This window comes from Cavia porcellus, unplaced genomic scaffold, assembly GCF_034190915.1.
Source record: "Cavia porcellus strain 051 isolate PalLab524CR breed Dunkin Hartley unplaced genomic scaffold, mCavPor4.1 scaffold_25, whole genome shotgun sequence".
NCBI classification, from domain to species: domain Eukaryota; kingdom Metazoa; phylum Chordata; class Mammalia; order Rodentia; family Caviidae; genus Cavia; species Cavia porcellus.
In genome coordinates this window covers 31,346,019-31,417,759 of record NW_026947508.1, presented here as the reverse complement: position 1 = coordinate 31,417,759, position 71,741 = coordinate 31,346,019, and the positions used below count along the sequence as shown (strand labels likewise).

The following is a 71,741-nucleotide window of genomic DNA, read 5'->3' as shown; positions in this document are numbered from 1 at the left end:
CATTTCTTTTGAGACATGTCTCTTGAATTCATTTGCCCATTTATCGATTGGGTTATTTGATATTTTTGCAATAATCACAATTTTTTTTTTAAAAGTTGAGAGAAGTATCTTTCAACTCTACTTTGAGAAATGTGCAGGGACAATGCTGATTAACCATTTTGAATGATATTTCCATCCTTGTAACCTGGGGGGTGGGATCCTAGCTCTGAGATCAGAAGAGAACATGGAATTTACAACATAAAACCAAAAGATTCCATTGCATTATTTAATATAGGCAAAGTAAATTGGAGAAATTGCCTAGAGAATTTGGCAGTATCCAAAGGGAATAGAGAGACTTGAATTTTAAGAGTTCACCACCAAAGAGCAGCAAATGCAGATCAGGCAAGTTTGTTTGACTTGAGGAGTCTCTGTAGAGGCAGGAGATTTAAGGGATTAATTAATGTTATGGCTTTAACCTTAATAGAACTTGTGAAAAATTTGAAGCTATAAAAACCACACACACACACACACACACACACACACACACACACACTCATATTCATGTAGATATGCAAACTACAGTAATTACTTTTAAGAAATAGACTTGGGACTTGAGGGAGATTTTTATTTTTAAGCTTTTCATATGTTTTTACTAGCTAAATATTTTATGACAAAACAAAATAAAGATTTCTTAAAGACTAAGACTCTGAAAATGATGTATCATTGTCACAGGCTATTCTCATTTGGAGCTCTTTATTAAACACATAGGCAGCTCTGGGGAATATAGCAGGTGGAAGGCCTTGGGCTCAATAATATATATATATGTTTTTGAGACAGGGTCCTGCTATGTAGTTTAGACTGGTCTTGAATTCACTAGATAGACTAGGTGACTTCAAACTCATGGTTATCCTCCTGCCTCAGCCTCCCAAATGCTGGTATTACAGCCACACACCATCACATCCAGGTAGGTATACGCTTTTTTTGGAAAGGATAAAAAAGTTCAGTAAGTTAATGATTAGGGGGAGAAAAACTGGAATTTTGGAGGAAGAGAGGTGGGTAAGAAACTTGTTTCTTTGTATATTATTGATAGTGGTTAAAATTTTTACAAGCTAAAGTTACATTTGCTAGTGAATATATTACCTGTGTGTTAGCTTTCTGCCATTATAATAAAACCTGAGACAATCAATTTAAGAGGAGAAAAGGGGCTGCGTCGTAGAGTGCTTGCCTAAGTGCATAAGGCCCTGGATTCAATCCCTGACACCACAAACAAAATGGGAAGAAATAGAAAAGGTTTATTTTGGTTATTTAATTTATGATCTTTCTGTTGGCCTTTTGCTTTGTGGCAGAAATGCACGGTAGAGCAAAACCTCTCATCTCACAGCTGGGAAGTAAAAAGGTTAAAGAACAAAAGACAGCAACAGAACCCCCTGTCTTCTATGACAGCACAGCTCTCAAACCTCAAACCTCTCAGGGGACCCTGCTGTTAAATTTTAGCTCAGCGGCATAAGCGCCTGCCTTGTAAGTGTGCGGTCATGAGTTCGATCTCTGGTACTGATAAAAACGAAAAAAAAAAATTTTCCACCTCTTTCCAACAGCACCATACCCTTAACACCTGGGCCAACCCGTGGCACCCTATTAAAAGTATTTAGAGCAGCGGCATAAGTGCTATAAGTTCCCCAATTAGATACATACCTAATGAGATTGAATTAAAAACTAAGATAAAGTGAGGCAAGTGAGGTGTCATATGAGGATTTAGTATGTGATGGCTCTGGAAGCAGCTTCTTGTATCCTAGAACATAATTAAGGAAATATGTTTTGTGTGTGTGTGTGTGTTTTTTTTTTTTTTTGTTTTGTTTTTTTGTTTTTTTTTTTTGAGACAAGGTCTCACTATATAGTTCAGGCTGGCCTTAAACTCATGTAGTCCAGACTAGTTTCCAATTTGTAGCAATCCTTCTGCTTCAGCCGCCCAACTTTTGGGATTCCAGGCATGGGCTACCACGCCTAACAAGTTTTCTTAGTAGTTTCTCCAGTAAAAACTTAAATAAAAATAAAAAACAATAGCTGGGTGTGGTGGTGCACACCCGTAATCCCAGCACTCAGGAGGCTGAGGCAGGAGGATCGTTGCAAATTTAAGACCAGCCTGGGCTACAAAGTGAGTTCAAGGCCAGCCTGAACTGCATAGTGAGACTTTGTTTCAAAAAAGCTAGCTCTAAGCAGGTAGTGACTCAAAAAATTTGTGAGCCTGGTTTGCAGTGTCCTTGATGAGGTATAATGGCATTGATTTAAAATGAAAGACCTGGGCCAGGCACACGTGAGGTGGTGAGGTAGGGAGGTCGTGAGTTCGATTCCTGTTACCAAACTAATAATAATAATAATAATACAACAGCCCTGGAAGGGGGGTCTGGAAGATTAAGGATATAGTGGACACTTGACATTTATTTTGGGCCCCCAGCATTGGACCTCTCTTCCCTGCATTTAGCCAATTCTTGTATGAACTAAAGTAAAGGATCTTTCCTCCCCTATGGAAGCTCCAAGTGCTGGCACATCTTTTATCACATTAGAGTGGTGGCACGTGGATTGGTGCACCTGCCTCAAAGCTTGCTGCAAGAGTTGGCTCTGGGAAGATCACTTCCTGGAAAGCAGTGACTACAGGGCAGGGGTTACCCCAGCGTCCCAGGTTGCTGTTCACAGCTTGGCGGCCACAGCAGTGGTGTCCCTGTCACCAGGTCAGCTCTGCAGCCTGATTTCAGTTGCTTTTCACTTCGTATCTCAGACTTGGTTTTTCAATTCTTCCATTCAATCTATAAGCCACTTACCCTTTTCATACATTCCTTTCTGCTTACAACACTCGGAGTTGGTTTTGTTGCTTACAATTAAGAACCCTGGTGGATACAAACAGAGACAATTCCTCCCACTTGGGGAGGGTTTTTGCTAGAAAGATTTTCTGTTTAAGCGAAGTATTTTTCATTAAAAAAGTGCAGTTAAAATAGGTGGTAGCTGGGCCCTTTGGGGCTGTAATGTATGTGTGTTGGTTATTTTTCTCCTTCATTGCGGAGACAAAATATCTGATGCCCAAAATTAAGGAAGGAAATGTTTATTTAGCTCATCATTTGTAAAAGTTTCAGTCCAAGGCAGAGTGGTACATGGAAGGGGCAACAGTTCATGATGACAGAAAACAGCAAAAAGCACTCAGAGCAAAAAGGGCAGAGCTTGGAGGGAAGATTCTTTCTGTCCCTTATATTGTATGTAGGCCACCTACCCTAGGGTGAGAGTAGCAGTCCCACTCATAATCCAGCATCGGACCAAGAGTCAATCACGAATTCTAGAAGTCTGCCTGCCCCCATGACTGCATGAGGGGGGACATCTAGACTCAAACCATTACAGTATGAAACTATAAGTGTTCTTTTGATTATAAAATCAAAAACAAAAAAGACCTACTTAAGCCATCTTAGAAAATGTTTTTAAATCAGAGAATCTGTTGATTTGAGGAGAGATTGAGATTATAGTTGAGTTTCAGGGCTTTCTTTGTGTTCCTCCCCAATTTTTTCCCCCAGGGATCAAACTCATGACCTCATGCTTGCCAAGCAGGCATTTGTGCCAATGAGCTAAACCCCTAGCCCTTCCCCCAAAATTTATATGTTTGAAATACTAACCCCAGTACCCAAAGATGTGATTGTAGTGGAAGACTGTCTTTATTTTTAAAAACATACACTTATTTATTTATTTAGAGTCAGAGTCTCGCTATGCAATTCAAGCTGGCCTGGAACTCACTATGCAGCCCAGACTGGCTTTAATTTGGCAATTCTCCTGTTTCAGCTTCCGGAGTTCTGAGACTATAGGCATGCACCACCACAGCAGGGTGTAAAACAATCTTTAAAGAGGCAATTAAATTAAAATGAGGCTATTAGGATGGGCCCTAATTAAATGACTGGTGTCTTTATATGAGAACATTTGGACACAGACACATATGCAGGGGAAGCATGGTGAGACAGCAGCCATCTGTTACTCAAAGCAAGGCTACAGACTAACAACCTTAATAACACCTTGATCTTGGACTTCCAGCCACCAGAACTGTGTGGAAGTCAATTTCTTCTGTTTCTACTGTCCACTCTAGGGTACTTTGTTGTGGTAGCCGGAGTAAACTAATGAAGTCCTTAATTAAAACTCTCATTGAAGTAAGATGCAGCAATGCCAGCCTGTAATTCAGCCACTTAAGAAGCTGAAGTGAGAGACTGACTTGAATCCAGCAGTTTGAGACCAGCCTGGGAAACACAGTGAGACTCTCATTTCGGGAAACAAAACAACAACCAGATATGATGGCTCATGCTTGTAATCATAGCACGGAGGAGTGCCACAAATTTAAAGCCAGCCCGGGCTACACAATGAATTCAAGGCCATCTTAGACTATGTAGTGAGATCCCATCTCAAATAATAGCAAACAAAACAAAATAAAATGAAACAAACTAATTGAGACAAGAGGGGAAATAAGATACAATGTACAGATATATTTCATATCTGTGGGTTAGACAATGCCAGCCAATGTCATGGACATTGTTCATTAACGTGTTCCCTTGACCAAGGTCACCACACTAGTGAGTCCAGAGGGTACCATTTATACCCCAGCCTATGGGAATGGCACCTTCTGCTGTGTTACACTGAACAACTTGTGCACCCTCAGGCGGCGGTCAGTTTTTTCTGCTGTGTGAATTGCTTGGTTAGAGTTCAGCCATCCTGGGTTTTGATCACTAGAAGCTCTCCCTTGTCTGGAGGCCTTTAGAGCTACCTCTTGAAAGCTGGACACAAGAAAGTTCCCCCTTAGAGAACTGTTGTACCATAGAATTCTTCCATCTACTGCTAAAGTATTTGGGACTGGAGATGTCTTAGAGCTTGTGCAAAGGTTGGTCCCAGTTGTTTTGCTTTCTGGTGGTGCAATTTCCTTAATCCTAGTTTCTGTACCAGTCTGTCTGTCTCTCTCCCTCTCTCTCCCTCTCTCTCCTTCTCTCTCTTTCTCTCTCTCTCTCTCTCTCTCTCTCTCTCTCTCTATCTATCTATCTATCTCTTCGGCCTCTGAGATAGATTAATTACTGCGTCACCGTGGTGGTTTATTTAGCTTTCTCTTAATTGTGGGTGATTCTATTTTTGACAATTATTTTGGTGACCTATTGGTGTATAACAAATATTTCTAAAACTCAGTTACTTAAAACAACCACATGTATTTATTATTGCTCAAAATTCTGTGTTTTCTTATGGAGTGGTGGTGCTGGAGATCCAGTCCAGGCTTTGTTCATACTAAACCCAGACTCTATTACTGAGCTATACCTCCAACTTCTGTTCTATGGGTTAACTCTTAGCTGGGTGAGGGTTTCATGGCAGTGGGGCTTCAGTGGTCCCTGGCTTGCATGGATTAGAGCCTACAAAGAGGGCTATCATTGGACTAACAGTTGGCTTGGAGCCCTGCTAGGAACTGTGCCCTAAGTACTTTAGGAATTCTTCCCGTGCTATTCCATGGTTTGGGCTTCTCATAGCATGGTAGCTGCGTTCTAAGAGGAAGTTCCCAAGAGTGTCCAAGCAGATGCTACAGATTTTGTGAGGCCGAGCACCAAAAGTTTTGTAACATCAACTTCCCTACATTCTTTTAGCAAAGCAAGTCACAGGGCTAGTCCCAATTCAAAGGGAAGGGAAATAAACTCATCCCTCAGTGGAAACCATAACAAAGAATTTGTTGGTCTGCTTTTTGTTGTTGTTTTTTATGGCAATGCTGGGAACTGATGAAAGGTTTTGGGCCTGCCAGGCAAGTGCTCTACCCTGAGAACCATCCCAGCTCCCTCGCATCTCTGCAGCCATCTTTAATCTACCACAGCATGCATGTTGCTGCTGCTACTGCTTCTTCTTCTTCCTCCTCTTCTTCTTTGCCTCCTCCTCCTCTTCCTCTTGCTCCTTGTTCTCCGCCTTCTCCTCTTTTTCATCCTCTCCTCCTTTTTGGTGAGCATTTTTGTTTTTTAATTTATTTATATTTTGGGGTCTCATATAGGAGGAATCATGCAATATTTAAGCTCGGGTGTCTGATTTATTTCACTTAACACTATAGTCTCAAGGTGTATCTATTTTCCTACAAATGACTCAAACTTATCCTTCTTTATAACCCTGGAGTACAGATATCCCTCGCTGAACAGCCTAAATGTTTAATGACTGGACTTATGATCAGGGACCAAGACACATGGTTTGCTGTTTGGATTTACAACCTATCTTTGTGGCTTTTTCTTTTTGTACAGTTGTGTACATCTTGTTTATGGAGCCCAGTGTCTTTTTTTGTATGTACACCTTGCTTGTATGTACTGTAATTTTTGGTGATTGTACTGCACAGTATAGTACGATAGTTTTATGTTCTATGTTATGGTAATGTATGTAAGAATTATACAAAGAATTAAGCAAAGTCATCAAGTTGGAAGTTTCCTTTGACCATTTCTTTGTTCCAAATAGTGTAATATACATACTATATATAATTTCTTTCTTTTTTTAATCGTTACTGGGGATCCAATTCACGACTGCCTGCTTGCAAGACAGGTGCTTATGCCACTGAGCTAAATCCCCAGCCTTCTAATTCCTTATTTAGTGACCAATTCAGTTGATGACCTAGTCACAAAAATGAACCCTGTCATTCAGCAGAGAATATCTGTACTCTCATGTATAAATACCACATTTTTTTATCCATTCAGCAGTTGATGGGTATATAGGTCACTTCTAAGATTTGGTTACCATGAAGTATACTGCTGTACACATGGGTATGCATGTAACATAATGTCTTTAACTGTTTCGGGAAGATACCTAGAAGTGAATAGCTGGGCTGAATGGGGCTTCTAGTTTTAGTTTTTTAAAGAATTTCCATAGTGATTTTCATAATGATTGTACTAATTTACACTACGACTAATAATGTACAAGTATTCTTCCTTTCCCCCTTCAACCTCACCAGCACTTGTTATTATTTGATTTCCTGGTGATGGCCATTTGTTCTGGAATAAGATGGACTCTCAGTGTTGTTTTAATTTTTATTTCTCAATGGTCACCCATGATGAACATTTTTTTCATGTACTTATTGGCCATTTATGCGTCTTCTGACAAGTATCTATTCATTTCAGTTGGCCATTTTTGATTGGGTCTTCAGGTGTCTAAGTTTTTAAAGTATGTTATATAGCCCAGATATTATTTATCCATCTGAAACAGAGCTAGTAATTTTTTTCTCATTCTGTAGATTGTTGCTTTTCAGAAGCCTTTTAATTTCATATAATCACACTTGTTGATTCTTGGTGTTATTTACTTTGAAATTTTTATTAGTATGTGTTTGTAGTATATAATGATTATACTCATTGTGGGGAGTTGGTATGTCTACCTAACACTTTTTTTTTAAAGACACAGTCTCACTATGTAATTCTAGATGGCCTTGAACTTGCCATATACTCCTGCCTCGGCCTCCCAAGTGCTGAAATTACAGGTGTGTACCATCACACTTTGCTACATAACCCACCTTAATTAATGTTATTTCCTGCATAATTGGGATTCTGTCAGAAAGCTCTTTCCTATTTCTATGTCTTCAAAGTTTTATCCATTTTGTTTTCTAGTAGTGTTTCTGTTTTAATATTTAGATCTATGATCCATTTTTATTTTAGTATAGTACATGGTGAGAGATATGGGTCTACATTCAGTCTTCTACTTATGATCAGCCAGTTTTCCCAGAACCATTTGTTAGAGAAGCTATCTTTTCTTCAGAGTTTGTTTTTGGCCCCTTTTGCAAAGACCAGACAGCTGCCAGGCATGGTAGTACATGCCTGTAATCCCAGGAAGCTGAGGCAGGAGGATTGCTGTGAGTCTGAGGCTAGCCTGAGATACATAATGAGCTCAAGTCCAGCCTGAACTACATAGTAAAACCCTGTCCTCCACCCCCCAAAAATCAGATTTCTGAATATGCCCCGGATGGTTTCTGCATCCTCTATTGTGTTCTATAGAACCACATGTCCGTTTTTGTGTAAAAGGAAAATCCTACACCAACACTTCCTAAGGAAAGACTGGATCCAGAGACAGATCACTTGTGTTCAAAGCCAAGTGTGTCACACATCAGCTAGAATTAATCTTTCTATAGTTTAGGATTTATAAACACAAACTTGTGTAAAATCCTGGGAACAATGCCTGACATAAAAGTGCTTTCTTTTGTCACTGAGAAAAAAACCTAATGATCTTTAGGAGGAATAGGCATCAGATATACAGATCTCTGGAAAAATTTTCTCCTTTTGAAGATGAGACAGATTAAATTGAGGTCACCTAAATGACATAAAAATCTATGGAAATAAACTAAATAGGTGAGAGTCACAGTTGTGATATTATGATATATTACTTAATGTTGGTTTTTCTCCTAGTTCTTGACTCAAAGTGCTCAGATCCCTTATAATTTCTTAAATGACTAAGCCAGAAGGGTATCTTTTGTTAAAATATTTGGGCTTTTGTCCTTGGTTTTTGCAATAGCTTTACAGTGATAAAGATGGAAAAGTCCTTGTCATCTGTAATAAGCCACATCAAACATACCTGAAGGTATGTGAATGAGGTAACTTTTGGAAAGTCCCTAGATAACCACAGACTACAAGTCCTGTGCTGAGGGTTGGACATATCAGCCCCTCCTGCAAATCTCCAGGGAGGGGAGGGCCGGAAGGAGGGGTTGACGGTTAAACTGCATACCAATGGCCACTGCTTGCTTTCTTTTTCTTTCTTTCTTTCTTTCTTTCTTTCTTTCTTTCTTTCTTTCTTTCTTTCTTTCTTTCTTCCTTCCTTCCTTCCTTCCTTTCTTTCTTTCTTTCTTTCTTTCTTTCTTTCTTTCTTTCTTTCTTCTTTCTACAGGGTTTCACTTATGTCATCAGGCTGGCCTTGAGCTCATAGCCCAGGATAGGCTCGAACTCACAGCGATCCTCCTGCCTCAGCCTCCTGAATGCTGGGATTACAGCGGTGTGCCCCACCATACTTGGAAGACTTTTAAAGATAACATTCATTTTTAAAAAGCTAAGATGTGCACTGCAGGAAAATAAAAACACAAAAAGCAAAGAACAAAGTCATTCATAGTCATAAGGCGTATAGTTGGATGTGTTCTAGTTTTGCATGTCTGTACACAACATGCCATCTTCTGTGACTGAGACCATACTGTGTGTGTCATGCTTTCCCACAGATTGTGAATACTTACCAATTCAAAATCCCAGGGGTACAAGAGGGTTTTTTTTTTTTTTTTTGGAGATAGGCTCTCACTATGTAGTACAGGCTGACCTTGATCTCATAGTGATTTTCCTGTCATAGCCTCCTGGGTGCTGGGATTACAGACATGTGCTACAACATCCGGCTGCAAGAGTATTTTTGATAACCAAGTATATACTAAATTAGCCTAATCTGTTAGAAAAAAATCACAATCCTGCCTTTCTTGGGTACAAAAATTTCACTGAGGATAAAAACAGCAACAGCTCTTTAGACAGAAGTATTGGCAGAATTACAGTTAAAATACTGCATTCTCTTAATGCTCAATTTAAAATGAGATATGAAGCAATAGAGTACACCAAATGTGTATGAGAGAGACCAGAGCTCTACTATTAAGATATTAGCAAGAAGGTATGTTTCCCCTGAATTAACATATCCCCATAGAATAGCTAGAAGACAGGGCTGGGGATTTAGCTCAGTGGCATAATCACCTGCATTACAAGCAGGCGGTCGTGAGTTCAATCCCTGGTACCGATAAAAAGTTAAAAAAAGAATAGCTAGAAGACACAAAGAAACAGCTTTTGCCAAAATGTAAATCCAAACACACTGCACACATCTTTCCTTGTATGTTTTTTTCCTGTTCCTCTGCTGCCAGCCTAGTGAAAAGTCCTGACACACTCTGCCAGAAGTGAAGTCCAAGGTGCATCTTTTCTATCAGTTATAACAAAAAGATATTTACATGTTGTCTAGCTCACTACCTCTACTTTTTAATCATGCATTGTCACCTACAAAACTTAGATGCTGTGCAATGGACTATAAACTTTGGGCACAAAACTGGGAGTGATGGCACACACCTGTAATCCCAGCATTTGGAGGGCTGAGACAGGAGGGTTACTAGGAGTTTGAGGCCAGTCTGAGTTACAAAGTGAATTCAAGGCCAGCCTGAACTGCATAGTGAGACCCTCAAAAAAGCAGAAACAAAAAATAAATATATATAAAGAGAGATCAGAGTCTCTAGATCAATATCTGCTTGTTATGTACACAAAATTGTGCAAAAATAAATTTTTAAAAATTGTGTAAAGTGTCCAGGTCAGGGAGGGGAAAAGAAAATTTTTTGTGACTCCTTTACTCAGAAGCCCAGTGCACTATGATTCCAAAGCCTATTACTAAAATCTTACTGGGGGTGAAAATTATGCTGGGAGATACAGAGATGCAATGGTTGATGGGATTAATGTGAAAGTTTGGGAGGAAATTGAAACTTTTTGAGGAAGAGGAGGAGAAAATAATTTGTGCATATATATATATATATATATATATATATATATATATTTTTTTTTTTTTTTTTTGGTCTTTTTCCTTTTTGTCAGTATTGGGAATCGAACTCACGACTGCCTGCTTGCAAGGCAGGCGCTTATGCTGCTGAGTTAAATCCCCAGCCCCAAGAAAATAATTTTTAAAGAAAGTTTATGCTTCAAATTTCTGTTACGTATGAGCTGGGCATAGTGGTACATGCCTGTGATTCCAGCTACTGGCAAAAAGTTTGCAGATTTTAAGCCAGCAATTTAGGGAGATCAAAATTTAAAGAAGCCAAGAAGTGTAGCTCACAGTGGTACTGTGCTTGCCTGGCACATGCAAATGCTATATAAACATGTCTCTAGGACATCAATTTCTTTCTTTTCTTTTCTTTTTTTGTCTTTTTGAGAGATGGTCTTGCTATGCAGTTCAGGCTGGCCCTAAACTCACGTTGTAGCTCAGGCTGGTCTCAAACTTACAACAATTCTCCTGTCTCAACCTCCCGAGTGCTGGGGTTATAGGTGCATACTATCATGCCTGACTAGGACATCAGTGGTCGACTTGGGGGGATATTCATGGCTTTGGCTGTAGACCCCAGGGCCTTGTACACACCAGGCAATGCCCCGCCACTGTGCTACACCCTCAGAGACTTGGGAAGTGTTACTTCATCTGAATTAATTTGGAGAAATTAATCAGAAACAGCTTAGTGTTCTGCTTTTAAACATTAAAAAAAAGATCCAAAAAGATGTCAGAATACGTAATAGGAGATTATCAATCAGAATTTAAAACTCACCCAAGCTTTTTTCTTCTAACTTGCTATTGGATTGTCTGTAATAATTAGTAATTACTCTTCAGGTTGGTAATACATATGAAAATTAGGAATTCATTTTGTGCAAGGTTGTTACATATCTTTTCTTTTTTTTTTTTTTTTTTTTGTCTTTTTCTTTTTTATCGGTACCGGGGATCGAACTCACAACTGCCTGCTTGCAAGGCAGGCGCTTATGCCGCTGAGCTAAATCCCCAACCCCTTTGTTTGTTTTTTTGAGACAGGATCTCACTATGAATTCCAGGCTGACCTTGAATTCACTGTGTAGCCCAGATTGGCTTTGAATTGCAACTATCCTCCTGCCTCAGCCTCCCAAGTGCTGGGATCACAGCAGTGTGCTACCACACCCAGCTACATTTCCTTTATTTTCATGCATGGAATAGATATTACATCTGACTGAGAATTGCTTTCCCAACCTAATAGTATCAGAAAAGAGGCCTGTAAATTGGCCTTCTGATCAGATATGACTGGACATGTTAAATGGAAACCACTGGAATTGCTGGAACCACAAGGTGGACAAGTCTATAATCCCAGCACTCTGGGAACTGAGGCAGGACGATCACAGATACAAGCCGAACTCATTTCAAAAGATAAACAGTGCTGGAAGTAGCTCAGTGCAAAGGTCCTGGGTTCAATCCCTTGTAGTAAAACAAACGAGACAATAAAACAATATAGGAAACCCGGGGGCCATAAAGAGATTATCACTCTGATCAGAGTCCTGCTAGACACAGTGACAGTGCTAGCCTAGTGAATTCTCAGTAGGACCACCCTGTGTGAGCTGTGCAGAAGCAGGTGGCTCACAGAGACTAACAGTAGACCTCCAGGCTTAAACGATGCTGTACATTTCATAGCCTTAGCAATTTTGGCTGTGATTTCAATCATAGAAAACACAGTCAAAGCTAAAAGAGACTGATACTCAGCCATCGATCTTGCAAATGCTTTCTTCTCTAATTCAGAAAAGAGCCAGCCCAGTTTCTTTTCACATGGGAAGGATCCAGACTGATGTTTATTGCCACAAAGTTATCTGAATTCATCGGCTTAGTGATTTGGACTTGCTACAGATCTCAAGTGTAATATTATACAGTGTCAATGACCTCGTGATGATTCTGGAAGGTGATGATTCTGGAAGCTGACGAGCAGGCTAGGACTGGAGTGAACTAACTCAAATGAAAAACGAAGACTGGTTAATTAATCTAGCAGTGAGCCAAATGCCCGTGCAAATGGTAAAATTCGTAGGAATAACCTGGTCAGGAGTCACAGAGGAAATCCCACAAGCTACTGAAAATAAACCTCTGTCATTCCCACCTCTGGGACTAAATAAAAAGTCCAGCATTCGGTTGGCATATTTGGGTTTTGGAGAGCACACCTTGCCCACCTGGGGATATTGCTTGCTCCATGTACTTGGAAGGAAGCTGTATATGAGGGAAGACCTGGGCAAAAACAGGCCATGTCTGATTTACAAAAAGCAGTACTGTTGAGCCCCTGTGATGCTGCTTAGCTGTGATTTTGGAAAGGTCCGCCTCACACAGGCTGGCAGCCCGCGAGCGCCCCCCAGGGGCAGCCACTGGGATTCGGACCGGAACGTTTCCAGCACTCCTTGTCCCATACACGGTTGAAAAGTAATTAACAGCTCGCTGTTGGAAAGCTTGGATGACTAGTCATAAAATAATAACGAAAACCGAGATATCCATGATGTCTTGAGGGCGACATCAAAGAAACACTCTTTATAATAAAGGTAGTCCCCTTGATAAAATGCAAATATTTTATACGGGCATGCAACCAGGGGAAGGTTAGAAGCCTCCACAAGCAGGGAGCCTCTTTTTCTCTAGGGATAACTTTGGAATCTCCCAATGAGTTGCCAGAATCCACCATCATTTAGGCAGTGGGCTACCAACAGTTCTCTGTTGATGCAGTTTGCAGGGAAGTAGAAACTGTCTCGTTTGGAAAGCTGCTTCAGGGAGACCAGTGGATGAAAAGACGTTATGTGCCTTCATGAATGTGTGTGCTCACACTCAGTAAGCTGGTACTAGAGGAATATTCTGCTAGAAGAAAAGGTTACAATGTACTTAAAAATCTTTTTTTAAAAAATCAAGCATGATGGCACCCACCTGTCATCCCAGTACTGGGGAAGCTAAGGCAGGAGGATCACTACAGATTCAAGGCCAGCCTGAGCTACATAAGCAAGTTCAAGTTCAGCCTGCATTACGTAGCAAGACTCTGTCTCAGAAAAGTAAAGCAAAACAAAACAAGCAAACCTCAAAATGTTTAAGCAAGTGAGAAAATATTATGAAGTGAACATGGAGGCTGGGACTTGGAGATGCTTTGCATGGGGCTCTCAATGGTTCCTGTGCTAGAAGCTTGGTCCTAGAGTGGAGTTTGGACCCCATGGAAGTGAAGTCACTGGGAATAGGCTGCCCTTGGAAGGGGTTAGGCAGTTCTCTGGGGACCCTGGTTAGTTCCTGAGACAGCAAGTCCCTACAAAGTGCTAGTCTCTGTCATTTCCTGTCTCACCATGTGTTCCTCTCTCATAGACATGCTCCTGCCATGAAGCCATCTATCTGGTGCATCTGCCACTTTGGAAGCAGATCATGCAGTCCAGCCAAGCCTCCAGGTGACTGCAGCGTGTGCTTCTACCTGCAACCCCACAACAGGTTCCTGGCCTGAGCTGCTTAGGGAAGTCACTCTTGAGTTCCTGCTGCACAGAAACTGGGAGATGTAATAGGTTATTGTTTTAAGGCACTAAATTTTGGTATAATTTGTTACCTCGCAAATAGGTTATTAATGTAATTTGCATTTTTTTGAGACAAGGTCTCACTATGTAGTTCAGACTAACCTATGTAGATGAGGCTGTCCTCGAATTCACAGAGATTCTCCTGCCTCAGCCTCCCAAGTGCTGGGATTACAGGTATGTGTCACCACGTGATGAATGTGGGCAACCGCAGGGCTGGTGCCAGAGTCCAGGACAGGGTTGAGGGCTGCTCCCTGGTCTGTAGCTGTTCCTTTATGCTTCAGGCTCCAGTGATCACACTCAAGCAGCTGCACTGGCAACAGTGACCGATACCTTGATTCAAGATGACCAACAAAGAACCTCCAAACTACATAGTGAAACAAAACGAAATGAAACAAACAAACAACAAAAACAACAATCATGTCTGTAATATATTTGGCATACTTACCTAAGGGCAAATGATGCATGGTGTATAGTCTTCGCAAGGCAGAGTTGTTCTACCCTGTCACTCTTTTTTTTTTAAGGTAGTAAAATACAATAGAACAAGACGAGACAATGCAGTGAAACTGGTACAGAACTTCACAGCAGGATACCTGGATAACAGTAATAGGGACCATAGTATATCTCGTTATCTTCACAATAGTTGTTCTTTCAATCAGGTATAGCAAAATCAAACCAAATACAGAACATCATAAAATCTATCAAAACAGAGTATTGAATAGAGCAAAACAATTAATCAGAACAAAGCAAAACAGTGATAACAATATTTGCCTTCAAAGAGATGGTAGAAGGAAATCCCCCTTATTTGCTATATTGCATATGGTCATCCTCCCAAGAGATGCCCAGACCTCTAGCTCCCATTCACCAATGTGTGTGTGTTTGATTCTCAGCCCGCGCTATGATAGGCTCATGGCTGGCTACCAGGGAGGTGAGCGGGTTCCTTTGTTGCCCAGCGCCCTAAGTTCCAACATGGCCCTGTCACTCTCTTCTTTTGGTCTTTTTTTGAGACTGGGTTTCCCAATGCAGTTCAGGCTGGCCTTGAACTCACTTTGTGAACCAAGCTGACCTTGAACTCATGCCAATCCTCCTGTCTCAGCCTCCTGAGTGCTGGGGTTATAGGTGCACAACACCAAGCCTGGTACCATTGTCAGTCTTACTCAGAAATAATAATCTGTGCCTTGTACTTAGAACAAATAAAAGTAAAGGACATTAGACTGCGAGTCAAAGGCAGGTGCAGAAATAAAATAGTACAATTTTTTTTAAAAAATAGAAGATATTATGAACAGCCTAGGAGTAAGGGATTATTCCTAGCCAAAGCTGGAAATACAGAAACTAGAAAAGAAAAGAAAGACACATTTAACTAGTAACACTTTTCTATGCTTAAAAACTTTGTGAGCAACATACGTGTGTCATATCATCACATTGTACTCCATAAATATGTACAGTTATATTGTTTAAAAATTAATAAAAACATTTTGGGTGAGTTAGTAGATGGAACTATATTAGAAAAAAACATTTTCATTGGGGGTTACAAATAGACAATTAATATTTATACTATAAAGACCTCTAAAAATGATAAGCAAGTAACTCAACAAGTGGAAAAAAGTCACAGAGCATAGAAGCTCATCTCCTAGGGTCTGCAGCATTCTGAAGAGCTGTTTAAACTCAAGCACGGAGGAATTATAGAGTAGTTAGCTGCCACTTTCCACTCATCAGACCTCCAGGTAGTAAAAAGATCAATAGCTCCTGATCCCAGAGAGGATGGGGGAAACAGAAATCTCAGACTGTGCTAATTTAGGTGGAGATTGGGTTGGGCATACAGCTCAGTGGCACAGCACCTACCTGGCAAGTGCGAGGGCCTGAGTTTGATTCCCAATATATATTTATTCCCAATATATAAAATATATATACATAATATACAAACATATATATCGTATACATGCATGTGGAAATTGTTTCATCTCTTTGTAAAATGCAATCCGGGAGCATCTTTTAAAATTTAATTTTGTAGCTAGCCATCCAACTCCTATGAAATCTGATGAAAAAGAAGCCATTTACCTAGAAAGACAAATGGAGAAAGATGCACACTCGTTCTCTGGGGCTGCTGCACAGAACCCTGCAGACCAAATGCTTCAAGGGCCCGTTCGTGGTCTCCCTGCTGTGGGACCCCGGAGGCCGGGCAGCAGGCTCTGCTCCTCCAGCACCTTTACTTGGGTTGCAGCCGCCTTCTGGCTGCATCTTTGCAGGGACTTTGACTGTGCGGGAGAATCCCTGATGTGGGGATCTTGTGACTTCATTAACTTTGCCTCGCTGAAGGTCTCATCTTCAAATATAGTCACTTTGAGGTTTATAGTATGAACACATGAATTTTGAGCAATACAACCAGTCCTAACAAGGTGTTTACAAGCATTAGTGATGATACAAAACTATCAAGTTGTTCATAGTGACAACATACTAGAAAGACAACATATTTCATCAAGCATAAGATATATATCACTTTATGATCCAGGCTGGCCTCAAACTCCTGGTGATCCTCCTGCCTCAGCCTCCTCAGTGCTGGGATTACAAGGATGAGCCTGGTTCATATGAAATAATATTGGGGGAAAAATGGAAATAATACCACTGGAGTTTCTTTGCAGCCTTTCCCAGTCTCATCTCTCTCTTCTTGACATGCCTCTATTTTTTGTGTCATCATTCTCTTTCTTTCCTTTATAGTTACATAAAAATAATAAGTATGTATAATGTGATATATATACACCCAACATGATATATATATATATATATATATATATATATATATATATAGTGTGTATGAAGAATATTTTACTTTTACCTGATTTTTAACTTTGTATAAAAGGATGATACTGTATGTTTTCATTTCTAGTTTGCTTCTTTGCTGAGCAGTCTATATTTGAGATAATATATGTGGCATAGTTGAAGTTCAGACCACCTCACTCTTGTGTAGCACTCAGTTGTATGAATATCTTTGGTCATTTCAATTTTTCTGTTATGAACATTGTTGCCTACAACCTCATGAATGTGTCTTCTTGTAGAGGTGCCTGGGTTTCTCTGTGGTCTGTACCTGGAGTTTAATTTCTCAGCTCTAGGGGATATTCAGTTTTATTAGGAATGGTCCAGTGGTTTTCCAAATACTGGTTGTATTAATTTACACGCTCACAAGAGTAAATGGGAATTCTCACCGTTCTGCGTCACTGCTAACATTTTCAATTTAGTGGACGTCAAATGAATGGTATCTCTGGACAAATGCATTGTATTCATACACCAGTATACCACTTGCTATCTTGCAGACATATACAGTATTCATGTTAGTTATAAAAAATAAAGCTGAGATGAGAGCAGTGGCACTCCTGCAGTCCCAGTGCTCTGGAAGCCGAGAAACTGTGCAATTGCTTCAGCCCAAGAGGTCCAAACCAGCCTGAGCAACATAATGAGAAACCATCTCAGAACTAATGAACTAAACTTAAAACTAGTGCGACATAGTGGTTGTTGGGAGGCTGATGCAGGAGGATTGCTGAGAGTTCAAGGCCAGCCTGGGCTATTTAGTAATATCCTGAAAGAACACTTAAACTCAAACATAGCAAAAGAGTGCTGGGGATTGAACTCAGGGCTTTGTATGAGCTGTGTCCTCAGCCCTGTTTTATTTTGAAGTAGGGTCTTGTTAAGTTTCCCAGGCTGAGTTTCCTTTACTGTGTCTGTTTCCCAGAGTGTACTGCCATGCCCATTTGAGACTGGGCATTTTAATATATGTTTTTTTGGCCATTGGTGTTTTCTTTTGTATAAAGTGTCTTTTGTTCATTTTTCTAAGTGTTTGTCTTTTTATTCTCTGTGATGTTTTTGGTGAACGATGCTTTTATGTTTTTCCTTTTTGCACATTACTAAGTCTTAACCCAGGACCTTGGACATGTTAGCCAAGCACTGTGCTTCTGAGCTATATCCCTTACCTGAAGACATTAATTTTAAATGTGTGAATATTTTCCTTAATAATATCTATGAAACTTAAATTCTCTGAAGAAACTGCACCTATATTAAAGATCCCCCTAGACTGACCTCTGCTGACTAGAACGTCATGACTGTGGACAGATGAAACTTAGGTTGAGGGCCAAAATTACCGTGGGCTGTTTTAATCCCTTTAATTGCCATTCACTATCAACTTTGCTGTCTGATGCAACATACTCGTGACCACTACGTGAAACTCTTGGAATGTGTCCTGAGCTCAGCAGACCTCTAAACTCCATCTTTCCTAAAGCTAGCAATGCTGTAAGATAACACCTGAAGTTTACAGAAAAGAATTCCCTGGCCTGTTATGGTCTGCCTACAAATGGTCCCACCCATATATGTTTATTGAATAGATTATTTATGACTTTTTTATTCTTCGGCTATAAAAAGTTCAGGGCTGAGGGTGCAGCTCAGTGGTGGAGTTCTTGCCTAGCATGTATGAAACCTGCATTTGATCCCCAGTATTATCCTCCAAATTTTATGTATATATATATATATGCGTGTGTACTTGTGTGTGTGTAATTTCTCTATATATACTACTTTTGCTGCATGCCAAACATTTTGACATATCATATTTTAGCTTTAAATATTTTCTAATTTAAACAATATGTGGTGGCTCATGCCTACAATCCCAGCTACTTAGGTGGATAAAGCATAACAATCATAAATTCAAGACCAGTTTATACAACAACAAAGTGGGACTCCGTTTTTAAAGAAAAATTTGTAATTTTCATTGTGGTTTCTTCTTTGACTGTGAGTTGTTTAGAAGTATGTTATTTACTTTCTGAACCTACTTTTTGTTTTATCTTTTTAGCATTTTTAAATTGTAAAACATATAATATCACTTCTATATGTTTTGAACATTTTTCATAACCTCAGAGAGAAACTATAGCCACCAATCAGTAATTCCCTGCTTCCCCTTCCCCTCCTAACTCCCTAGCCCCTGTTAATTCTAGTCTACATTCTGTCTCTATTCTGTTCTAAATATTTTATAGGAATATGTATCTGTTTTTTAGACAGAATCTTGCAATGTTGCCCAGGCTGGCCTCAAACTCATGAGCAATCCTCCTGACTCAGCCTCTGAATACTGGGACTACAGGTATGTGATGTCATACTGGGTTTAAGTGTAGGTCGATTTGCTGCTAACATTTCACTTAATTATGCTGTGATCAGAAAATGTGGTCTGATAATCCCATGTCTCTGAATGTGCTGAGATTTGCTTTGTGATCAGATATAGGTCAATTTATTTTCTCTCCTTTTTTCTGTCACTCTGCAGATCAAACACAGACCCTCACATATATGAGGCAAGCACTCTACCACTGAGCTAAACAGCCCAGCCCTTTTGGTCTAATGTCAGGATCTCACTAAGTTGCCAGGCCGGCTTCTAACTGGGGAGGCTTTCGTTTCAGTTTCCTAAAGAGATGACCTGTTGGGCCCAGCAGTAAGCCAATTTTTGTAATATTCATGTAATTTTTTTTTTAAAGACAGAGTTTCACTATGCAGTTCAGGCTGGCCTTGAATTCCCTGCATAGTCAAACCTGGCCTTGAACTCACAGAAATATTCCTGTCTCAGCCTCCTGAGTGCTGAGATTACAGGTGTATACTACACCCCACCTGGCTAACCTAATCTTTAAAAGACTTGGTGTTATGTTCTATCTAAGTCCATTATTGTGAGATTGCTAACCATGTCATTTAACTTTGAATCCTTACTTGATGTATTAATGATTGAGAAGAATACATCCAAATATTCTACTATAATAACACATTTGTCAAGATTTCTTTAGGACCTTATTTAAAAGGCTGAATATTAAGGATAACTTTAAGTTATTAAAGCACAAAACTGATAAGCTAGCTAAGATGATTATACCACTAATTCTATTAGTTCTTAGAAAAGAATAGTTAATACTCGTGCAATTAGGTTAATTTTGCATGTCTATGTCTGGTAATCTAAGCAACACTTTTGAAGAGAATAACAGATAATATAACAACCATTGTTAAATTCCTATCATCTTGTTTTGTAAGATATAATCTTGTTTGTTATTGGATTCTGTTTTGATAAGTTCTGTAATGTTCTGTACTTCATTTTATTTTGCTATATGTGATTGAAAGAACAACTATTGTGATAATAAAGAGATATGAAGTTCTGTACCAATTTCACTACACGGTCTCAATTGGTTTTGTTCTGTTGTATTTTACTACCTTTAAAATAATAAAAAAAATAAGAAAGCTTATTGGTTTTTTTTTTTTTTTTTTTTTTTTTTGTATGGGGATTCAAACGCAGGCTCTTGTGCTTGTCAGGCAGGTGCTTATGCTACTGAGCTATATCCCTGGCCCTATTTTGGTTTTTTTGGTTGCTGTTTTTTGTTTGTCTCTTTTTTTTTTTGAGGAACTCTATCTATCTATCTATCTATCTATCTATCTATCTATCTATCTATTATCTATCTATCTCAATGCTCAGGAAGCTGAGGCAGAAGAATCACCGTGAGCTTACGGTTGGCCTGAGTTACAAAATGAGTTCAAGGCCAGTCTGAACTGTATAGTGAGACCCTGTCTCAAAAAGATTAAAAAAAACTGCCGTAGATTCTTGGTAAATCAAAGCTTTTCAATATATAATAATCCTCTTTATCTTGGTAATGTTTTTAGCTTAAAGTCTACTTTGTGTGATGATAATATACCAACTTTATTTTGGTTAGTTTGGACTGGTACACACTCTGCATCTCCACCAGGAACTGCAGTTCCCAGGTTTACCACTTTTTTCAGCCCAGGCTGAGTCCAACTTTCTTTTTCTTGGTCTAATTGCTGTGACCTGTGCTGGCTACAGGACAGAAACCTGGTAGTCCAGGGCCTGAGAAGCGATGTGAGGAGGGGCAGCTCTCAGGAAAGGGCTTGTGAGAGGCGGGAAGGCTCCCTGGGAAGGCCCTCGCCTCTGTGACACTCCTCTGATCTGGGCCAAAAAAGCTAAGAGGGGCTGCAGGGAGGGAGGAAAATCCATGCATCCATGTGTACAAATTTCAAATGGGAAAACTCCTGAGACATCTTTCAGGGCGGGTGGGATGCCAGGGTGCATGTGAATCTCCATTGCAAAGGAGAAGACAGGCCACTGGCTCCAGACCTGACTTGTTGAATTGCCACCTGTCCAGGAGGGTCCTGAACTTGTCACGTCTGGGGACTAATGTGATTCATATGCATTGGTCCGCAATGAGTTTTATAGGAAACTGATGCACAAATCCTAAGTGAAAACCTATTGGTTTACAAACATTTAAGAACACATGAGCCTTTCTCAGGTCTGTTTTGCAAACACGTTTTTCATCCAAACTCAATGCGAAGTCCTGTTCTGACTGGTGGGGATCGAGAGATAAAGAAGCAGGCTTTGCTTTCTAAGAGCTCCCTCGTGTGTGGGTGTGCACAGATACTTTTCTCACCAAAATCACAGCTCAGGAAGCCAAGTCATACTTAGGAAACAGCTTGTTGAACATGGATCCCTGAGAAGGGACATTGGTTAGAGGACAGGAATAGCAGTCAGTGGTATCTGTGTGAGCCAGGGATATGTGGACACTAGATTTGATGTGGTGCAGCTGCCTTTTCCTGTACAGTTCTCTCTCTCTCTCTTTTTTATTTTTATTTTTGAGACAGGGTCTCACTATGTAGTTGTGGCCTTGAACTTACTGTGTAGCCTAGGCTGACCTCATATTTGCTGTAATCCTCCTGCCTCAGCCTCCTGGGTGCAGGGACTACAGGCATGCGCCACCAAGCTTCCTGTACAGCTCTGCAGCCAAGCACTGCTAGTGTTTGCCTCCTGATGCTCTTTGTACTTCCCTGATGCTGCTCGGCCTCCCACAGTCCTTCTTCCCTTCCTTTCCCTGGGAGTGTGCCCAGTGTGTGTGTGGGGGTGTGTTCTTTGGGTAGACTTTTTTTGTTTTACGCAGCAGCTCAATCTCTGTCCTGGGGACGTCTCCTGTGAGTCTCACTCAGGCAGCACTGATCCAGCTAACGTATTGCTTAGGACAGGACCTATGCCTGCATGCCTTGAGTGCCCCAGTTCTTTCTCCTTGCTGGTTTGTGACACTCTGACTAGGTTTTCTCTGTGTCTCTGTACTTTTTTTTTTTTTTTTTTTTTCCAAATCCATTTTATTTCAAGGATAGAAAGAAAAAAGAAAAAAACCTACAACAAAATTTCAAAACATGTCAATGAGGGGGCAAAAATGGTACATACATTGCACATTATCATCCCCAAATCATTCACCCAGAGCACAAGACATCTGCATTCAGTTGTCCAAACAATACCAGCACAAATCTTTCTCTTCAGTGAGCTCAGAGAAATCAGTAGTAAACTATCGTAATGATTTTTTTACATTTATATGCATACACATATACATGTTTTTTTCTTTCAGCTTCTCACATTAATTGTGCCTCTGTATGTATTGGTCACTTTTCTCTCTGCAAAAAGTCTCAGTTCAGCTGGGAGTGGTTGGCACATGCCTGTAACTCCAGCACTTGGAGTCTGAAGCAGGTGAATTGCTGCCAGTTCGAGGCCAGCTTGGTTTACAGAGACTTCAAAGGCAGCCTGAATTACAGAGTGAGGCCCTGTATAACACAAAACAAAACAAAACAAAACAAAACCACTTCTCTGTGACAGCCAGACTTGGTGGCACACGTCTATAATCCCAGCACTCTGGAGTCTAAAGCAGGAAGATCACTGTGAGCTCAAGCAGAGCCTGAGCTACACAGTGAGACTCTGACTCGAAACAAAACAAAACAATGACAGCCCAAAAGTGAAACCTCTCTGTCACTCTCCAAGGGCCTAAAGGATAGTCTGTACCTAAGCAAAGCACATGGAATTCCTTATGGCCCATCGATTTTCACTCAGTTCTTTTCTTTTTTGAGACAAGGTTTCATTATGCAGTTTAGGCTGGCCTTGAATTCACTTTGCAGGACAGACTTTCCTTTGACTGGAGGCAATTCTCCTGACTCAGCCTCCTGAGTGCTGGGATTATAGATGTGCGCCCCCACACCTGGCCTGTTTTTTTCTAAAAAAAAAAAAAAAAGTTTCTTAGCACATGTTTGCAGTACATAATGATCACGTTCATCCTGGGGAGCTGGCATGTGGACACACAATCTCAATTCTCTTTATATCGCCTTCTTACCCCTTCTCTGCCCCTTTATTTCCTGTTGGTTCATCTAAATGCTATTTCAGGGACACCCCCCCCCCCAGTCCTTCTTGATTGCTGCTTCCTGAACCCGGGCCAGAGTCTGCCGAAGTCTTCCAGCCTTGTCTCTCTGGGGGAGGAAGAGGGCAGGCCTGTGTTAGCCACCTCTTCATTCTCAGGACTTGGTACAAGGCAGGGCATTCACAAAATGTAACGAATTTGAGAAACTGGCAAACTATTTCACCAGGAACCAAGGCACAGCCGGTACGCTGAACAGAACCCGGAGGGATGTGACTGAGCCCCTGCTTCCTGGCCATCAGGTCTCCTGGGGTCCAGTAGCAGGCCAGGATGCATACCAGATCACAACCCAGTGCAGAAGGACAGAGCCCACCCTGCTGGTGCCTTTCCCAGAATGCTAGCAGGGAAGAGAGGGGCCCAGACAGAAGCAGGAGGGCGAGCCTTGGAGGAGGCATGGAGTGCCACCCAGGAGAAAGAGCAGGGTGCAGTCCTAGGCTCCTGGCACAGACCCAGGCAGGCGGAGCGGGGAGACTCATTCATCCAGGGCCAGCCCAGAGCCAGCTGGGCCGGCAGGCTGGCCCTACCACGGCTGGGAGGGGATTTCCTCAGGCTCCCTCCTCCGGGGCCAGTGGGTTGGTTAGCAACCTGTTGGGAAGATTTTAGTTCGGGGAGGGACAAAAAAGTGCCTGGCAGGCGGGAGTTCATTTGGCCCGGGACAACCAGAACGTGAGGTCCTGCCTGTGTTGTTACCTGGGATTCTCCTGCCTCGGGCCCCCAGAGGTAAGATGCAAGCAGGGGGCAGGTGGACAGAGGTGGGGTGTCAGGAGAGTGGGGAGGTGCCCAGGAAGCGCCTGGCATTAAAACCTGCGCCGGCGCTGGAGGGGCTGGATGCAGGGACAGGGTGCTCCCTGGAGATCCTACCTTCCCTTCCTTCCCTTCCGGAGTAATGTGGAGTGGCTGCCTTGGGTCCTGCGACTTTCATTTTAAAAGTTTACAGCACGTCAGGCCAGGAGCCAGGGACTGTCTTCCAGGGAAATGGGGGTGGCGGGTGAGTGGGGGTGGGGTGGGGGGGGAGGGGCGATGCCCAGGTCATTTGAGCCTCTGTCCTCACCTGGTGAAATCACTCACTTTCTTGCCTGTCACATTCTCCCTGGCACCCTCGGCCTTCCAAAAAAAATTTTGGGGGGTGGGAGGTGGGGGTGGGGGATGAGAGTGCTGGGAATGGAACTCAAGACTTCACATGCATGCTAGGTAATTGATCTACCACTGAGCTACACCCTCAGGTTGCTCCAAAGGAGCCAGAGGTGAACACTGCAGACCACAGTTGCAGGGAATCTCCGCTTCTTCCATCAAGGCGACTTCCCCAGGCTTGTTTATTTCCTCCTTCCTGGTATGGGCTGCTGAGTGGTTTCACCCAATCATTTATTAGTGCGCATTTGTTTATTCATTGTTTGAGCTTGTACTTGGCCTCTCTCGAGGTGGGGAAGGAGGAGGTTGCACAGTTTCTGTTCCTGGGAATAAAAAGTCCCTGAAATGTATCCATAAACATTTGATGATCTTCTACGAGCTGGCAGTAGATAGCATGGTGGGAAGCTATTTTGGAGTCACAGAGAGACTTGGATTTGCATTTCTCTTTTTGGATTCATATTTCGTGTCTCCTTTTTACTTCCTGAGCCTCAGTTTCCTCATCTGTAAAATGCTATTTTAATGAAGATGATGGAGACGTGAATATCAAGCACCAGGTGCGTTGCTGCTGGGCGGATCACGGCGCCTGGATAAACATCTGCTTTCTCTGTGACCCCCTTCCTGCCACGCTCCTCCCTAACTGGCACCTCCCTTGCCTTGGGCTCATAAACACCTATAAGACAACCCCTGCCCTTGAAAGCACCTGGGCAGACTGGCAAATACAGAACTGGGCAGTGGGCGGAGGCAACGAAGGGACCCAGGGGCGGAGAGACCTATAAATGGGGCTGAAGAGGGCCTGTTCCAGCTGCTGCCGGGGCTGGGTCAGACTTGAGGACTTTCTTCTTTCTTTGTCTTTTTGAGACAAGGTCTCACTAAGTGACAGGAGCTCCCAGTGCCTAAACCCAACTCTGTCAGGCCTCAGGGCAAAGACTTTTAAATGAATTAGCTGAAGAAATCATAACTGTAATGATGCTGTTCTCACTTTACAGATGAAGAAATGAAGTGGTTAGCAGATTTGCCTAAGGACACATGGCTAATAATTAAGTAATAGATCTAGAATGAAAGACTTGGGTATTAGACTCAACTCCACGCTCTGCCTGACTCCCTACATCCCCTTTCTCTGTACTAGCAAGCCCCAGAGAGGGCGCCAGCATGCCCTAACGACCTGCCCCTTCCCGTGCGCCTCTAGCTCGGGGCTGCTTCACCCAGGCAGGGAGGCCACACTCCTTGGGTTCATTAATCCACTCACTCCTGTGTCATTCCTGCAGTCAGGTGCGGCTCAGGGACTGCAGGTCCCAAGAGGGCAGGGGTCACGTGTGTTGTTCACAGTTCTATCACCAGCACCTTGTATGGCCCAGGTATAAAAATGCTCGGAGAATCTTTTGTGCCTCCATAAAGCTGACGAATGTTTACTGAAGTATTTATTGGGTCTTAGGGATTCAAAGATGAATAAAACAGAACTTCTACGCTCAGAATGCTCAGCCTTGAGGAGACAATTATAAAGCACAGCAGATCCCTAGACACAAGCAGAGGCTGCTGAAAGCCCTAAGAGGGCCATTTGATTCTACTGGGGCCACTCCGTCCCCTACGATGTCCTCAGTGCCTAGCACAGGGCCAGGCACATGGCAGATGCTCAGAAAGGCTTTGCAGAGGAGGTGCAGAGTTGGAGGGGCATTGAGACTTCCCTGAGAGGGCAAGTTGGAAAGTGTTCTGACCATGAGAGCCGCTCCTGAAGGTCTTAGTGGACTGTGGGGGCTGGGACTGCCGGGGCTTGGTGTGGCTGGAGTGCCAGGCGTTTGGGGGAAAATGACAAACAGTGAAAGTGCATCAGTAGGCATCGGGAAACCCTTGGCACCTTGGTAAGGAACCTAGATGTCATATTTGTATTTTGGAAGGTGACTGGTGCAAGGAGGATCTAAGAGATGCTGATGGGTGGGGAGCAAGGTTTTCAGGTCCAGTGTGGAGCCCTTGTGTCAGAAGAAATAACCCTTCCTTTTTGGGACATCCTGATGGTTTGTTAGTAAACAGCAACTCGAGTTGTTCTTGTCCTGCTTTTTTTTTTTTTTTTTTTTTTTTTTTTTTTTTGTCTTTTTGAGACAGGATCTCGCTATGCAGTTCAGGCTGGCCTTGAGCTCACTTTGTAACCCAGGCTGGTCTTGAACTCCCAATGATCCTCCTGCCTCAGCCTCCTGAGTGCTGGGGTTACAGGTGTGAGCCACCATGCCTGGCTCTACTCTTGTCCTGCTTTATTGGTACCTTATTCTCAGCTGTACATTAGGTGATATAGCTAACTGTTGCTTCTAATACAAGTACTGAGCTGTGTGAATCATCTAAATTTATATAACTTAGAGTCAATACAAGGAATTTTTATTTTGTTTTATTTTGGAGGGAGTGGTAAGCACTATCAGTGAGCTATATCTCCAGACTTTTGGTTTTATTTTGATACAGAGTCTTGCTAAGTTTCCCAGGCTGACCTTAGACTTGTGAGCCTCCTGTCCTCGTCTCCCAAGCTGGGATTATAGGCCTGTGCTTCTGTGCCTGGCAGATTCAAAGGTATTCTGTTCGCTGATTTGAAGTCCCATTTGCTTTCTGAAGTAAGAGTGTGGAGACGGAGCTGTAGATGGGCTGCCAGGAATCATATCCAGCTCTGTGTGTGCCCAGGGAAGGCATGTGGACTATGCCCATCATTTTAGAAATGGTATCTTTGAGGGAATCTGTTTTCAGATCTTCAGTTTCCTTCGGTACTGCTCCTTAAAATGAGTCTGCTTGTCTCGATTCTCAAAAGTTCTCTTTTGAAACTTTGCTTTTCATTTTTCTCTCCTTTGGTTTTACAAAAATTAATCATATCAGAAGGGCAATTGGAGAGCGCTCTGTTCCTGAAAGTGAGTGTGCAGAAGAGATTAATTGTGAGATAAACCGAAGAGGGTCATGCTGTACCACAGACTCATGGTATTTATTTTATTTGAAAATACTTGTTTGGCTAGGCAAGGTGGTCTGTGTCTGTAATTCTAGCACTCTGGAGGCTGAAGCAGGAGGATTGCCAGCAGTTTGAGAGTAGGTAGGAGGCTGAGGCCAGTCTGGGGTACACAACCGTGAATACATAGCAAGACCCTATCTCAAAAAACAAACAAAACAAAACAAAAGAACAAAATTGTTGTTTTCATTAGAAATGTGTATTTTCCCAAAAAGTTTTTTTACTGCCTCATCTATAATGTTTCATAAATAGTACACCACTGAAGTGATCAGCTGTCTCAGTTCACAAACAGGCTCCCCAAAGTCCCTCACCCATAAGAAAACCAACCCAGGGGTTTCTTGGGATGTAGGACTTTTGATACTAGAATTAGGACACTCTTGGGCAAACCAAGGACATTTGGTTACACTATCCTGGACCACCTGCTTCAGAAACCTCTGACTGCTTCTGCTCCTTGGGCTGTGGTTCTGAACCCTAGTGTCACATCAGAATCACGTGGTTATCCTGTTTGTCCAGTTTTATCCCAGATCAATGAACTCAGAGTCTCTGAGGCCAGAACTTGGGCACTGAGATTTTTTAACAAAATTAATTAATTAGATATAGTGTCTTACTGTGTAGTCCAAGCTGACTCAGACTCACTTTGTAGCCCAGGCTGGCCTTGAACTTGCAGGAGTCCACCTGCCTCAGCCTCTGGAGTGTTGGGATTACAGGTGTGCATCACCACACCCGGCTATACTGAGATTTTTTAAATGGGAGGCCAAGATTAAAAACTTCCTGCATCTGAAATTTGAGGTCAGAATCTGGACTCAGGTCTTGGCTCAGAATCTGCATGAGTTTTTAACAGCACTTCCAAGGGGATCTTATGCCCAGCATGTTTTGATAACCAAATACTTATATGATATATGCCTCTCTTGGACACATCGCTGAGTGCTTTGTATGTTTTAGTCTTTGGAAACACATGGGGTGTGTGTGTGGACACTGGCTGTTCTCTAGTCTCCTTATTCAGAAACTAAAAGCCTATAAATTATTCCAACAGATATAGTGTGATTTAGGTTAAAAAGTGAGTCAGTGCCACTACAGTGGTTATGGGTATTCTGTTTCCAGAAGCCCAGTGTGGCTGACTAAAGACAGATCATGTTATTTGCCACTCCTCCATGGGTACGTGGGGTCTGATCTCTTTCTCCTTAATTCCAGGCCAGCCTTGTGATTAGTTTTGACCAATACTACATGACTTAAGCAGTGCTGGGCACCTTTTAAATTCAGGCCTTAAGAGATGAGGCTCTCTTCTAATCCTGCCTCTGCCCTAAGGGTGTGGGCTGCCGTGAGGCCGCCATGCTGTGAAGGAGCCCAAAGGCCCAAAGGTGGGAGCAGACAGGAGGGAAAGGAAGGGGAAAGAGGGAGAAGGGAGGGTCAGGCAGGGGAGGGGAGAGGGTTACAAGAGCACCCACACACCAGACCAGTGGATGAAACCCTCTTAGACCTCCCTGCCAAGAACACAGCCAAATGGATGACCCTGACTGATGGTGCATGGAGCAGCAGAGGTTCTCATCTGGATCCTACCCAGATGCCTGACTCACTGGATTATGACAATAACATGGTGGCGACTTCAAGGCACTAAATTTTGGAATGATTTGTTACACAATAGCTGCCAGCATAACAGAACCACCAGACAGAATGACATATCACATGAGTCTGTTTTCCCTTAATAGTTTGTTTTGTTGAGATGGGGTCTCTCTATGCTGCCAAGGCTGGTCTCCAACTGTGGGGTTCAAAAATCCTCCTGTGCCCCTAGGTACCTGCTACCACACCTGGCCTTCCCATGAACAGTAATCACTTTTGTAGATCTCCATAGAGTAAATTACAGGCATCTCACCTGAAATAATTCCTCTCACTAATCTCTACCTCTGTTCTCACTCCTGCCTGTCCTGCAAAACAAAGCCAGTAATCCAAGTCTTGTGTTCTACCCTAAGTGTGTGTGCTGAGCAGCAGAGGGGTTGATAGTTTCCTCAAACTCCAGCATTCTTGTGTGTGTGTGTGTCCAGCCTTCTTTATAAAATTCAGCTTCTATGTCTCTCTCCAACCAACTCTATTCCGGAAACACAGCAACCTCTCTCCTGCCTCAGGGCCTTTGCACTTGCCCTTCTCCTTTCTGGCCCTTTTTCTCCTTTCTTTTCCAACACCTATACATGAAGCAGCCTCCTTCAAATAAGTAGCACCTCCCTAGGATGTCTCCCCAGCCCTCACCTCCTTCCTGTTTATTCGTTCCCAGCATTTATCACATTTAAAAATATTGAGCTTGTTTATTGTGTATTTCTCTACTACCTCCAAAAGAGTCAGGAATGTGTGTTTACTCCTCCATATGTACCCATACCAGAGTGCCTGGCACAGAAAAGGGCCCCATCAGAGTTTGCTGAGTGAGTCACCAAATGAAGAAGGAAGAAGGGAGAGGAGGAATGTGGAAAGAGCACTGACAGCACAAGAGTCTAAAACCCTGTGTCCTGCTCCACTTCTGCCCCTGCTTGTCTGAGGACCAGCCCCTCACCTTGTCCCCCAGTGTGCCGGGGACCAGGGGTGCTTATGTGCACTGCGCACCAGAAGCCTTCACATACTTGTATTCATGAATCCCCTTAAGGATTTTGAAAATGCTGTGTTCCTTCCAGTCCAGTTAATTTTAATTGTTGGCTGGGCTATGGATCAAACCCAGGCCTCATGCAAGCACCATCGCCATCCACCCTCAGCCTCTCTCATATATTTTTTTTTTTTTTTTTTTTTGTCTTTTTCATTTTTATCGGTACCAGGGATCGAACTCACGACTGCCTGCTTGCAAGGCAGGCGCTTATGCCGCTGAGCTAAATCCCCAGCCCCACTCTCATATATTTTTAAAAAATTTCATTTTGTTTCGGGATTGGGCAAGGGGTTTGTTTTGTTTTTTGGAGGCAGGGCCTGTTTGTGTTCCAGGCTGGGTTTGAACTCACTGTGTACTCCAGGCTGGCCTCAAACTCACAGCAATCTTCCTGCCTCAGCCTCTTGAGTGCTGGGATTACAGGCAGGCGCCACCATGCCCGGCTGTGCCACCATGTTCAGGTGATCTTATTTTCTCAAGAGCCTGAAATGATACTATTGAACAGAGCCAGTTTCTTGAATTAGTGAGGAAACGGCTCAGGATCGGGGTTCTATTTCAGCCCGTGCCCTGCAGTGCTAGGGTTTTAAATTCATTAAGCAGTGTGCCTGATTTGTGGGCTTCTTCCAGACTTGTATTTCTTTGTGAACATAAGGCACCTATCAAAGCTCATCACATTCAGGAGGGATGATGGTGGATGATGGTGCACTAGGATAGTGCAAATCACAGGCTGAGGCCCAGGTCTCCTGCAGCAGCAGGTACTGTCTTTACTATTCCTGATATTCGTGCAGGGTGCCCCAGTGTGTGCAGTGTGTGACGGAGCTCAGCGAGTCGCATGCATGAGGAGGGGTGCAGGAGCTGAACCCAGATAACTAGCTTTGTCTTTCTGCTTGATGTCATTGGATATGCAGTCATGAGGGTCTCTTTTGGTCTTGGCTGTTCATCTGAAAAATGGGCATAATTATGATATCCTCACAGGGTGGACAGCAAGATCCACTGGCATAAGAATCCACCAGGGCTGGGGATTTAGCTCAGCGGCATAAGCACCTGCCTTGTAAGCAGGCAGTCGTGAGTTCGATCCCTGGTACCGATAAAAAAGAAAAAGACAAAAAAAAAATTAAAAAAAAAAAAAAGTGGACATGGTTCTGTAGACCAGGAAGGGTGAGGCATCATGATAATCTTTTGTGTGTGAGCCAAGCTCTGGTCTCTTCCTCTGCCCCCAGCATCACAAGTGGGCAGAGGTTCAGGAGAAGGTCAAGGCAGGGTCTTTTATTTATTTTCTTTCTTTCTTTCTTTCTTTCTTTCTTTCTTTCTTTCTTTCTTTCTTTTTTTCTTTCTTTCATACGGTTGATGATCTGCCTAGAGTACATAATACCGCCTGATTTCAGGACACTGTGTGTGGTTTGGTTTGGTGGTGCTGGACATCTAACCCAAAGTCTTTAGGCGCGCAGTCTACACCGGCGATGCTACGCTCAGTCCTGAATCTACATTTTATTTTATTTTTTTGGTACCAGGGATCGAACTCACAACTTTGCACTTGCCAGGCAGGCACTTATGCCACTGAGCTAAATCCCCAGCCCCACACTTTATTTTTAACGTAACTATGAGTTAGCTGCCACCTTACATCAAACGGGCTCTATGCTGGAGACTGGGGTGGATTTGCGAGAAGCCCGTTGGTGCCCAGAGTAGGTGGTGCTGGTGGTACCTGGCCTGCAGCTAAGTACGCTGCCCCTGGTCGGGAGAGCGCCCCACAGGGCACTCCCTCGAGGTACCGTTCAGATCAACCTACTTTTTTTGCGGGGGGAGGGGGGGGCAGGCAAATCGCCACTCCCAGGCATCCCGCAAAGTAAGCGGGTCACTTTAGGGGCAACCTTTACCGACTCAAAAATTCGCCTCGCGTTAGCAGTGAGGATTCGGGCTTCACTCACTCGGAATAGTTATTTTCCTTATTCATAAGTTTAACGCACGGGGCAGGGTCTTTAAACCGCAGGGAGCCGTTGGGAGGCTCAGCGGCTCACTTATCTTAGTTCCTCCTCTCACCACGGAGGCTAAGTATGCTTTGCTTCAGGAAAAAGAAAAACCTTTAGAAATGAGGGTTCGTAAAGGCACTTTTGTTTTTAAATCTCTTGCCTATTTATTCCCAGTGTGTCCTTAGAGATGGAGCAGAAAGAAAGCAACTACAATCACAAGCCCATAATATTGAAAAGCCAGTTCTTAATTTCTGTAGCTAAAAAAGCATCCTTTCAAGCCATAACCACAGAAAAATTGCCGGGGCCTTGGGATCTGGGTGTAATAACAGTTTGCAGTGGGAAGAGGGAAGCTGTTAATCTCTGTGGCCCAGATGCCCAGTCCACAGCCTCTCCCATTACCCAGGTTGCCTAGCAACACTGCCCAAAGCCTCCCCACCAGGCAGCCATTGGGTACACCCTGTATACCCTGCACAGCCGGCTGCCTGGCCTCCTGGGCTCCTTGGCCACATCAAGGCTGGGCTCACCCTGGGAAGGGGCCTGCCTGGTACCAATGAATGTGTTGGACCAGCTGTGTTTAAAAAAAAAAAAAGAACAATCCAGACATTTAAATCTGCTTGTTTGAATGCAGCTTGGAAACAGCACCAGCTTATGACCAAAAAAAGTGTCTTTCACTGAAGAAGAAGTGTCCTAAGTATGCTGGCCTTGACAGTGCCCTCCTCGGCCGGCGAAGAAGGGAAGGTGAGCTGACCTAGTCCTCCAGAATCTTGCTCAGGCCCAGGGCGCTTGTTCTTATCTGGTCTTCCTGTGGTAGCAATGGGCACAGGGGTTCTTCCAGCCTCATCCCCCCAGGAGTGGTGATGTGTCATTCTTCTAGAGCTTACACTTGGGTATTCCCAGGGTCTAGTGTAGGTCTGCCTCAGCACCCAGAAGAAGAGGAATATAACAATATGCAAATAAGCAAAATGAAGATGTTCACTTCCAAAATACTCGGTGCTTAGAAATCTTGAGGGCGTCGGAACTCATAAGAGCTTTGGGGTGAGATGCTCAGGCTCGTCTCTCATCCTCTGTGAGAGTTAATTGATTGTGTCACTTTGAGTGAGAAATGCCCAACTAAAATTGGGTCAGCATAGTTTAGGTGTGGCTGAAGAGACTTTCTGAAAACAGAAGGCCCAGCCAGGGTCTGAGCAGCACCGACCAATGGGCCTGCTGCCTGAGTGGAATAAAAGGGAAACGAGACAGGAAGGCTAACTTCTGTTTTTTCAGAGGAGCTCGGGCCTTACCTTCACCTTGGACATTGTCTTTTGGCTTTCAGCTCAGATATTGCAGCCTCCCTGCAGAGAGCCTGTGGCCTCCTGAGATAGACTCACAGGGGACTCTACATGAGTTCCGGGCCTTCCACCTTTGACTGGATCCTTCGAATCTCCACTGTGCAGCATTTCTCTACCGTCTGTGGGTAGCCATTATAAGCCTACCTTGAGAATCCTTATATATTTATGTATCTTGCATTAAATCTATTTCTCTAGTGAGCACTGACGGATACAGATTTTGGTTCTGGGAGTGGCTCTAGAGAAACAGAATTGTAAAAATGAAATTCTGATTCTGTAGGGGCTACCCATGGTCCTGGTGTGAACTGTTTAAAATGCAGTGTGCATACACTTGATTATCCTAATTCATCACTTGTGAGATGTGAGGAGTTTAGCAACTCCATGTGTGATATTTTATTTTCAGCAGATTGGAAAATATTATAATGGTGCTGGCTGGTTGCATTTAGCGTCTCTGAACAAACCAGTGAAGGAAACACAATAAGCTTAAAACATCCATAGCGAATTTGATGTCTTCTAACAGTGAGGACAAATTAATAAAGGGAAATAAGGAGCTAAAATTCTCAGATCCAGACACACATAAAGAATTTAAAAGTTTCTAAGTGTGTCCTGAAAAAAGTTTCTAAGTGTGTTCCTTTAGCCGCAGGGCTGAGGCTGCTGAAACCCAAACACCTCATCATTCGATTGGCTAAACTATGGTGTAAGTTTAACGCTCAGCCTCAAGGTGAGGACACTGATTTGAAAAGAACAGGACACCACAAACTGGGATGGGGATTTTTGGGAAAATCCTGATGAGGCGGGAGATGTTGAGCTCCTGGACTCTAATGAGACTATTTGGGCAGGGGAAGAGATTTCTCCACCCACAGCGTCGGAGGCATCCCCAACCCCACCCCGGGTGGTGTTGGTCTCCCCCAGCATACCAGAGGAAACTAACCCAGTGTTGACCAAGCATAATAATTCTGACATCCCTCAGGACGCACCCTCACCACCCACTTTACCTCCAGCCCAATACCAGGCTCAAATCACAAAAGGCTCCAAAGGGTGATGTACACAATAAGAGCTGTCAGAAGGTCTGCTATTTTCCCAAAAACTTGTTGAGTTTTCTAACTCTTATAAGCAGAGACCTGATGAATTTAAGAGAGAGAATGGATTTCATGGGTGTGGGTAAACATACCCATAACGGTGGTCGTAACATACACTTAGATTAGAGTTTGTCAGATATGGGCCTGTTAAGCAGAGACTGGAATTTAATGTTGCAGTTTGTGGAGTTAAAAAAAAGATATTAGTAATTTATTTGACTGGTTGGCAGAAGAATTGGTCAAAAGATGGTCCACTGTGAATGAATTAGAGATCCTGATTGTTCGCTGTCGATGGAGGATTTAGAGGCTTAGGGAAATAAGAATGCTGGGATGGATTTCTCAGGTTAATCCTAATCTGCCACACTGGGATGATCCAGAAAATGAATCCTTTACTAAAGCTTGAGAAACAGATTCATGAGGGGAGCACCGTTACCCCTAAAGAGCCTTGTCACTGTTTTTCTCTGTATGCCAGACCTTATAGTAGGGACCACGCTTACTCAGTTGGGAAACTTAAGATCGGTGTGTTTAATTGGATGCTGGAGTGACAGGAGTCAAGTGGCAGCACTAAATCACCAGAGGGAAGGTGTACATACTTACCATAAGGGACAGCAGAAGCAGAACAGTGACCACAATGGTCTGACACATGTAGACCTATGGCATTCGTTGCGTAGCCCTGATGTTCCCAAAAATGAAATAGAGGCGAAGTATACAAAGCTTTTACTAGATTTATAGAATAAAAAAAAATTAAGTACAAATGAACAGAAACCTACTTCAAATCATAATAACAGGCATTTACAGCCCCTTAGCCAGATCCTAGATTTGAGCCAGTTTCAGGCCCAGAACCCCATATCCCATGGAGAAAAGACCCTGGTGTACCACCAAAACTTTATATAGTCAAATCTGCCATCCTTCCCCAAAGAAACCTAAGGCCTTTTACTAGGGTACATTGAGAGAAGGGAAATGGTCAGATATTTCATGGGCTACCAGACACTGTTTGTGAACTAATGCTTATTCTAGGAGATTCAAAATGGCACTGTGGCCTTCTAGAAAGAGGAGGGCCATGGAATCAGGTGACCAATGGAGTTTTAGCAAAGGTCTGACTCACAGTGGTCCAGTAAGTTCTCCAATCCATCCTGTAGTCATTTCCCCTGTTCCAGAATACATGATTGGGATAGACACACTTGGCAGAATCTTCATATGGGTTCCTTAATCTGTAGTGTGAGGAGTATTATGGTTGGACAGGTCAAATGGAAGCCGTTAGAGTTACCTTTGCCTGGTAAAATAGTAAACAAAAAATAATATTGCATCTCTGGAGAGATTGCAGAGATTAGTGCCCTATCAAGGACATTAATCAAGGATGAGGGTGTGGTGGTTCTCAGTGCATTTCCATTTAATTCTCCCATTTGGCCTATGCAGAAGGTGGATGGGGGCTGAGGATGTAGCTCAGGGCCAGGGATATAGCAGCACAGTGCTTGCCTGGTTGAGAGTTTGATTCCTTCCCCCCCACCCCCCAAAAAAGGAAGGGGTGGAGAATGACAGTGGATTACTATAAATAAAATCAAGTGATGACTGATTACACTGTTATACCAGATGTGATGCCCTTGCTTGGACAGATTGAAAATTTGCTTTCAACTGGTAAGATCAGAAATACACCTGCACTGTCCTACCTCAGAGTTATATAAACTCTCCAGCCCTGTGCCACAATTTAGTTTGCAGGGATTTTGATGCCTTTTTCTCCCATGAGGTACACACTGGTCTACTACACTGATGATACTATGATGATTCGACTAGTCACTCTGGGTTCCAACCATGCTGGATTTGTTAGTAAAGCTTTTGTGAGCCAGAGGATGGGAAATAAATCCAACTAAAATTCAACATCCCTCCACTTCAGTGAAATTTTAGGGGTCCAATGGTTTGGGATACGTAGAGATATCGCTTCTAAGGTAAAAGATAAATTGTTGCATCTGGCTCCTCCTACAATTGTAAAAAGGGCACAGCTCCTAGTGGGTGTATTTGGATTTTGGAGATGACACATTCCTCACAATGGTGTTTTACTCCAGCCAATTTACTGAGTGACTCAGAAAGCTACTAATTTTGAGTGGGACCCAGGAAAGAGCAGGCTCTCAACAGGTCCAGGCTGCTGTGCCATATGATCCAGCCGATCCACTGGTACTTGAAGTATCAGTGGCAAGTAGGGATGCTGTTTGGAATCTCTGGCAGTTGAGTTGCAGTGGAAGTCTTTAGGATTTTGGAACAAGGCTCTGCCATTATCTGAAGACAACTACCTTCCCTTTGAAAAACAGCTCTTGACCTATGACTGAATGCTTGGCCATAGGACACCAGGTTACCATGTGACCTGAGTTTCTTATTATGAGCTGGACATTATCTGATTCACTAAACCACAAAGTTGGTTGTGCATAGTAACAGTCCATTAGTAAATGGAAATGGTACATACATGGTTGAGCCAGAACAGGTCCAGAGGGTATAAGTAAGTTCCATAAAGAAGTTGCCTAGATGTCCATGGCTCCTACTCTTGCTTTTGTTTCCCAGCATGCACCTGTGGCCTCATGAGCCATATCATATGATCAGCTGTCAGAAGAAAAGTCTGGTGCTTCCTGTATGGATAATTCCACATCTTATGCAAGTACCACCTGCTAGTGGGCAGCTGCAGCATTCCAGGACATCCCTGGAGGACAGTGGTGAAAGGAAATTGTCACAGTAGTCAGAACTTCAGGTCATGCACCTGGAAGAAAAAATGGTCAGATGTGCAACTGTATACTGATTCATGGGCTGTAACCAATGGTCTGGCCAGATGATCAGAAACTTGGAGGGAACATGACTGGCAAATTGATGACAGAGATATTTGGGGAAGAGTTATGTGAATAGACCTCTCCATATGGGCAAAGGCTGTAACAATATTTATCTTCCATGCTCACCAAGAAATGACCTTGACAGAAGAGGCTTTTGACAATCTAGCGGCTAGGCTAGCCTGTTCTACAGATAGCAGCCAAGCTCTTTCTTCCCCCACCCCTGCCATTGCTCAGGGGGATCATGAACAGAGTGGCCATGGTGGCAGGAAAGGAGGTTATGCATGGGCCCAGCAACATGGACTCTCATTCACCAAGGCTGATCTGGCCATAGATACTTCTGAATGTCCAATATGCCACCAGCAGATACCAACACTGAGTCCCCCATATGGCATTGTTCTCCGGGATGATTAGCCTGTGAGTTGGTGACAGGTTGATTATATTAGACCACTTTCATCATGCAAAGGACAGTGCTTTATCCTTACTGGTACAGATACTTATTCTGGATTTAGATCTGCCTTCCCTGCATGTAATGTTTCTACCAAAACCACCATCCATTGACTTACAGAATGCCTTATCTATCATTATGGAATTCCACATGACGTGGCCTCTGTCCAAGGAACACATTTTAGGGACAAAGAAGTGAGACAATGCTCTTATGCTTATGGAATTCACTGGTCTTACCACGTTCCTCACCATCCAGAAGCAGTTGGGTTGATAGAAAGTGGTCTTTTGCAGATCCAGTTACAATACCAGCTAGATGACAGTAGCTTGCCGAGTTGGGGCAAAGTTCTTCAAAAGGCTGCATATGCTTTGAAACAACATCCACTATTTGGTACTGTGTCTCCTACAGTCAAGATTCATGAGTCCAGGAATCAAGGGTAGAAGTGGGAATACTACTGCAGAACATCACCCCTAGTGATTCTTTAGCAAAATTTTTGCTTCCTGTTTCCACAACCTTCTGCTTTGCTGGCTTAGAAATCTTAGTGCTAGAGAGTGAAGGGTTGTACCAGAAAGTACAACAATGTCAACTTAGCAAGGCCTTGTCTCAAAATTTAAAATAAAATGAGATAAAATGTTTAGGGAATGTAGTGAAAAGGCCCTACAGAGACCAGGCAAAAAGAAGTGCACCAATAACCTACCCCAGAGCCAGGTGAGGGCAGTTCCTGGGGATGCTACTGTGTATGGTCCTGCACATATTGTCACAGATACACCTGGCCTGGATGCTGGATGCCACTCTGACCCCTGTGGCAAGGTACAAGAAGGGCTTTGGCATGTCGTTTTGATGAGTGTCTCAGCCAGTGCCAAAGTGTACTGTTCAGTAGAGAGAATGGAACTTCACAAAAGATGAAGAGAAATACAACTAACCAATTGTTTTTCTTTTCTTTGAGGCTTGAAGTGCTAACTATTCGGTATGGTTAAAATTCCTCAATGAGCTTTACAAGTAACTTTACTTCTGTACTTGCATCATCATGTAGGGACTGAATGCAATCACTTAAAAATTTCTGGCTAGACCACTGTATTCTCTCTTTCATGATGGTCCATTGTTACCCTGTAGAGTACATTCTTCTCTTACTTTTAATTGGCCCAAACTGGCTTGGAAGATAATGTTTCTTTTCCTACTTCTAATAAATGTAGAACCTCACAACCTTTAAAAAATTCTGGCTATAGTTTACAATGTAATTTTGGAAGATATGTGTGATACATAGTGAATCAGGGTGTCTGAAAGTTCTTCGGAAAAAAATCGCTTGCTAATGTCCAGGGTCTCTTATGTGAACCCCTGTCTGACTCTGCCTCTGTCTTGCTCTCTGACAGGGTCTGGGTGTGGGAGCCTCTTGCTTCAGCTTCCCAAGTGCTGGGATTACAGGTACACACTGCCGTGTCTGGCTATGAATCTCTTTGCCAGTGATTTTTTTTTTTAAAAGGAAGACAACTATTTTGAGCAAACAAGCACAGTCTTGTCCTCCTAATCTTTGTCCAACAAACTGGCTCAGTGACTCATAACACATGCAATGCTTACATTAGGCAAGATTAGGAAGTCAGAAAGATCTTTCATGTGTCTTCCTAAGAACACTTACCCATCATGCAGGAAGGGTTTTGTTCTTGATGTGCAAGAGGAACACTGCCGTTTTCAACCAGAAGGCTAGAGCATCCTAATGATTACCCCCTTTTCCTCTTGGCAGAGTAAGTACATTTCATGGTGGTGCCACCCAGTGTTGATCTGCATGTGTGTGGCATTTCAACAAAGAGTGGGCAGCAGCAACTTGCTACAGATATGAGGTAGGAGGTGTGGCATGACATCATACCAGCATTTAAAAAACACCAAGAAACCTGCGTGCTCTTTGCTTAGTGAGTAAGAAAGCAAGTCCAGCAGTAAATAACCTTAATGAGTGTGACTGTGGCAGAGAGAGGCCAAGTAAATAACTGGACAGCTGTGGACGCTTTTTATCTCAGTGAGACTATCATGTGATCATCGCCAACTGTTTTATTTTGAGGATCCTGGTCTATACAGTTGGTCCTCCCAAAGTTCTGACACTTCTTGATCTTGTATCCCAACTTTTACCTAGAGAACTTGGAGTTAATATGCATTGGCAAGCACGCCCAAGCAAAGACACAATTAGCGACCTTAGATCAGATTTGCTTCGTGAGGCCCCACTGAGGAAACCCTGCACCCAGGACTAGATGTCCAGGTGAGCAGGTTTCAACACAGTGTGAGGAAGAACTGCTGAAGAATTAGAATGGTCAGAAGATGTGGCAACCCTTCTGAAGTCCCTCAGGTTGCTTATAATTTCTCACTTGTATAAGTATTTCTGCTCTGGACATCCTTGGTCTATAGCTTTGTGTACTCTTTTTTTTTTTTGAGACAAGGTATTGCTATGTAGCCCAGGCTGGGCTTGAACTCACAGTGATCCTTCTGCCTCAGTCCCCCAAGTTCTGAGACTACAGGCATGTGCCACCACGCTGTCTTAGCTTTGAGTATTTCATACATTTTGCTGGATAAAATTCTAGAAGTAAGATGTTATGTCAAAGATATATGCATTTTGTGTTTATAGAAGCTGCCTGTTGCCTTGCAGGTGATAGCATTAATTTGTATCCACACACTGCAACCCTCCCCACCCAGCCTGGCCAGTGTAGAATGTAGCCTTTCTCACTGTAGCCAGTGTGACTGGTGACATTCCCAGGGTGGTTAACTGCATTCAGAAATGCAGGCGTGGGACAGGGGAGAAGCAGGAGTGGGAGGGACAGGAACATCGGGGATGGGAGGAGCACCTGTGCGGGGGCCAGGGAAACAGACAGGCAGCAACAGGTGCGATGGTGACTGATGAGAAGTGGAGATGAGAGGCAGCAAGTCACCACCAGCGGGCTCAGCTCGAGTTGCTAGAATTCTGTATCAGATCTCTTCATTGTGTGTGCCAAGGAAGACCACCGACATGCGATGGGACTTGACCTGTCCACGTGGGGCAGACACCGTCCCAGCACAAGACGTATGCTTAGGCACTTGTGTACCCAAAAGGATGAGTTTGAAGTCAGAACATTTCTGGAAGTTTTGAAATCTACTTTGTTTGGGGGCACTGAGCTATATCCTTAGCCCCTGAAATCTGAAGAGAAAATCTAGAGCAAAATGTAACTTATTTTCCTAGCTACTTTAAGAAATGCCACATTATATTGTTAACAATGTGGAAGTTTATTTTCTTATAAAATGATCACGTATGGTATTTAAATTCACAGTGGGACTTACTTAGACTCTGCTAAATGATTACATCTACAGCCTTTTTTTTTTTTTTTTTTTTTTTTTTTTTGAGACAGGGTCTTCCTGAGTTGCTAAGTTGCCCAAGCTGAGCTTGGGCTTGGCATCCTCCTGCCTCAGCCTCCCAGAATGTTGTGAATGAACTTATTTCTTAAATGCTTTACTATCTGTAATTAAAGTCTGCTGATGGTATATCTATACTGTAACTTTGTCAATTAAGAGTGGTAAAATTAGAAGTAACTATCACATGATACTACCTTGAATATTGTGTCACATGATCACACAATATTCAAGGAATAAAATAGCCTACGGGTGACCTGGGGATGTGCACCCCTAAGAAGGAAGTAGATGTGGGGGATGGGAAAAGCTTTTATTTGCAGAAAAATTGATGCAGACAGGAGTTGGGAGGCTGAGGCACAATGATCGCTGTGAAGTGGAGGCCAGGCTAGGCTACACAGTGAGATCAGGACAGCCTGTATTAGAGCAAGATTCTGTCTCAAGAAACTTTAAAAAAATTGCTTCAGAAAAAGAAAAATAATTCTTTCTTTCTAAATCCATTGATAGAACATATTGCAATGTGGAAAGTTATCTAATGAGATTCACTTGGAAATACATTTAATTTGATCTGATTCCCAGTAAACTGCCTGTGAGAGGAGACCCCAGGCTCAGTTCTACCCTTCACTCCCATCCATCCATCCATCTACACAGCTACCACCTGCCCACTGCCATTGATAACTAATAATTATAGAGTGCTTTACAGTACGCCAGCTACTATTCCAAGTGCTTCACTTGCATTTTCTCCAATAGTCTTCTCAACAGTGCTGTGAGGTAACCACTGGCACCTCTCCTTTACGCTGGCATCTGAGGGTTTCCCAGTGAGTGCAGGGCTCGCCATCTGACCCAGCAGTGCCACCCACAGAACTGTGTCCTTAAGAATTAAAAACAGGTATTTAACCAGAAACTTGTACCAGGGTGTTCCTAGCAGCTCATTCACAATAGCTCAAAGGTGGAAAAAAAACCCAGTGTCCATCAGCAGAGGCATGGCCACACAAAATATGGTGTGTCCATAACAGTGCTTATAATGCAGAGAAGGGGATTCTGGTTCATGTGCAACATAGGTAAACCTCGACATCATCACTGCTAAGTGAACGTAGTCATATACCAAAGGGCACACATTCTAGGGTCCCACTTATCTAAGCTCTTCAGAGCAGGTGAATCTGCAGGGACAGGAAGCAGTCAGTGGTTGCCAGAGCCTGGGGTGAGAGGGTTTGGGGTAGTGAGTGCAGTGGGTTGGGGGCTGTTGGGTAGGATGACGAGAAAGCTTTGGAAGTAGGTAGTGGTGATGGTTACACAACACTGTATTATACTTGATGCTACTGGGTTGTATACTCTGAATGTTTAAAATGATAAATTCTATCTTATGTGTATTTTATTGTAGTTTGTTTTGAAAAATGTAACTCGAGGCTTGGAAAAATTAAGTGCCTAATGTAAGGCTATCTTACAGCTGCTGTGGGGCATCTGGCTCCAGGGTATGTGTTGGGTTTTATTGCACACAAGGTCTTCTTGTGTGGCTTAGGCTGGCCTAGAGCTTGTGATACTCCTGCCTCTGCCTACCTGAGTGCTGGGATTACAGACCTGTGTCACCTTTCTGACTGGTTCATGCTTTTTATTTTTATTTAAAATATTTTAAAAAATGATATTAGTGCCTGAACCCAGAGTCTTGTTCATGTACCCACTGATCTATATCCCCAGCCCGTTTTATTTGTTGAGATGTGGTTTTGCTAAATTGCCCGGGCTGGCTTTGGGTTTGAGATCTTCCTACCTTAGTCTCTCAAGCAGTTGAGATTATATATGTGAGCTGCCATACTTCCTTTTTAAAATTTTATTTAATTAACTTACAGAGAGAAAAGAACACACAAAATTTATTACGTGCCTAATGCATGGGAGTACTAGAGTCTACATTTTTAATAAAAACAATTTTTTGAAAAGTGAAAACTTTATTTTGGGTCATTTAGGAGTTCATATCTTTTTGATCATCTCTCTGTGTCTTCCATCAACACACGGAAAAGGTCTGGGAAAACAGCTGCTGCACTGGGGAGCCCAGGAAAGAGCCACAGCCTGGAGACCAAAGGGTCGCCATGTCTCCCTGATGCTCCTGTCTCTTGCAGGTGGAGGGAGGACCCGGGGCAATGGCTGCTGCCCATGACATGGAGATGGAGAGCATGAATGTCAATACGGACAGAGAGAGAAAAGAAGAGCTGGAGGAAGAGAAGCTGGGAGAGCATGGAGACCATAGCTCTCTTTGCAAGAGCAAGAAGGTCCACAGGATCATCTCCAAGTGGATGCTTCCTGAACCTGTCCGGAGAACTTACCTGGAGAGAGCGAACTGCCTGCCCCCGCCCGTGTTCATCATCTCCATCAGCCTGGCTGAGGTACATGCAGCAGGCACAGCCTGTGTTCCCACCGGAGGTGCAGGCTGAGTAGGGGCAAGACCTAGGTCTGGGAGAAGAGGCTGGGGCGGGATGAAGAGGGGTTGGCAGGGAAGGGGCAGCACATGCCGAGCCTTCACCCCACCCCTCCTGGAGCGGCCTTTCCTGGCTTCCCACGTTTGGGTTTCCCAGCCAAGGTTTGGGTTTCATTCTCTAATCTCCCGCCCAGCAGTGACTTGAGATTTCAGTGGCTTCCTTTCATCATAGATGGTTGGGTCTTCAGAAACCAAAGAAACTTGGAGTTGTAGATCAGTTTCTTATAAACTAATTTAGATTGGTTGGCAAGGTCTGTATGGGGCTGTATGTATAGCAGAATCATAGGCTGCCTCAAATTTCAGAGCAGAAAAGTGAGATCCTTTGAGGATGTCTATTTTGGGCAGCAGAGGGCGTGTTCTCTGACTCTGGTCTGGGCAGCTGACTTGGAGGTGGATGACTCACTCAAGGGCAGGTCTTACTGACCATGCCAAAGCCAAGCTCCTGAGCCTCAGGAAGAAGAACATTTTCTACTGTGCTGTCCTGTGATGTCCTATGGCAACATCTCAGAGCATGGCTGCCCGTGGGATGTGACCTAAGGGGCATTATGACATCCCCAATGTAAACCTTTTAAATCCCATTGATATCTCTGCTTCCTTATCAGGGACTGAGAAGGTCTGGGAAGAGGGGTGGAGAACAAGGGAATGGGGTGCCAATGTGGCTAAAACACCACTGTTAGACAGTAAATGCTACGGGCAGGCCGTTTCCTGTAGGAGGATCAGGAGCAGCTGTAAGATACCTGCCTCCTACAGAAGATCTGCTTTTAGTACTTTTTAAGTGATTTTTTTAACTGGCCGTTTTGGAGATCAAACCTTGCAGGCACTGTACCACTAAGCTATGTTCCTACTCCCTAAGTAAACTCTTGTTTTGGAATAATTTTAATTTATAGAACAATTGCCAAGGTAAATAGAGAGTTCTTGAACACCTATTATGTAATTTCTCCAGCTGTTACTATCTTATAATTCCATAGCACATCGATCAAAACTAGGAAACTAAGGTTTGTATATAATGGGTTGAGTATCCTTTGTTTGAAATGCTTGGAACCAGAGTGTTGCAGAGTTTAGAGATTTTCTGCTTTCAGAATATTTGCATACATAGACTTTACCCATTCAATATCCCCTATCTGGAAGTCTGAAACCCAAAATGGTCCAAAATCTGAAACTTTTTGAGCACCAACATGATACTCAAAAATATTTTTGGATTTTGGGAGCAATTTGGATTTCAGATTTTCAGAGCAGAGATGGTCAACCTGTTCTATTAACTAACCCCGACTTTACTTGGATTTTACCACTCTTTCTGCTAATATCTTCTTTCTGTCCCTCCGGTCTCCTCCAACACAGAGCTTCACACTGCGTCTGATGACCATGTCTCCCTTGTTTTCTCTGATCTTTGACAGTTTCTCAGTCATCATTTTTTGTGACTTAGATAATTTTTGTTGTTGTCTTTTGAGGCAGAGTCTTGCCATATAGTTCAGGCTGACCTGGACTCACTATGTAGCCCAGGTTGGCCTCGAACTTGTGGTGATCCTTCTGCCTCAGCCTCCCGAGTGCTCAGGTTGCAGGCATGTGCCACCACGCCTGGCTGACTTTGATAATCTTGCATCATACTGTGTCGATGTCCGCTCCCGGCCGGCAGGAAGGACACACGACACAGTCTGGTAGTGGACAACCTTTTCTTTTTATTTTTCTTCTCCGTACAGCCTGCCCTGGGTTCTCCCAGCTGAAGCCTCCTTTGGTCCGCTCCCCGCGGCTCCTTTTGTGCTTCAGCCTGCCCCAAAGCCTCTACCGGTCCGCTCTCCGCGGCTCCTTTTGGGCTTCTACTTTCGGGCTTCTATCTGGCTTTTTCTTCCGCCCAGGGGTGGCACCGGTATATATACGGGTACAGTGTCCAATCATGTTAAAGTAAGCAAGGCAAGCTGATTGGCTAACATCATCAGTTGCCAGGCAGACTATATTGTTGAGCGGGTTGTTTACGCGGTAAGCAGGAAACTAGCATATTCGATGGGAGGGGTAATCTACCTCAGGCCTCACTCTTTACTACAGGCCTCACGTCCGCCAAGTGAGGCGACCGGGCTCGGGGCTGCGGCTCCCAACATCTCCCCCTTTTTTATTTTTTATGAATGTGCGCATCGTAGCCCTTTCTGGACTGGGTGCAGAGGCTTATGCCCTATGCGTAGGCCCACCGTAGGTCCTTGGCTTAGACCCTGGTCGGCCGTCCCATGGTCTGTCAAGGCCCTGAGGCCCTCGTCCTTTTTCTAGGGCCAGGCACAAACTGGACGGAACCTGGATGCACACAAGCTTGTACTCATTTCCTCTCCGTAAAGAAATCCCCTCGGAGAGAAATTTAGACCTGGGCAGCATCTAACAGTCCAGCGGCTTACGTGCAGGATGGGGTAGGGCCTGGCTTAGGTCGAGTCATGCTGGGGAGGCACGCTCTTACCCGTCATTGACTCATCTACCCTGCTATATCATAATTTTTTAGAGGAGGAGTGTGGGAAGCTCACCGTCCCTAGACTCGGTCGTAGGCTAGGCGAGCGAGCCATGCATATGCCTGAGGATCTTCTTGTCCATTTCGGGCTACCGCTATTTCTATTCATCTTGTTGGTTGGTCTGTGATGGATCTCCAGTAGGGCAGGTCTGATCTTCAGTCGAGGGCTTTGTTGCCCGTGTCAGTCTCTCCGGTATCCACAGTGGTTCTCGTCCCGGTTCCTGTGGGAAAACACAAACCGCGCCTCGGTTCCAGCTGATTACCGGATCCGGGCCCATCCATTGTCCTGTCAGGACATCTTTCCACTTCACCCACCCTTTATGGTTGGGGGAAGGGTTGCAGTGCTCCACAGCTGGGGAGCGATTATCATTATTTAAATTTAAAAAATTGTGTGTGAATAGTGCCATGGATAATCGTGCCTTTGGGGCCAGGCCTTGGCCTACTCCCCCTTTTTGTTTTTGTAAAATTTCTTTGAGGCTTCTATGAGCCCTCTCAATGATTTCTTGACCTTGGGGATTGTATGGGATACCATGTTTTAATTGAACCTCTATCATTTTGCAGAACTCATTGAAGGCTTTGCCTATATAGGCTGGTCCATTATCAGTTTTTAATATTTTTGGTTTGCCCCATGCGGCCCAAGCCGCCAGGCAATGATTGATCACATTAGACACTTTTTTACCTGTTTCTGCTGTTGTAAATATGACGCGAGAACAGGTGTCTGTGGAAACATGAACATATTTAAGAGTCCCAAACTCCTGTATATGTGTGATGTCCATCTGCCAAACATCACCAGGGATCAAACCTCGAGGGTTTACTCCCATCGGTATGGCAGGTTTGTATGTGGCACAGGAGTCACATAGTCGCACGATATCTCGTGCATCTGTTCTAGAAACATGGAAATGGTTTGCTAGTGTCCTGGCATTAACATGAAATTTATCATGGAAGGCACGGGCTCGCTCGATTGGTGTTAGTAAGGTAAAAATCTATAACGGGCGAGTGGCAGTGTCAGCAGCCGCATTCCCCTGTGTCATGGGCCCTGGCAGGGATGTATGTGCTCTTATGTGGGTGGTGAAGACCTTATGGTGTCTGTTCTGAAGCAATGTCTGGATAGACAGGAACAGTCCAGCCACTGTGGAAGTGGATCTAATTAAACCGGCAGTCTCAAGCACTTGCATAGCATTGACCACATACCTAGAATCGGAGACAATGTTAATGGCCTCTGAGAACCGTTTAAGAATCATTTTAACGATCTGCAGTTCCACCACCTGAGGCTGATCTGGTTCAAATTGTATGGTAACCGGGGGCTTGCCTAGGATCACATAGGCGCCTATCCCCGTCTTAGAGCCATCTGTGTATATTGTAGTTGCTGGGACTAATGGCTCAGAGGCAGTAACCTTTGGAAAAATTATAGGGTGCTGAGTGACAAATGACAAGATGAACACCCATATAAGTCTGGAGGCGACACTGAGGTCCACACCTGCTGACCCAGGGGTGGCCCTTGTTGAAGGCTGCCACCCTGAGCTGTCCTGTCTCTGGGGCGGGGGCCCGTCTGTGAAGGGGGCCCCCTCTGGCCGTTTTTTGGCTCTCTAGCATCTTGTCCACAAATACGGTTGCCCTGAGCATCAAAGACCGACCTACACTCCTCAGCTTTGTGTGATCCCTTCTTGCATCGCCCACAAACATATGGCTCTTTATTCCTAGGACGAGGCCTAGCATCTGTATTGTTTGGGCAGTGACGTTTAATGTGTCCTGGCTCCCCGCAGGCAAAACACCCTTTAGCCTTACATTCCCCTCCTGACCCGCGAGGTCCCCTCTGCTGTATAGCCGCGGCCAGGAGAGCAGCCACTCCCGAGTTGGAGAGCGGCCCCCCTATCTCTCTGCATATCCTAATCCAGGCATTGAGGTCCTTGTTCTTATGAGGAGCTATCGCTGCCTTGCACTCCTTTGTACATTGCTTAAAAATCAGCTGTCTTACCAGCGGTTGAGCCACTCCCGGATCAGAAAATATCTTATCGGCAGCATCTTGTATTCGGGCCACAAAGTCAACAAATGGCTCTGTGGTACCCTGAATTATTTTTGAAAGACACAAGGAGGCTGTTCCAGCACCACTTACTTGCTTCCAGGCGCGGAGTCCTATGGCATTGATTTGCTCATAGACAGCGCCGGGGAACTGGGTCTGGTCATCAGCGTGCCGACCTTCTCTCATAAGCATTTCCTTGTTCCACCCCCGGTTTCCTCGATTGGCGTTTTTCTCAGCCTGCTCGGCAGAGAACTCTGCATACCAGGCTCGCCAATCCAGGTAACTACCCGAGGGCAGACACGCCTTTGCTAGCTGAATCCAGTCCGCGGGGGTGAGGGGCCCAGAAGACAGATTCTCCAGCATGGCAATGGTGTAAGGCGCAGTCGGCCCAAAAGTTGTAACTGCATTTTTAAGCTCTCTAATCTGCTTTATCTCAAAAGGCTCCCATACATTGCGTCCCTGGCCCATAGCTACTTGTACAGGAAATATCTCGTAGGGGTCACTATCTATCCCAGGTGGATGTACCTCATGAGACAAGCGTCCCCCCTGCCAAAGCCGCCTGTAAAAATACCGACCTGCCGGCGGCGGAGCATAAGACAGCGGCCGTGATTGGGCGGAAAATGGGGGCCCGTGCATCACTTCCTGTTCTGGCGAAGAGGAAGGGAGCTCCCGGGCGGCCGCCCCGCGGCGAGGGATCGCCTCCGGAAACGGCCCCCAAGGTGGGGCGGAAGGCTTCGCCTCCCTCTCGCGCCGGGGAGCGCTCAGGAGCTCTCTACTCCTCCGCAGACCAGGTTGAGCAGAGCGCAATTCGCGGGGCAACGCTGGAAAAGAACCCTGCGACTCCTTATTGAGCGATTTAGGCTCCTGACAGCTGGTCTCTTTGGCCTCCTTGCCATTCAACTTTCCCTCGTCCTCGGAGTCAGACGACTCCGAGGCTAGAGCCCCGTCCTCCTCCTTAGCATCCTTGTTCCCCTTGACAGACACCTCTCGGGAGCTCCCTGACTGGGCCTGCTCAGATACCCTGCATACTTTTGTAAGCTCTTGAGAGCTTTCTCCACAACCACCCTCGCTCTTAGTGCCGCTACCTAACATGTTTCCCATCTTTTAATATGTTACTCACCGCGTGAGGCCCAAGGAATCCGCCACTTACGCGTGAGCCTGAGGGGAGTCTAAAAGCCCTGTAGGTGCGCGCCACCCAGAGCCCAGGCTTATCCCCAACTCACCTGTCTCGCAGCTCTGTACTGGAGCGTTGTCCACTTCCACGTCTCGGGGGTGATCAGTCCCCGGGCGGGCCTCCAAATGTCGATGTCCGCTCCCGGCCGGCAGGAAGGACACACGACACAGTCTGGTAGTGGACAACCTTTTCTTTTTATTCTTCTTCTCCGTACAGCCTGCCCTGGGTTCTCCCAGCTGAAGCCTCCTTTGGTCCGCTCCCCGCGGCTCCTTTTGTGCTTCAGCCTGCCCCAAAGCCTCTACCGGTCCGCTCTCCGCGGCTCCTTTTGGGCTTCTACTTTCGGGCTTCTATCTGGCTTTTTCTTCCGCCCAGGGGTGGCACCGGTATATATACGGGTACAGTGTCCAATCATGTTAAAGTAAGCAAGGCAAGCTGATTGGCTAACATCATCAGTTGCCAGGCAGACTATATTGTTGAGCGGGTTGTTTACGCGGTAAGCAGGAAACTAGCATATTCGATGGGAGGGGTAATCTACCTCAGGCCTCACTCTTTACTACAGGCCTCACGTCCGCCAAGTGAGGCGACCGGGCTCGGGGCTGCGGCTCCCAACAATACTGGTCAGGTGTCCTTGGGGTACCCTCCCAGTCTGGCTTGTCTGATACTTTTCTCATGATTAGACTGGAGTTACAGGCTTAGGGGAAGAGCAGCAAAGAAGCAAAGTGCCCTTCTCACATCACCTCAGGAAGTAGAGAACATCCCTGGGGCACTGACCTTCACCCCTTGATCAAGGCAGTATAACCATTGTGAAGTTACTGTTTGTGCCAGTATAAAGTTACTATATATATTTTCAGAGTTTATTCACTGTAGAGTTACCATTTTCCTCTTTTCTTATTGTAATCTTTGGAAACCAGTATTGACTTACTTTCATATTAACTGTACTTGTGAGCTAGACATGATGGCTCCTGCCTGTAGTCCCAGCATCTGGAAGGCTGAGGCAGGAGGATTGCTGTGAGTTCGAGGCCAGCCTGGGCTACATAGTGAGCTCAAGGCCAGCCTGAATTGCATAACAAGATTCTGTCTCAAAAGATCAATAACAAAAACTGGACTTGTCAATGAAAGATCAAATGGTGGGGCTGTAAAGGTGAAGGCAGCGGGTAGGGAAGAAGCTAAGAGTGTTAGAGAACAGTGCTAGACGGTAGGTGTCGAAGAGCAGAAGAAAAGGAATTTAGAAAGAGTCTTCTTTACAGTGTGCTGCTCTCAACACAGCTCGAAGCAGGATTCAACCACAGTGCGGGAGGGTGGAGAAACTCAATTGCTGTCATCTTGTGACCCCACCAGAGAGCTCCTCACTGCAACACAGCCCAGGGGCCGTGGGGGGCCAGTCTCTGGAGAAGTTGTGGCTAATGCTCCTGTCTGCCCCTCCTGTCAGCTGGCAGTGTTCATTTACTATGCGGTGTGGAAACCCCAGAAACAGTGGATCACCTTGGACACAGGCATCGTAGAGAGTCCCTTGACCTACCGCCCCGACAAGAGGGAGGAAGCCTGGAGGTTCCTCTCATACATGCTGGTGCATGCCGGGTAAGGAGTGATGGGTTGAGCCACCGGTGTCAGAGGTGGTTGTGAATAATGGTAACCCCTAAGGTGTCTGGAGCTTTGTTATTGATAAGGCACTTTTATGTCCATTTTCTTATTTGACCCTTAGAGCAACCTAGGAGGCAGGTGTTTCTCCCACTGTTTCATGGCTATGACATAGTATTTTTTTTTGTTTGTTTTTTTACACAGTTTTGCTACATAGTCCAGGTTGGCCTGAATTCACTTTGTAGCGCAGGCTAGCCTTGACCTCGGACTATCCTCTTGCCTCAGTCTCCCAAGTGCTGGGATTACAGGAGTGGGCCACCATGCCTAGCTATGGCTGTGATATAATCACAACTGAGAGGAGACCAAATCATTATCAAGCCCAATGTAGGTCCCTCTTGTTGTTGGATGTTGTTAACTGTTTCCTTTACGTTAGGAAATGGTGAAGCAGAATCACTAGTCTGTCCTCCTCCTTAATCCCGTGCTTTAAAAACAACCCCAGAGCATTTTGATCAGTGTGTAACACTGTTGTCTGTCTGCAATGGCACAGGTGATACTTGCCTGCCTCTCTATTTTGCATATCATTTCCTATATGCTGACAACTTTTCCTGATCACAGCACGTCCAATGCCCATGCCCAGTATGTCATTGGGCAGCTTCCTATGGGCTCCACCTCTTGAGTGGAGTCCTGTGGTGTCACATGAGCCAACCTCATCTGTATGAACAGCCCAGCCCTGAAACAGAAAGGATGATTCTGTGTGTGTGTGTGTGTGTGTGTGTGTGTGTGTGCTGGGAATCGAACCTGGAGCCTCATGCATGCAAGGCAAGAACTCTTCCCTTGAGCCATATCCCCAGCTCAGAATGGCTATTGACCAGTGGCTAAATAGGCATCCATGGGAGGATGCAGGACCCAGAGGGCTAAGTCCAGTATAAAATCCCCAAGTGCCCAGTTTCTGTAGACTTTTCCACACTTTGATTTACCATTTAGAAGTACATTATGAGCAAATGTGGTTTCTGCCTTTAAGGATTTCAACATTTTAAGGGAGAACAGTAAAGCAGTAATGTAAGGTGGTATCCTGTTATAGTACACATTAGTTACTTAACCTCTCTGTGCCTTGGCTTCCTCATCTGTAAAGTGGGGTAATAGGACCTACTCATGAGATTGTTGTGATTAAGTGATTGAGATGGAAGCTACAGATTTCACATAGTAGGAACAAACAGTAAGGCACTAAAAAGAATCTGCAAGGCTGTGTGGGACACATCAGATATGAGTTACACAAGTTAGAAATGCTTTTAGATGCAAATAGCAAATGTAACACACAGGGACTTAAATAAATAGGGGCTAATTTTTCCTCATAGGAAAGTTTCAGAAGTAAGCAATTCATTCATCAGTTTAATGAAATCAGGGCTCTAGGTCCTGTTTTGGCCTCTCTGCTACTCCCTTGGTCTCTCGTGCCTGCAAGTTGGCTGCTATTTCTCCTCATTCAGTGCAAAGAGAGGGAAGAGCCGGTTCCTGTTAATAAACCCATCTCTTTGGTTAAGATAGAAGCTCTCTCAAAAGTCTCCTGATGGTACTCTTCCCTCTCCCTCTCCTTCCCTCCCTTTTTTGAGACAGGGTCTCACTCTGTAGTGCAGGCTGGCTTTGAGCTCACTTTGTTAGCCCAGGCTGCCCTCAAACCTGTGGGGATCCTCCTGCCTTGTCCTCTCTAGTGCTGGGATTACAGGCTCGCACCAGCACACCCGGCTAGGAGCAGACATCTCTAATTTTAAAAATTCTTTTTATTATCAATATTTATGTTTGAGGACTCCAAAACACTAGTACAGTGCTAGTGCTACCTTGGTTTACAAATTTAATTCATTCTATGATTTTAGAAAAGATGGTCATATATGAGAAAGATGGCCGCAGGTGTGTTCAACACCTGATGTAGTTTGAACTCAAAACAAAATTTTGACAAATGCTTCTGTGTGCAAACCAAATTGATTGCAGACAAAAGCTTTCATGAACCAAAGTATCACTGTATAACTATTCTTGCTAGATTATTCGGTGCTGAATATGTATCACCGCTCGTATGTCTTTGAAAATAGTTTAGACCCTGATATTGAGGCTGAATCCATGAGAAGCCATCAAGGTAGGTAATTTGCCCTGCAGCGCATGCCCAGGAGAAGCTTTTCTGTGACCTGTGGGATATTTGTTAGGTAAATGAAACAAATATGAGAGCTGCTGCCCTGTGCAAGGTCTATTGCCTATTTTGGTTTTGAACTTTTGGTTTCATGTGAAATCCCTTTAAAAAAAAAAAGTGCTATGTGCCACCTAAATTAAGGGTTATTCTAATGTGAGAAATTTTCTAATTATGTTTAGAGATTCTCCAGAGGTACCCATGGAGTTCAATAAGCAAGATGATAAGAATTTTATTTTAAAAATATATATTTTTAAGAGTAGGAAGAATTTATTGAGAGAAATTTAGCATCTGTCTAAGAGACAGAAGAGGGCTTGAAACTATTTAAAAATATTTTTACTAAGTTAAGGTGTAGCTTAATGGTAGAGTACTTGTGTAACATGTGTACAGCCCTGGGTTTGAAAGCCAGCACTGAAAACTGTGTATATACTGACTTAAAGACTTAAAGACATTCAAATATGTTAGATGCCAATCTAGAGCATATAACTGCTACCAATTTATTAAGTGTTAAAGGGTAACTTTTTAATATAGAGTCAGGAGTGAAGTTTCTCTTACCATCTCTGATTTGTTAAATTCCTGACATTATTGAAAAATCTATTGAAATTTAAACTGGGCATGGTGGCACATGCCTATAATCCTGTCACTTGGGAGGCTGAGGCAGGAGGACATTCACAGGTTTGAGAAAGTCTGGGCTACATAGTGAGGTCGAGGCCAGGCTGAACTACATAGCAAGACTGTGCCCCACCACATCTATTGAACTCTCAACTAGATAGAATTTTTAGTTTTAAAATTTTTAAAATTTTTTTTGTCTTTTTGAGACAGAGTCTTACTATACAATCCAGGCTGACTTTGAGCTCACTTTGTAGTCCAAGCTGGTCTTGAACTTGCAGCAATCCTTCTGCCTCAGCCTCCTGAGTGCTGGAATTACAGGGGTGAGCCACCACAACCAGCTAGATTTTAAAAATCTATTGAAATTCAAACTCAGTGAATTAGAATTTTCTCAACACTTTACAATGGAGATAAAATCAGATGCTGAGGCTGACATGATTGAAATTGTCATCCTCACCCTAAATTTTGTTTTTATTTCTTAAATCAGCTTCATTGATCCCTGTTTCATAATTGTTACAAAAGAAGACTTACAAAATGCATTTGTACTTCTAAAATGCCCTTTGGCTGGTTTTACATTTGCAGATCCATGCAAGATTTTATTTATTTATTTAGAAGGCAGCAAAGTTTTATTAACGTTAGGGAAAGAAACAGGCTCTGCAGAGCAAGTCTGGGCCGAGTAAAAGCAGGAAAAAAAGTACACCCTGCAGCATGAGGTTGGGCCGCTATGTAACAGCAGTGACTGCAAGATTTTATTTTAAAAAAGGAAAAAGCAGCAAAGAAAGATTTCCTGCTAAAATAATTAGAAAATGGAATTCTAGCAAGTCCTTTCACAAGAAAGAACACAGCCCAAGGAGAATCTGTACAAGTACTTGACACGTGCATTTGTCTCTGCAGAGTGCAGCACATCGTGGGGAATCTCTTCATGCAGCTCGTGCTGGGAATTCCCCTGGAAATGGTCCACAAAGGCCTCCGGGTGGGGCTGGTGTACCTGGCAGGAGTGATTGCAGGTCAGTGTTCTGAGGGCAACAAGGAGGCGACCCTTTTGGGCTCTCAGGACAAACGCAGAGGCAGCTGAGACTCACAGTGGGCTTAAATCAGGGTTCACTGCACTGCTGAAGCGTGCTAGGGAACGCGCTGAGCATTAGGGAGAACTGAAGAATACAGGTTAGCGGGAATTGAAGCACGTGAAGACAAGTCACTAAGGGTGCCCATCCTCGGCTGCTACACTCAGAGTTTTGCACAGCCTGAAACTGCAAGTAATTTGGTGAAGAACATGAAGCTTCTTATGTGTCAAACTAACTGTCTGGGGAAGTGACGTGATCCAGTTTGCATTTAAGAGAGACAGCTTTGGGCTGGGGCTAGAGGTTAATTCTAGCGTGTGTGCACAGCATGAAAAAGCCATGCATTCGATCCCTAGCTCCCCACCAAAACGGACAACTTTACGAGAAGCTGGACAATAAATAAAAAGGGGCTGAAAGATTGAGGTGGGATTAGCATATGGCATCGATCCCTGAAACTGAGCACATCTAAGCTGTTTCAATCATGGCGTGGGAAGAATATACTAGAACTCCCCTCTATTCATGTTTGTATTTATTTACTGGAAGCATTTTTAAAAAGTTGAACATTTAATATTAGGATGATTGTAGATTTACATAGTGTCTAAGAAATAACACCAAAAGTTACTAGGTACCCTTTAATCAGTTATTCCCAATGGTAACATCTTGTGAAAACGTATGTCCACCACGATATAATCAAGGTATGAAATAGTCCTAGTACCCCTTCCCTGTCGGCTTCCTGCACTCCTTTACCCTCAGTTACTAATATGTCCTGTATTTCATTTCAGTTTTTTGGAGGGGAGGGTTGAGACAGGGACTCCCTATGCAGCCCAGGCTACTAAATGATATCATATTTCTAATTTCAGTGTCTATAGATTCATTGTGTAGAAATACAATTAATATTTGTATGCTGATCCTATACCTTGAAACATACTTGACTCGTGTTAGTTCTGTGGTGTTTGTCACTGTAGTTTTTAGATTCTTTGGGATTTTCCGTGTTATCTGCAAATCCTCATGACATCTACAAATAAGACAATTTTCTCTTCCCTTGCAACCTCTATGCCTGTTTCTTCTTCTAGCCTTATTGTGTGAATGAGTGTTTCTAGCACCACGCTGGGTAAGAGGGGTAGCAGATATCCTTGCCTTGCTCCTGATCTTAGAGAGAAAACATTTAAATTAGTCTTTCGCCACTGTGTATAGCATTATCGGTAAGCTGTAGGCTTTTTGTAAATGTTCTTTACCAATGCCTTCCTTCCCTTGCTCTGTCTCTCAACAGGGCCTCACTCTGTTGCTCTCGCTGGTTTCTAACTCCTGGACTCGTGAACCTTCTGCATCTGTCTCCAAGTGCTGGGATTGCAGCCTTATTCACTGTGGTGGCTTAACAGTACATTTATTTCTTAAAAAAGCAGGAAATCCAGCATGACTTCTAAGTAATACGCAGACTGAGATAAATCCATTTTTGTCTTCATGTATCACATACTGTGTGCAGCTTCTGGGTATGAGGTGACAATTTTATAGCACACGGGACCTAAAGCCCTCCCTGGGTTATTCCTGTTCATATTGGAGGATTTGTTGTATGCATGCCTGCCTAAATAAATGGGATAATCTTTAGGAGGAGGAAGGGACATCCTGAGTTAGGGAGTTACCACAAAAATGTTTTGTATTTGGCTGATTGTTTTGTAGTGAACTGCTTAGAATAGTTGTTGATTTTGATTAGTATTTTTTTTTTTTTTTGTCTTTTTGAGACAGGGTCTCACTGTGCAGTTCAGGCTGGCCTTGAGCTCACTTTGTAGCCCAGGATGTCCTCAAACTTGCAGTGATCCTTCTTGTCTCAATCTCCCAAGGACTAAGATTACAGGCGTGAGCCACCACTCCTGGCTTGACTTTGATTAGTTTATACATTCTTCTTTATACAAAAAGATGGGTGTCTAACTTGCTGATTTTTTTCTTTCTGTGATAACAAAAGGTTTTAGTAGTATACTACTTAACAGATGTTGAAAAAAAATTCAATATGTCCCTTGAGGACATGATAGCTTTTTTCCCTCAAAAGAGTAAGAAACTAACTTTTTTAGAAACACTCAAATTAAGAAAAGGAAAATTTGAATGGCAACTGGAAATTGTCTTACTTATATTCTCATTGCTGAGCCAAAATATCCAACACCCAAAGTTAAAGCAGGAGAAATTATTTAGCTCACAGTTTGTAGAGGTTTCAGTTCATAGTTGGCTGGCTACAAGGATGGCATCACAGAGCAGGCAGGCAGGCAGCAAATAGCAAGAGGCAAGTGACAAGTGACAATCAGCGACCCTCTTTCTGTATTTTATAAAATCTACCCATTTGTAGGGCAGGGAATGCTCACAGCCAAGGCAGGAGCCTTAATCTTAGCCAGAACTATGCCAAAGCAATCAGTGGACTGATCTAGTAATCACACATCCTTGATCGCATCACTACACACTCCAGATCCAGCCTCTGAAAAGCCCCACCTTTGACCACATGAGGTTTTGCATGATATCTAGATACAAGCCATAACAGAGGTTATTTCATCATTGTAAGATTTTACTGCTAAAAATGAGTCATATTTTACAAATTGACATTAAAAAATGGGGAAACAATTCCTTAATCTGTTTTAAAATTCCTTAGGTTGTTGGGCCTGGTGGCACACACTTGTAATCCCAGCACTTGGGGGACCAATACAGGAGGATCAGGCTGTGAGTTCAAGGCCAGCCTGAAGTACATAGCAAGATTCTACCTTAAAAAAAATAGAAAAGAAAAAGATTCTCAGTGAAGGCTTTTAGTGGACTTTAACCTTTATCGTAGCACTTTCTAATTATTTTGAAAGAAAAGATGATGTTGGTGAGAGTGGGAATTAGCCAAGTTACAACAAATGCACATAATTTTACACAGTCAGTGACACAGGTCTTCCATGTGAAACTACATATCACTTGTAATTTTTTTTTTTTTTTTTGTACTGGGGATCAAACTCATGACCTTGCACTTGCCAGGCAGATACTTAGGCCACTGAACTAAATCCCCAGTCCTTTTTTTTTTTTTTTTTTGTCTTTTTGAGACAGAGTTTCACTACAGTCTGGTCTTGAGCTCACTTTGTAGCCCAGGCTGGGCTCAAACTCACAAGAATCCTCCTGTCTCACCTTTCCGAGTTCTGGGATTGCAGGCGTGCACCATCACGCCTGGTGTCACTTGTAATTTTATACTTTGGCCATGACACCAGTGTTTAGAAAATAACAGAATTTAGGATTTAGGATTATATCTTTGCATTTCTACATCACTATATTTAACCAATTTTTAAAAAAAATAGCTGGATATGGTGGCACACGCCTGTAATCCCAGCGTTTGGGAGGCTGATACAGGAGGATCATTGTGAGTTCAAGACCAGCCCAGTCTGTTCAAGGCCAGCCTGAACTGCGTAGTGAGACCCTGTCTCAAAAAGACAAAAAACATAACATACCATTAATGCAGTAAAATAATTTGAAAATATTGTTTCATCAATATTTTAAGTTATATTTTTGTGTTTTAAGGACATATTAGTATAGTAGGACCTATATATGTAATCTACAAACCTGTGCATATACCTCTATTTTAGTGAGTGCCTGTAACAGTTTCCTTGCTGCCTACAAAAATACAAAGTGAACATTTTTAGATTTTACAAATCTAAAAAAAGAAAACTCATGGATAACTAAAGATTACTGGCTACCACAAATTGGGAAGCTTAAAGCAACGGCACTGTGTAGTCTCATAATTCTGATGCTAGAAATCTGAAATCAAATGTCAGCAGGGCCAAGATCTCTCTGAAGCCTAGAGGAGAATCCTCCTTCACATCACTGCAGCTTCCGGGGGTGGCTGTGACTCCTTGGCTTACGGCTGAAGAACTTCTAGCTTTGCCTTCATCATTTTATGGTTCTTTCTTTGTATTTCTGTTTCCCCTTTGTCTTTGTTTTTGTGACAGGGTCCTGCCATGCAGTTAAAGCTGGCCTTGAACTCACTGTGGAGCCCAGGCTACCTTGAATTTGAGGGCAGTCCTGACTCAGCTGGGATCGCAGGCATGTGCAACTCTGTCTGGCTCTGTTTCCTCTTCTTAAAGACAGCAGTCATACCGGTTTAGGCACACACCCTACTCTAGAATAACCTCTCCTTTACTAATCATGTTTGCAACAAGCCTATTTCTGATAAGATACTAGGGCTTAGGACCTCAACATAGTTGTGTGTGTGGTGGGGGCATAATTCTACCTATCACAGTGCACACAGTTCCTTTTACTGATGCAAAGGTTGCCAGTCTTCTAGAGCTGAGTCCCAGTGAGGACCTACAACACTGGGGGTGCAGTGGCTGCGGGCAGAGAGCAGGAAGCTGTCAAGATCCACATTAAGAGAACCGACAAGCTCTGATGGTGTAGCTTCCCATCCAACTTCCCCTCTTCTTTCTTGGATCCTGTTTTTTTTACACCTTCTCCTTTTGTCTCTGCACATAATTCTTTTTCCCCGCTTTGGAAAGCCTTTTGTGATGAGCAGGTCTTGCCTGGCTCCAGGTGCTGCATCTATGTCTGTCCCATAGTTCAAGTTGAACCTGTGGACTCAGCCCTGACCCAGTTACAAAGCCAAGAAGACATGAATAACCTGTTCACGTCCTCTGCCCATTTTTGCAATAGCTTCTTGACAGGAGTCTCCGTGCCCATTCTGGTCTATCGTTCACATGTTGTTTGGATCATTTTCCCTAAACAAGATTCACTCATGTTATGAATACTTACTCAAAAGTTAACAGTGGCCATGGGCTGGGGATATAGCTCAATGGCACAGTGCCTGCCTGGCAAGCATGAGGTTGTGAGTTTGATTCCTGGTTAAAAAAAAAAAAAAAAAAAAAAAAAAAAAGACAATGACCAAAAGAAAACCCAAGCATGCAAGGATGTTCTTTTCTTTTTTTCTCTGAAGGATGTTCTTTCTTACCCTCCACTACTTGGCCTTGTTGCTTTGGGTGCTTTGCTTTTTGTCTGCACTAGAATCCCTCCTCTGTGATAGAGTTCTAGTTTCCTCACTCTTGCCTCCGGCAGAATGTGCCCATGCACAGCAGCAGCGCTCTAGACAGCTTGTTGAAAGGCAGCGCATTGGCCCCAGATCAGATCTGCTCATCAGCGACTCCCACGCACATTAAAGACTGAGGCGTGCTGGTCTGCACTGCAGCCCAGTGTCCCCCAATCTGACGGATGGTCTGGGTCACCTGGAGAACCAACAATGGTGCCACCCAGATGTACTGAATGAAAATCTCTGGGGCTTGAGTCTAGGATCTATTTCTTTTGTTTTTGTTTGCTTAGTCATGTGTAACTGATATATAATAAACTGCACACATTTACAGGGTGCAACTTTTTTTGGAGACAGGGTCTTACTATGTAGTGCAGGCTGGCCTCGAACTCACAGTGATCCCCCTGTCTCTTAGTCTCCTGAGTGATATAGGCCACCACACCTGTTGGAAGGGTATAATTTGATGTGCATAAGCATGCTATTCTATATAACATTTCTTACTCTACGTATGAAGGCCAGGCTCTCTATTTCATGATGCCTCCCTCCCCTGAATGTTTCCTGGCACCCTCTCCTCTCCGGTCTGTTTCCTGGAATTATAGATTAGTTTGTGTTTTCTAGAATTGTATATAAGTAGAGTGCTAGAGTCTGTACCATCTATGGGCTGGCTTCTTCCAGTCAACAGAACTGAGGTTTATTTGTGTTGCATGGATCAGTTCTTGCTGGCAGGTTACGGCTGGGTAACATTTCACTGTGCAGATAAACCACACTTGGTTTACTCTTTCTTCTTTGGGCAGACACTGAGTGTTTTCAGTCTGAGGCTTTTATAGAAGAAATTGCAATGAACATTTGTGTATAAGTCTTTGTGCTTCTGCACCCCGTTCTTCTCACTGATCTTCAATCACCCATGGGTTTTCCTTTTTTAGAATTGTAAGAGATTTGTGTTTGCCTTATGTTTTTGTAGTCAGCCTTGAGGATCAAAGCTACCTTTATACAGAAGAGAATTGGGACTGTGGCCTCTTGGTCAATGCCCGGAAAGCATTTAAATAGTTCTTTGAAACTTTCAAGAAGTTTACTGTAGACACAGCTTTAAAGTAGTGTTTTTGACTACTTTCTGAAATTTTCTACTGGTATTAATCTTCTTTTATTGAGATTATTTTCCCAAGTTTCAAACCAGCATATTCATTATAATTATTTTGTCTATATCCATGGTTGTAACTCTTTCCTCTTAGGAGTCTTTTTTCCTCCTGTTTGTCTTGACAGTTTAGTGACTTTGCCTCTGGCCCCAAACTTTCCGGTCAGCTAGTCTTGACTCAGGAAGAACATTACTCAGCTACCAATAGGTCATATTGTCAGTAACACAGAACCAGTGATGCATTTATAAACTATTTAGAACATGATCTTATCAGAGAGGAAAGCAGTAGCAACAGTATCATCCATGTGAAAATACCACTATAAAACATGGCATGTTACCTTTAGATGTGTCCATTTTTTAATTACATTTTTTTAAATTTTATTTTGAAGGTAGTAAAATACAGCAGAACAAAGCCAATTGAGACAATGCAGTGAAATTGGTACAGAACTTCACAGCAGGACACCCTCACTACATAGTTGAGGCTGACCTTGACCTCACTCTATAGTTCAGGCTGGCCTTGAATTTGTGGCAACCCTCAGCCTCCTGAGTTTTGGGATTACAGGTATATGTGGCTGTGCCTGATCTTTTAAAGGTATCTAATAAGTCATCATCCATATATTATAATGGCATATACATGAGTGTACATATGTGTATGACATGTATGTGTATACATATACACACAATTGTGAATATATTCTCCACTTTATTTTTGGTTTAAAATAAATCTTGAAGCATGATGACATACATCTGTAATTCCAGCACTGTGGGAAACAGGTAGGAAGATTGCATGTTTGAGCTTAACCCGGCCAGTTTAGCAACTTAGTGAGTCCTTGTCTCAAAATAAAAAAATAAAAAGAGGGTTAGAGATGTGCAAAGGCCCTGGAGTTCAATCTTGAGTACAGGGGGGAAAATTCTAAGATTAATTTGGAATGATATAATTGAGTTCAAGGCCCTTCTTTAAAAATTCAGAATTGCAATTACTATCTATTACTAAACTATTATAATGCATATTTTACTAGGATATCAGGATATTCAGTATATTTTAACTCAATATAAGATAAATACAAAGTAATGCTTTAAACCTTCAAAGTGGAAGCCTGAAGTAACAGTAGTTACTTTTTTTTTATTTTTTTATCCTGTTTTAGATGTAGCAATAGCTTCTTCAAATTCCTAGTGAAAATCAAATGTCAATGGTGTAATGAAATATTTTTCTCATTCTGAAGCTTATTTTCTTTGCTCTTCTGTCCAAGAATCTATCTGCGTATCCAGGACCTCTAACTTCTCTGATGTTTTCTGCCGCCTGTCAGTAAATTCCTTCAAAGGGCAGCCCTTTGGAAGGGCAGCACGGTGTCCTGCATAAGAACACGACTCTGGCCTCAGACGGCCTGCTTTGGCTCTTTAGCTCTGCCACACACCAGCTGTGGAATATATGGCTGGTGACTTCCCGTGCCATCCATCGGTGAGAGACAAGCCATGTGTGACCTCTGTTCTATGGCAAGGTGCTTGTCCTCTGGCTAAGTATTGTTTCTGTTTTTTTCTTTCTTTTCTTTTTTGTCTTTTTTGAGCCAGGATCTCGCTATGCAGTTCAGGCTGGCCTTGAACTCACTGTGTAGCCCAGGCTGATCTCAAACTCGCAACCAGCCCTCTGCCTCACCCCCCTAGTGCTGGGATTACAGGCGTGAGCCGCCACGCCTGGCTTGTTTCTGTTTTTTCTACCACCACCTCCCCACTCACAGTGGTCTCCACATGTCTGACCTCCTACTTGTTTCTGTCGTGATATATTTCATCTGTTATCCCATTCTAATCACTTTGTCTTCCTCCTCATCAGAGCGTCTTTTGTAAATGGGGCATCAGTCAGGTCCATTTGTAGCCCACAGCCTTGCCCTGCTCCTCTTACCCCAGAATCTCATCCCAAGCAGAACATCCCACATCTACAGAATATTCTACAGAATGTTTCTACAGAACATTCAGTAGGAGCTGAAGACTACAACTTAACCTGGAGATGTCTCTGAAGATACCATTTCAGGACTACACGGTCCTGAACCCAGTAATGACTGATACACTTCATGATGATTTCCTGGAAGTCCGGGAGGGACTCTAGAGAAACCAAGGCTGCCCATATCTTCATCTCCATCTTCTCCAGATTCTCACTGCTGGCTTTGCCAAAGCCTGCACCTCCCCAGTCAAGCCATGCCTGATTTTGTCATCCATTTTTTGTTTGTTTTGAGACAGGGTCTTGATATGCAGTCCAGTCTGATCTCTGCCTTCCAAGCACTGGGCTTACAGGTGTGTGCCACCACACTTGGGTTTACCATTCATGTTTTTATGCCTTTGGTGTTTTAGCTCCCTAATCCATTTTTTGTATCGAGACTCGAACTCAGGACCTCAGGCTCACCAGGCAGGCACTGGGCCACTGAGCTATATCCCTGGCCTAGTTGCCCCGTCCTTGAATACATCCTTCCCCCTTGTTTTCCTCATCCAAATCTTAATGATTCTTCAAAGTTTAATCAAACTGTTATCTCCTAGCCAGGTATGGTGAAGTATGCCTGTAATCCCAGCATTCTAGGGGGCTCAGTAGGAGGATCAAAAGTTTGAGCCTAGCCTAGACAATTCAGGAATTTAGTGAGACCTTGTCTCAAAATTTAAAATAAAAAAAAAGTGGAGTGGGGGATTTAGCTCAGTGCAAAGATCCTGGGAATCCCCAGTACTCCCCTCTCCCACTAAAAAGCTTTTCTTCCTCCTCCTCTTCCTCTCAGAGTAACTGGTCCACTACCTTTATGCTGAGGAAGTCATTCTCTCCTAAGTACTGCTTGTGCAATTTTATTATATTTTACTTATTTATTTGGTACTGAGGATTGGACCTGTTAAACATGCTAAGCACACACTGTACATGCAGCTACAGCTCAGGGCCAATTTTGATATATTTTATTCTTCCTTTCTTTCTTTCTTTCTTTCTTTCTTTCTTTCTTTCTTTCTTTCTTTCTCTTTCTCTCTTTTTTTCCTCCCTTATTTCTTCCTTTCTTTTCTTCTTTCATTCTTTTTTTCCTTCCTCCCTTTCTTCCTTCTCTCTGTCTCGCTCTCTCTTTTTTGACACAGGGTCTCATTATGTAGTTCGGGCTGGCCTTGAACTCACAGCAGTTCTCCTTCCCAGTCCCCCAAGTGCTGGGATGCCAGGCAGATGCCACCATACCTGAGTGTATGTTGAACATAGTAGTTATAGTCTGTCTGTTACAATAATAATTGCTCATTTGGGTGTCAGTTTCTTAGAGCAAACACTTAATCTTTCTTGCACCAAGTAGGAATGGTGTTGTATGGTATCCTGAGGAACCAAAGAGAGTCTTAAAGGGGGAGAACAAGTAATAGAACTAAACAGAAGAGAAGGAACGTCTTAGAGTTCGTGTAAGGTGGTTTGTAAGACCTTTTGTCCAAGAAGGGGTTAGAAAATACATTTCATCTCATTTAGGGAATCTAATCAAATGGTATTTTGACAGGATTCTGAGGCTGCAGCATAGGTCCATGAAAAAGACAGCCCTTAGATAATAAAATCCTGGAGTGGCTCAGATATTTTGATAATTTTGACCCAATGTGTGGGATATTTTAAATAGCAAGCAGGTAGCCCATACATTCCAGGCAGTGTTCTAAGTACTGTATGTGTAACAATTCATTTGCATCTCTGGGAAACCCACTGAGGTCAGTTCTGTTGATACCCCTGTTTTGTAGTTAGGGGAACTGAGGTACAGAGAAGTTAAGTAACTTCCTCAAATCACGTACCTGGTAAATCTGAACCCAGAATCTGTGCGCTTGTATCTGTTATACTACTATTCTCTTGAACATAGAATTGGGGGAACAAAACTGGGGTAGCTAATTAGAAAGTATTTTCTCTTATGATTCTTACAGTCATGTCAACTCTTGTGATTTATTTTTTTAGGTTCCCTTGCCAGTTCTATTTTTGACCCACTCAAATATCTGGTGGGTGCTTCAGGAGGAATCTATGCCCTGATGGGAGGCTATTTTATGAATGTTATAGTGGTAAGCACTTTGGGAATGGAGTCTGGGAGCTTTGCTATTTTTCCAGGGCCGGGAATTGCACATGCTAGGCAAGTGCTCCACTCTCACCTGCTTTGTTCTAAAACAGTAACTGTTGTTTGGTTTAGAGAATCTTTATCAATATTGACTGAGCGCTAATCTTTTTTCTGAGAATCATGGCTACCAGCATTTACCTTTCAATTCATGAAAGAAAGTTAAGATCCTCAATATAGTCTAAAAAAAAATCTATCTATCTATCTATCTATCTATCTATCTATCTACCTACCTACTTATCTATCTGGAATGATAAAAAATGCAGTGATTATTTAAAAATTTAAAAAAAATTATTGCAGCAAAACACACATTGTCAGGCATGGTGGTGCATACCTGTAATCTCAGCATTTGGGAAACTGAGGTAGGAGATCATTGTGAGTTGGAGGCTGGTCTGGGCTACAAAGTGAGTTCAAGGCCAGTCTGAAATGCATTGTGAAACCCTGTCTCAAAAAGACAAAAACAAACAAATGAACAAACTCACTGAAAAAATAATTTGGGGTAAATTTGGGTTAAATTAACTTATCATATTACATATAATGCTGTACAGTGTTCTTTTATGTTTATATTCTTGCATTTGTGGATTTTTTTTTTTTTTTTTGTCTTTTTGCTTTTTATCAGTACCAAGGATCGAACTCATGACTGCCTGCTTGCAAGGCAGGTGCTTATGCCGCTGAGCTAAATCCCCAGCCCCTTTTTGGATACATTTTTAGAAGTGAATTTACTGGATGAAGCTTTTTATTTCAATATGCAAATGGTGAATAGCCTTCTGAATTGACGCATTATTTTTTCCCCTTTCATGGTATGGGGAATCATTTTTTAAAATGGGCTAAAATCTTGATTTGTTCTCAATTCTTTAATCATTTGGATCTATTTAAAAATATTCAAGGAGGAAAAATATCAAGCAGTTATGTAATTTCCAAATACAGAAGTCATTTAGAAAGATATTTTTCAAACTTTGGATTGCAAACCATTAGTGGTTGTGCACTCGGTTTGTCTTGTGACTCAAAAAGAAAAGAGAAATCACTGTGTATCTTGTGCAATACGGGTACATATATCTGATTTATGTGTGTACCGAATTATGCAAATTGTGTCTTAACTGTAGGTCGTGTTCATGACAGCTTGAAAATAATTGATTTAAAATAAATATCCTATTTCAGCACCTCTACTCTCTGAGAAGAGCCTGGAAGGGCAAAGAGCAGCAGCTCAGTAGAGATGTCTGACTCAGCCATTTGCTAGTGACAGGCAGGGCTGCTGCAGGCTGGGCCAAGAACAGTCAAAGCTAAAACCAAACAATATATTTTTTTTTTTTTTGTCTTTTTGCTTTTTATCGGTACCAGGGATCGAACCCACTACTGCCTGCTTACAAGGCAGGCACTTATGCTGCTGAGCTAAATCCCCAGAACCCAAACAATGTTTTTTAATCAACATTTTAATTTCTTTTGAAATTACTTTTCAAAAAATAAAAGTAAGCTGGGCGTGGTGGCGCATGCCTTTAACCCCAGCACTCAGGAAGCTAAGACAGGGAAGATTGCCATGAGTTCAAGGCCAGGCTGAACTAGATAGTGAATTCAAGGCCAACCTGAACTGCACAGTGACACCTTATCTCAGAAAAACAAAAAAAACAAAAACAAAAACAAAGTAATACATTTCAGTTAAATCTTTGCTCTCTACTATTGGGAAACAGAATGAAGAAGTGGCAAACGAATATTAACCAAAAAGCTTAGAAAGATTTTATCAGCCTTCAGGTTGATAACATTTATTTATCTACCTATCCATCTATTGACATGTCAAATGTTGATTACTTTTATTCAATTTCCGGCTAATGAAAATATATCTGGTTTATAGCATGGAATTAAACATCATAGTTCATTTTGTTGTCCAAAGTACACTCATATTGTAGTTCCCAGATAGGTCTGAAAACTCAGCTGTTACACCCATGCTTTGTTTTCAAAGTATTTGACACTCAAACATTGTTTTAAATGAAAAAGTGGGTGAAGAGGAAATGGAACTGAGGTTTTTATTTGCCAACAGATAGCTTATAATTATTATTTATCTCTTTGCAAGAATTTTCAACAAATGGTTCCTGTCTTCGGAATTGTCAGACTACTGATCATCATCCTGATAAGTAAGTTAGTCTTGTGGGTACTCTACTCTCAGGTTTCCTGGTGCAATCTTCAGAAGGCCTTTTCCTAGTTCCCAACCACTAACATGGAGAGTGACTGTCTGCCTAGAGTCAGAAAGAATTGTTGATATCATACTCTGAGACAGAAAAGGTAAATAGAGGACTTTTCACTTTTCTGAGCAGTACCTCGCTGATATGTTTTTTTTTTTTTTTTTTGTCTTTTTCCTTTTTATCGGTACCAGGGATCGAACTTACGACTGCCTGCTTGCAAGGCAGGTGCTTATGCCGCTGAGCTAAATCCCCAGCCCCCTTCACTTACGTTTTATATACTGGACTTCCTTTTTCAGAGACTGGAGTCTGTATATAATTTTTATCTGGAAAAGGAAAAGTTGGCAGGAGTGGTGGTGCATGCCTATAATCCCAAGCACTCAGGAGGCTGAGGCAGGAGGATTGCCACAAGTCAAGACTGGGCCGAGCTACATAGTGAGACCCTGTCTCAGGGGAAACAAAAGCTTAAAATCACTATTATCTATTTTCTTCTAATTTCTAATTTTTAGATAAAAAAAAAAAACAAACTGATCTGGGATAGAACCATTGAGCAGTGGCTAGGAACAAAAGGCAAGAGGTGGAGGTCAAGAAACCAAGGCTCAGATACTGGAAGGGTGGTTAACTTGGTTTTTGAATCTCTAAGAATCGTACAACAGTGCTGAAGCAGGGATGTGGCTGAGTCTAAAGCCACACAGATGGGATGAGGACAGGCTGTTGGAGGCAGGAGACACGCAGGTAAAGGCCTGGGTGGTCACTGAGTGTAGGACTGTTTCTGGAGTGCTGCGCTCACAGGGAGGCTGAGGGAAGAGGGCGGACCTCAGGCTGACTGGAAAGGCAGGGCAGAGTGACACTCTGTAAAGCCCGTGGGTTTTGGTATCAAGCTTTCCATGACCATATGATGGGTCAGGAACAGCTAAGTGCTCCCTTGCAAGAGATTATTGTGCAAATCACTTAACTGCAAAAGCACCAACAGTCCATCGTTATTCATAGTTAAGAACTGTCATCTATTGTAGATCTTGCCGGGCGTGGTGGCTTAGCCTGTAATCCAGCACTCGGGAGGCTGAGGTGGGAGGATCATTGCGAGTTCGAGACCACCCTAGGCTACAAAATGAGCCCCAGGCCAGTCTGAACTGCACAGAGAGACCCTGTCTCAAAAAGACCAAAAAAAAAGTTATTGTAGATCTTTCTCCACAAGGAGTGCCAAAGGGAAGGGAAAATTGTTGGCAGAGAAGGGAGAGCGAGTGAGTACCTGCGGGCCAGGAGGGCTGCTGTGGGTGTTAACTCACAATCAGTGGGGAACTGAGGCAGAAAGATGGCAAATTCAAGGGATGCAGCTCATTGTGAAGGCAAAGCCCCTGGGTTCAGTCCTCAGTGACTCCTCCAGAGATGGGAAAGAGACAGACAGACAGGTCTTCAGTCAATCTGTTGCTTTTATGTAATTATGAATGGATTTTATAGAAAAACCTCATATCCTCAGTAGGGAAATGGTTTTTGCCCTTCTTTAGTACTACTCAGGTGGGCAGTAAACACTCTTTGCTCAGGCATAGAATACCTGTGATTCTTTTTAAAAATTTTAATGCAATACAAATAGGCATTAATAAAGAATGAAAACAAAGTACTGTTTCTGAATTCTATGAAAAAACAGAACAAAGTTGCATAACATATAATTAGGGAATACCGATAATTAATATATTGTGCACCACCCCTGGCATGGTCTTCTCAGAAGATCCTTCCTCTTTCTCCTATTAAAAGTCATACCCTACCTCTGGTATTCCCCATGTGTTTCCCTCTCTATTTTCTGCATCGTTTGACACTGACATACTGTATGCCTTGTTTGCTCCCCAGTGACACTGTTGCTGTGATCTGTTCCTGGTTGTGTATCAACCAACTAGAACAGTGCCTTCCGCAGAGATGATAATGCATAGATACTTGTTGAATGAATAAATCCATTAAATAGTATGATGATAGTATCTACTTCATAGGGTTGGTGTGAGGATTAATAAATTAATGCATTGCAAGACTCTTAGGACACAGAGTACAACTCAACTATGATTCCCTGTGACGTTTAGAGGGAGCCTCAAAACATTTGATGCATTGTGGTAAAAATTCGGGTGCTTAATCAGGGTACTTTTCCTTCTAGTTGCATCGGACATGGGATTTGCTCTCTACAGAAGGTTCTTTGTGTCTGAAGGTGGGTCTCCGGTGAGTTTCTTTTTTGAAATAAAAAACTTTCTTACTTATAAAAAGGGCTCTCAAACATGGATTTATCTGTGATTTAGAGTAGCTGAGTATCAGTTTGGAAATTAAGAAAGTTCCTAAGCAATCCAGCTTTTGGATGGTCCTTTTGATTTGACTCTTTCATTGCCACACCTGCCACATTGGGAGCCATTCTGAAACGGGAGAGTAGGGATTTCCTTGTCCACGGAGAATCCAAAGCAGGTGGGAATACGGTGGAAAGCTGGGTGCATATGAATTTATAACATAGAACTGATAAAAGATTTTCAGTTTTTCTGGGATTAATCTTTGAATTTGGCGTTTGAGTATTTGTGTGTTTGTCATGACTTGTATTTTAATCCTGGATCCCATTTCTGTAGGATGTTCCTTTTGAGACCCCTGATGGCCCCTCAACTCCTATTCCCTTGGTTGGCTTTATATAGAATCATCCTAAATGCAATGATGATTAGAAAGAATGAGAAACAATTTATCTTGTGTTCTGAGAGTGGGTGAAAAAAATTTTTTTAAAGCTTTGCATGCATTAGAACATCACTTTTCTGAGCACATGGAGTCTTCTAGTTCCCCAGGCTTGTAAGTCCTTGTTTATGATATTTGTGTTTGAGTAAGAAGATGCAACTGATGTGTGCCATTAGCATTTTCTTCACTTCTGTTTTCCCTCTTTTTTTCCCCAAAGGTGTCATTTGCAGCTCACATTGCAGGTGGATTTGCTGGGATGTCTATAGGTTACACTGTGTTTAGTTGCTTTGATAAGGCACTGCTAAAAGATCCAAGGTTTTGGATAGCAATTGCTGGTTATTCAGCTTTTGTTTTATTCGCGGTGTTTTTCAACATTTTCCTATCTCCAGCAAACTGAGCCGCCCATTTTTAATTAATAACAAGAGTTAACCAGCAGAGGAATGGGAAACTGAGGAAACGAAGTGCCAGTTAATGGCAGCAGCTGTGGAAAGAGGACAAAACACCAGTTGACTCGCATGTTGCAAGGACCACTTATGAAAGGGCCATAAGACTTGGGGAAGTGGCTTCTCAATGCAAAGAGAAGGAAGAGGAAGAAAAAAACGCAGCATAGGAACAGCCAGCGACGGTGTCTTTTTTTAGGCATGTGCATAAGATGGTGTCTTTTTTTAGGCATAGGACGTATTTTGGAAATTGTTTGATAGACTTTATGACTGTACTATGCAGAGAATAAAAATTTTCACATCCGTGTCAGACTCTTGTGAATTACTTTTAAGTAGATCACTGTTGGATTGGTTACTACTGCTGAGGTGTTTGGTATACATTATTGCTAATCTTTTCAACAACCAGGATGGTAGATACCCCTTTGTATCTTAGAGATGAGATATAGAAATCTAAAAAATCAAGTATAGTTGTCCCTCTGTATCTTTAGTTTGCATGCATGGACTCAACCAACCCTAGACTGAAATATCTGAAAAAAATTGCATCTATTCTGAAAATGTAGACTTTCTTTTCCTTGTCACCACTCTCAAGTAATGTAATGACTACTTACAGAGCATTTACATTGTATTAAGTAAAGTATAAGTGTTAGGTTTTTTTTGGTGCAGTTGAGAGATGAAAAGACAGAAATAAAAAGCCCTTTATTGCAGACATGGGAGGGCTATAGAAGAGTGTAAGATCCCTCAAAAAGGGGACCTGGGGAATGGTTTTTATGGCATTGGGCTGGGGGTGGGACGCTTGGGTGATTGTGGAGTCCTGGGACTGGAGAGGGCTCAGTGCATGTGCAAAAAGGGGTGGGAGATATTTTTTCTGGAACTAGAAGAACAACACAGAAGTTACTTTCGGAGAGGTAAATTGTTTCTCGGGGCTGGTGCCCAGATGGGCAGATGCTATGTTAGAGGTCACTAAGCCCCAGGCTGGTAGAATCTATCATTCCCATCTTTTTGGTTTATAGGTGAACAGGAGTGGTGGCCATTTAAGGCTGCTTCCTGTTGGAGAGGAGCGTCAAGGTAGGGGCTGTAGCAGTTGTCAGGATGATGGGTTAGGCCCACATAGAAGCAGCAGTGGTGACAGCAGTCTCAGCCAGGACAGGGAGCTCTCTGGTAGGGAAGCCCTGTATCCTGGATTGAAGAAATTTTGAAAAAAAGTTTAATGAGATAGAGTGCTATAAGTTAAAAATAGGACAAATAGTATGAGCGGTCCTATAAAGGGGAAAAGATAGGGGGCTGAGCCGCTCAGAGAAGACCAGATGGAAAACCGTGTCAGTGATATTGCTGACAATGTCAGCAAGAGTACTCAGGAGTAGAACCCTAATGGGCATCTATGGAATATGAGGAATCTTTTTTGTCGTTCAGAGGAAGGACCTGCTCCATCATAAAAAGCATACATCCACGTTTTGTCTAAGGAGTGCTGGTGAAAGGAGGTATTTGTGATGATTATGTCTAAAGTGATGTGTTTTGTTAGTTGTTACATCTCACATTTGTGTGGAGGGACAGAGTTGACACTGCAGGAAATGAGGAGTGATGGATGTATTGATGGGTGTGTAGTTACTCACCATAACGGGTTTGTTATCAGTTTTGGAGATGGTGGAGTT

General features: G+C 43.1%; 1 protein-coding gene and 1 non-coding gene across 6 annotated transcripts; one reads left to right on the top strand and one right to left on the bottom strand.

The window, feature by feature from the left end:
* The first annotated feature begins 23,803 nt into the window (after window positions 1–23,803).
* Window positions 23,804–70,402, top strand: Rhbdl2 (rhomboid like 2). 5 transcript variants are annotated; one of them, XM_013142375.2, is made up of 9 exons: window positions 23,804–24,013; window positions 32,608–32,717; window positions 43,104–43,367; window positions 50,568–50,716; window positions 54,393–54,505; window positions 64,640–64,740; window positions 66,856–66,916; window positions 69,102–69,152; window positions 69,870–70,402. In XM_013142375.2, exons 2-9 carry the CDS (start codon window positions 32,673–32,675, stop codon window positions 69,932–69,934), a joined length of 849 nt encoding a protein of 282 aa, XP_012997829.1. In that variant the 5' UTR covers window positions 23,804–24,013; window positions 32,608–32,672; the 3' UTR covers window positions 69,935–70,402. The 5 variants fall into 5 exon arrangements, with proteins under 5 accessions (XP_012997829.1, XP_003462310.2, XP_012997831.1 ...); XM_003462262.4 differs by having other exon boundaries at window positions 23,814–24,013; window positions 69,102–69,163; XM_063236116.1 differs by lacking the exon at window positions 23,804–24,013 and adding an exon at window positions 32,086–32,104 and having other exon boundaries at window positions 69,102–69,163.
* Window positions 31,823–31,976, bottom strand: LOC111754149 (U12 minor spliceosomal RNA). The gene has a single exon (XR_002788859.1). It is a non-coding gene; the product is annotated as a U12 minor spliceosomal RNA (small nuclear RNA).
* Window positions 70,403–71,741: the final 1,339 nt, after the last annotated feature.

What these genes read in the sequence shown, in the direction of transcription:
- Rhbdl2 (XM_003462262.4), top strand. Translation starts at nt 32,673, where the DNA reads ATGCTGGCCTTGACAGTGCCCTCCTCGGCCGGCGAAGAAGGGAAG. An exon ending in CGGCCGGCGAAGAAGGGAAG is followed by an intron (nt 32,718 to 43,103) that starts GTGAGCTGACCT and finishes TGTCTCTTGCAG; the next exon opens with GTGGAGGGAGGACCCGGGGC. An exon ending in ATTTTATGAATGTTATAGTG is followed by an intron (nt 64,741 to 66,855) that starts GTAAGCACTTTG and finishes TCTCTTTGCAAG; the next exon opens with AATTTTCAACAAATGGTTCC.